Source organism: Schistocerca piceifrons, chromosome 4, assembly GCF_021461385.2.
Source record: "Schistocerca piceifrons isolate TAMUIC-IGC-003096 chromosome 4, iqSchPice1.1, whole genome shotgun sequence".
NCBI classification, from domain to species: Eukaryota; Metazoa; Arthropoda; class Insecta; order Orthoptera; family Acrididae; genus Schistocerca; species Schistocerca piceifrons.
Window position 1 is genome coordinate 337271509 of NC_060141.1, and position 72089 is coordinate 337343597.

Genomic DNA, 72089 nt, shown 5'->3' on the forward strand with positions numbered 1-72089 from the left:
GGACAACAACTATATACCGAGCGAGGTGGCGCAGTGGTTAGCACACTGGACTCGCATTCGGGAGGACGACAGTTCAATCCCGTGTCCGGCCATCCTGATTTAGGTTTTCCGTGATTTCCCTAAATCACTCCAGGCAAATGCCGGGATGGTTCCTCTGAAAGGGCACGGCCGACTTCCTTCCCCATCCTTTCCTAATCCGATGAGACCGATGACCACGCTGTCTGGTCTCCTTCCCCAAATAACCAACCAACCAACCAACAACTATAGAGCAGGTTGGTAAACATTAATTAGAACTTATGCATTCCACTCAAGTCGGTGGAAGCAAATAGGGACCTCGCGTGTGCTGCAGTCTTAGTACTAATGAGACCAGTGACACGTCATACGTGGTAACACAGAGGAAGTGTGAAGGAGAGAGATTTTCGAGGGAAGGTGTTTATAATTCGCACGTATATATCTCCCTCTCTTCCCCTTTTTTTCCACTTGCCGTTATAGAATCGTCGACATTCAAGAAATGTTCAACACTGAATGAAAAATGGCGTGTCACAATGATCACAAAGGTTCGCACTATCAAGGTCGAAGGCGAACTCCTAGGGAGTTACAAACCGTGCAGGACGTTCAGTTAAGTATTCACACTTAAAGAATGCGTATAGAATCGTTTTGGTGTTACGGAACAATGAGAAATGACGAAATGTGGTGGCAAGCAACAGAAGGCGAAGCAGTCTGTCGTAGGGCTTTTCATGAGGCATAGTTTTCTCTAAAGGAGTATCTTCTCTGTACGCAGACCAGGAATCAAGCAGAAAAAAAAAATTACTCTCACCAGCTATTGGCCAAAAGCAGCGCTCATACCATAATTCTCTTTTGCCCATTTTAACACTCTTGCTTGTTGTAACGTAAATATTCCCTATTGCCCCTGAAACATCACACAGAACAGAGAGAATCGTAGGGGACAGGGCACCTCCAACGTCTCGCAGCACAATAAACAACTTTCCAGCCCATTTACCACGTAGATTAACAGTCAGCATAATTGTATACAATGCGTTGAGGCATTGATGTTAGTTTATTTTCATACACCTCTCTCGGTACCTCTAATTTCCAGAGTTCCTTTCACATGAGTTTCCTCTTCAAATCCCGATTGGTTGGAGTTCAGAACAAATTCCTTACTGAAAGATGGGATAATTTTATCTCAACTACAAATTTTCGGACCGATTCCGTAGTGCGTTGTCCATCGTCAAGTTGACGCTTTGTTTGAAATTTCGTTGCCTTACGCTTCCAATTCTGCAGCACTGTTTGAAGTTATGCAGTCACCCACTGCTTCCCTTGAAATTACTATAATCTATGTCGTGCGCAGTTTGATGTGCCTAACGTAGTAGGTCACCGTCGCGCAGATCCTGTAAACTATATCGAGCAACACGCAAACACCAGTTCTTGTAACAAGTGCGCCTTGTCCTCTCTTGAATATCCGTAGTTTTCCTAATGCACTACACGTACATATCAGCACTCAGTCTTCAGGCCACAAGTGGCCCATCGGGACCATCCGACCGCCGTGTCATCCTCAGTTGAGGATGCAGATAAGAGGGACGTGTGGTCAGCACACCGCTCTCCCGGTCGTTATGATGGTTTGCTTTGACCGAAGCCGCTACTATTCGGTCGAGTAGCTCCTCACTTGACATTACGAGGCTGACTGCACCACGAAAAATGGCAACAGCGTATGGCGGCCTGGATGGTCACCCATCCAAGTGCCAACCACGCCCGACAGCGCTTAATTCGGTGATCTGTCGGGAACCGGTGCACCCACTGCGGCAAGGCCGTTGCCACACGTAGATATCGCTGCTAACTTATTCGAAATCTGTTCATAATTGCTTTGTCCTACGCTGCAGATGATCTTCCATGTACGTAATTATATTTAGTACCCGCTCCTTGGCTAACGATTGTCCTTTATTACGTTCCACTGGAGACGGATTTTTTGTTCCCTGTTCAACAAGGATGATAAACTTTATGGCTCGATACCTGTTTCAATATCACTTTCACTTATAAAGCACGTACCGTCATCGTTGTACTCCTTATGCAAATAGTTCACACAGTCGAGCGTATATGACACCACACGTTCCTCTGATTCATTCTGCAGAAACGCTAGTATTTCGTCTGTCATTCCTTTCTCACTCTGCGAAATTCCTTTGGTTCCTTTTTGACGAAATATCAAGCGCGGCAACTGTGTTGTACATATAATGCTACGTTTGCTTTGTTTATCGTTGCCATTGCTCTGCTTTGCATCAACAGCACATGCACTGTAGCACTGTTGTCAGTTACTCGTCGATGAAGCAATTCAAATGGTTCAAATGGCTCTGAGCACTATGGGACTTAACAGCTGTGGTCATCCCTAGAACTTAGAACTACTTAAGGGGCTCCGGAACGCCCTATACTTGCAATGTTAAAATAACGCTTATAAATTACATATTTCCTCACAAAGTATTTGAGGTAGGTAGTTGAACTTTTTACAGATTATTTATTGGAATATGGGCTACAACTTAACACAGGGATTTTACAAAATTTTAGTTCAGTTATTTAAAATGATTTTTTTTCTATTGTAATGAAAATGCACAACATTTTTTTGCAATTTTTTATTTATATATTCAAAAATATACAGTTTTTTTTGGAAAAAGGCTGTGTTAAATTATGCAGAAGGTACTGTGTAACATTTACTGAAAGTTTGAAACAAATATGTTTGGAAGATCCTTAGAAAACATGTAATTAGTATGAGAAAATAAAAGTTTTGGGAATCGAGCGACAAAGATTGGATTAACTTTTTAGTGCATTCCAGGTCCATAGGATGGATTATCTTCATCCTCTCGAAACTCCTCCTCCAGCTTCCTCTTGTTCCTCCTCCTGTTTACTCTTGCTTGTATTTCTAGACTCTTTACAGCGCTGTCTGCAGCCCGAAGGCGTTCCTTGTCTAAAGCAAGCATCGCTCGTTGTTGTGTTCGTAGATTTTGCTACCATTTTCTTCAGTTGCAGTTACTGCAACACTGTTCCAAAAGGTGGTCATGTATGAACACTTATCACATTTCAGTTGTATTTCACTAGCAAGTCCTACGTGCTTTATTATGGAGAGTTCCAGACCAACTTCATTACAATGAATACATCTTACACAGTTTGAAAAAATTCCTTTGAGAACCGACATATCAAATATTTCATTCACATCCGATTCGCCCATAAAACATTCATAGTTTTCACTCATTGAACCAAGCTTCTTCTGTGAAGTATTTTCTTTCCCACTTTGACTGCTATGGGCAGGTGTACTTGAGAGGTTAGGTTCACTCACTTGGTTATCGTCTTTATTGTTTACAGTAATAACACATACCTTTGGCTTTCCAACATTTCTCCTTTTCTTAAAAGCCTTCAGAGGATTTCTAATAACTTTACTTTTACTCATTATTATACTTTAACAAAACAGAGACTCAAGAAACAGAATTAATTACGAATATTTTCGAGATAACGACAGAGTAAATAAACATGAAACAATCGACAATCACACCAGCGATATATATTGAACCATCACAGGTTAGCCACAACACATACTTTATCTCACATCACTAAAATGTACCTGATGAACACGGACGTTAATAACAACACCATTTGACAGCAGTTTAACAGCGCCACAGTGGGTCACGCCCATGTAGAACACATTTCAAAAAAAATTTAAAAATAGTTGTAGTCATGGATATATCTATTAAAAGGTAATAGTCTGCAGATAGAGAAAACGCAAAAAAGTAAAAATTGAACTTTTCATGATTTTGAGCCTTTCCGGAGCCCCTTAAACCTAACTAACCTAGGGACAACACACACATCCATGGCCGAGGCAGGATTCGAACCTGCGACCGTAGCAGTCGCGCGGTTCCAGACTGCGCGCCTAGAACCGCGAGACCACCGCGGCCGGCGAAGCAGTTCAACTACGCTCCGTAGCCTCATGCTGTTCTCACCATTGAATACCTCCGGTCCCGCCCACTGTTGCCGCTAACAGCCAATACTGTGTTTGCATGGTACACAATATGTGAGGCGTCGAATGACGTAAACATCAATGGTCTTTTGCGAGCTCGCACTCAAGTGCTTCCTTGTGAGAGGGCATCGGTTCGACTCTTAGCAGCGGCAGCCTGCAGCAGGAAGAACGTTAGTGAGCTCGCGGCATCAGATAACGCACAGCAGATGCCGATTCCAAGCCTGGCTGTGTCGAACTACCAGCTCTGTCGGACGGCCAGCTTTATACACACCGGGGCAAGTCTTGTTGCGGCTGAGGTCACGTACGCGGCATGCCAAGCGCTGTCGAAATGTCTCCAAACGCCATTTGTTGCCCCGGCAGTGGGCGGAACAGCTGCTAAGGCGTAAGTGCTGGCTGCGAGTGTCGGCAAACTTTTGGATTCCTGCATCAGCCGTCATCTTGTGCCGGCGCTCCTACAGAATTAGGGGTGCCGCTTTCGCTCGAAATTTACTGTTCGTCGACCATACACTGGTTCATATCCTTCATCTCATGCACCATAACAGAGACCATGGAGTAACTTCTCCAACAGTTGCAGAATCTTATAACATACCCTGAACTTAAACGTAATCCTCCAAGCAGCACGACCTTCTGTAAGGAAAGCAGTATGGATTCTGAAAACATTATGCGAGAAGTAACTCGCGTTGTCTCACATGTCAGACTGAAAATCATGGATCAAGACAATCCGGTAGATGAAGTATTTCCTTCGTTTAAAAATGGATTTGTTCAACAACGTCCCATACCTTATTAACGACAGTACGATCATACCGGCGTGCCAAACGAAATTTATGCCATGAACGAGAATTTCTTGTCTGCGAGGACTAGCATGCTTCTTGGATCATGGATCATCAACAGATGTATTTTGAGGTGTCTTCCAGTGAAGTGCGGGCGTCCTTGTTGTTCATTTTGTATATTAAGTCTGGCAGACAGTACTAATAGAGACGTCAGGTGTTTTGTAGACGATGCGCTTTTGTATTATGGAGAACTGTCTGGAGAAAACACTGCGCAAGTATCTAGTTGGATCTGGATATGATGTCAAAGTGGTAAAAAATTTGGCACCTTACTGCTGTTACCTATAAATATAAAACCGTGCGTATCTAATATGATAGTATGTTAGGATATGAAAGAGAATGATTTCGTAGGCTTACTTGCGTGTACCATTCTAAAACACTGCTCAGTTGCCAGGGACACATTCACGCAATCATTCTTCCCGTGCTCTATACGTGAATGGAACGTGAAGAAACTCAAAACTGTGGTACAATGGGCAGTGCCCTCCGCCATGCACTTCACAGTGAATAGATAAGGAATGTGGATACGTTGTATTCAAGGGCAGTGAAACTTGCTATTTGACTCTGAACGCAACGCAGCTTAAATTTCGCTGCGTCTGCCATCTATACTAGTGCGTGACGCCTTCATAGATAAAGGCGCAAATAATTTATCGGATATATTAGGGAGACCCAACTGGATCCTTCGAACCTCCATCAAGGAAATCATCTGCTTCATCCTTTTCATTAAAAAAACACGAATTAAACCTTATAGCTGTACTGCATCCCTTGAGTACCGATTTTCTTCTAGCGGATAGGTTCTTCATTGCCACCATTCCACTGTAAACTACAGGCTGTTTCTATTTCAAAAGTTACGTTTCTCATATAGGCACGTGCAGACTATTTTACTGTTGTGTGCACAAAGAAATGGTGGACTTCTTGACATCGATGATTACATGTTCGATGCTATGCTCACTTCGCTAGGGTTATCAATTTCGTTTTACGATATTTAGAATGCTACAATTAAGTGTGTGATATTTAAGTTTCTGTGTACTTACAGTGTAGTGGACAGTTGCGCTCAGAACCTTAAAACAAAAGGAAATTAATTTATAATTTGTGATTTCCTTCACAATGCAACACGGCAATGAATTTGCTTGTTGGAATTCTTTAGCAAAGGCAGTGTAAATCTTGCAGTCTCTCGGATACACTTCGATTATATAGGTACTTGTAACGAGAATTTTGCAATTTACCGCGCATACTATAAAGACTCCTATGAAAAAAAGAAAAACTTTTTTTTTTGTATCTACTACTACTAGGCTAATTACTGTTTAGCTCTGCAGGGCCTTTATACTGAAATGCTTCCCCACACCACATGGTATTGTCTTTCTATGTGTGTGAGTAACTGTATGTTCACTGTTGAGGGTAAGTACATATAGCGTACACAGGGCGATGTGTGAAACTGACAGCGATTACGCGCTTCCGCTGTTGTAGAAATCTGCTCCAGATGCTGCAGATACCGTGTTGAGCTGAAAGTGGTAACCAAAGTACGGAGAAATATTCTTCGGGGCTCTGTTGCATAGCAATCAGATTGCTCTCAGTTCTGAGAAATGTCCAGGTACTATTGTGGATTTGAATGATCCATGAAGTGACTTCTTTTCCGAAGAAAACATCGGACTATTTCACTAGAACTGAACGCTCCCGTCGGAACTGTTCTCAAGCTGGTGTTTATTAGTAAATCACAATAGAAGTACATCGCTGGGTGTATAATAACACGTACTTTCTTGAAATGAACAATATTTTATTGTTCTATTAACTGATTTCCTTCCATATACACTTATACTTTACAATGTGAATCAAAAACTCGCAATGGCGTCGATTTTTACATCACAAGAATGGCTCGCGTCTCCTACATTTTTTTTACTCTTAAGAAGAACAAAAGTTCTATCTCCTAAGAATAATTATGTGAGCGCTGATCGCCACAGAGTAATAAACAATATCTTTGTCTCTCTCTCGCACTGTCACAGCAAGTTACGCTGCATGATACATCATATATGCCCTTCTTGTGGACGAACGTTTTTGGGCAAAAACAAACACGAGCGTTCACACAACACTATATCGGTGATTGTTTATGACGCTGTATTAATGTCCACTAGAGTATTAATGTCCACCGTATTTCTTATGATATTTTGGTATTAGTGAATGACTATCTAAATGGAAATTATAGATTTGGGTGCATATACTGCTGACAAAGCGTGTGCTGCTTGAAAATTCCTGATGCAGCTTCTATGCATAGCTTACATGCTTGCCTTTATTCATTTGTCGAGAATGGCATGAGATGTGATCAGAAACCTTTTTCATCAGTACTCAAACCTTCATTCACTCGCCTTGAGATGTCTCAAACGGATAATCTAGCCATTCGGCCAAGCCCCACAAAGGAAAACCTCGGGGTAGATTTACCATCCTCGTATTTCTCATTTGCAAAGAAAATTAATTGAATTACAATGGAAAATAAAAAAAATATTTACAATATGGATTTTTTTAATGAATTTAAACACTGTTCACAAAAGAAACACAACACTGTTAATCTTCTGTGTCTTGAGGTGAACCGTCGACGCGTTGGTTTACGTCCATCTACGATTCCCTTCTATCTGTCATCTCCGGGTAACTGATTGAATTCTATTCCCATTTCACCGTCTCCTCGTGGGTATTATGGTTTTCCGCATATGGTTAACATGAAAATAAGAGTCAGTGTAAGTTCCCTGGAAAAGATGTTTGATCTATGCTGACCTGAAATAGAATCTAATGTAAAGTTCTTTCTAATTCTCTGTCCTGAATTCGAAATATTCGGAAGTCGTAAGGTGTTCTTCATTTCTATCAACAACCCTAGAATGCACTATACACAAATCCAACTGATGCTGCCGTGTCAACTTATGCTCGTCATCTTTCATATGGACTTTAACACTTGTTGATGTGCTTATAACTGAAAGGCATTCGCTGAGTTGGTAACTTCGCGAGAAACAATTGACATAACATAATTTACATACACAGGTATGTTACAACAATAGTACAATTATGAAGACAATGTCCATCACAAAAGATTGAAACAAAGTAATAGTTGTCCTTTTAAAACTGAGAACGGGTTACCCCTTCCGAACAGCATGACTTCAGCTCAGAGAGTAAAAAAGCAAATACAAACATACACTGACATTGTTAAATTGACATAAGAAAAAATATCTTGCCATTGACCAGATTCATTTGAGTCACTAACCCATGGTCATTATGCATTGTGAAACCTGATTGAAGTTACTATCAACTAAATAAAAAATTTTTAAATGAAATCATTCATACTATAGCTAAATTCTCTGCATACTGAAAAGAAAATTTATCTTTACAGTGGAAAACAAATACATAATGTATGCATATCTCTCGTACATTATGCCTGAAAAGAAAAACTAACTACTAAATTTCAAAATGAAAGAAACTATCCTAAGTATGATTGATAGGTTTAATGAAAATTCTCTAATCAATATTATTTGATTAGAATAGTATTTTCAATCTTCAGTATCTTCAGTCATCATGAAATTGCTTTAACAAGTGATGAAGATATATTCCTTTCACCTTTCCATTCTTCACATTCTTCAAAACATAAGTTCCTGGATGGGGTATTTTGGTAATCACAAATGGTCCTTGGTACAATAATTGCCATTTTGTATTCTTCCTCTGTATATGTGAAGCCTTAGGATCAGTTTTTACTAAAACTTGGTCTTTCACTTTATATGCTTTTATTTTTCCAAGTCGATTGTCAAAATATATTTTCCTTTTTCTTGCCATGTCCATTACATTGAGTAAGGTTTGTCGTACTTCATTTTGTAGGTCTATTTTGTAAATAGCTACCTTAGGAATTGGTCGAATCCAGTCATTCTGTTCCTGTTTTCCAAACATCAGTTCGTATGGGGTGTATTCTGTCGTAGTATGTGGCATATTGTTTACAATTTCCTGAAAATCGTGAAGATAATCGATCCATTTGGGTTGCTGGTTGTGGCAATATGTTCTCATGAACCGGTTTAATTCACGAAAAATTCTTTCCACGGGATTCGCCGAAGGGTGGTACACTGATGTTAGAATTTGTTTTATACCACAACTGGCTAATGTTTGCCTCCAACGAAATCCAGTGAACATTGCCCCATTGTCAGAAAGAATAGCCTCTGGTTTGCCTACCTTGACTATATAATCCTTGACCAGCTTCTTGGCTATGGATGCAGCAGTAGCTGATTTTAATGGATAAAGTTTGACATACTTAGTGAATACATCAAGAAAAGCTACAATATATTTGCATCCTCCCCTTGATGATGGCAGAGGACCACAGACGTCGACCGAAATGATTGACAGCGGTTTAGTGGGTATAATAGGATGTAGGAAATCTTTCACACAAAAATTTCCTGGTTTGGCTAGCTGACAAATTTTACATTTCCTTAACTGTCTGTGTACTTTCCTGCGAATATTTGGGAAGTAGCAATATGCTTGAATCTTCCGAGCACACTTTAATACTCCAAAATGTGCCCAAGTGATGTGCGTGTGCAAAATTAAGTCATTCTCATTCTTCTCGGGAATACACACCTTCCAATTATCTGAATCAAGATGCCCTTTGAAAAATAAGACGTCGTCCTCAACTTTGTACAGTCTCTTCAGATGATCGTTTCCAGGCTTTGCTAAAGTTTCCTTTATTGAATGCCAACGAGGATCTTCATTCGGTATTTTTTCCATGTTCTTACACATGTCAAGAAAATGTTTCCTATATATTCTATCAGTCATTATAAGAACATTAAATTCGGACGCGTTGTCCGTGATGTTGATAGTTGACAAATCTCCATCTGGCATTCTAGACAGTGCATCAGCGATGAAATTATCCTGTCCGCTTATGTATTTAATTTCAAATTGAAACTCTTGGAGTGAGAGCGTCCATCTTGCTAATCTTGGATGTAATAATTTACATGTTTGCAAAAAACTTAACGCTTTGTGGTCACAGTATACTGTTGTCTTCGCTCCATATAAGTAATATTAAAATTTCTTAAATGACCAGACTACGGCCAATGCTTCCCTTTCGGTAGTCGTATATGTTCTTTCACAAGCAGTTAAGAGTCGGCTAGCAAAAGCTGTTGGACAGAAAGTTGATTTTCTATCTATCATCTTTACTTGGAAGAGGCATTAACCCATTCCAACTTCCGAAGCATCTGCCATTAAACCGAATTCTTGGTTCATATCTGGATGATATAATATTTGTGAATTGACCAAGGCATGTTTTATTGCTTCAAATGCATTATGACATTGTTGCGTCCACACCCACGGAGTATTTTTGCGCAACAAGCTGTACAACGGTTCTGCATTAATAGAGTGGTCGTGAATGAAACGCCTGAAAAAAAAGACAACTCCGAGGACGCCCTTTAACTGCTTTTTTGTTGTTGGAACTGCAAAGTTTTTGATTGCCTTTAGTTTCTCGGAGTCCGGTAAGATGCCTTTTCCATTTATAAGATGACCCAAAAATTTGATGTTATCTCGAGCAAAATGGGACTTTTGCAGATTTGCGGTTATGCCTGCTTCCTTGAAACGTTCTAACACTCTTCTCAATAAATCAACGTGCTCCTTCCATGTGGTCGTAGCTATGAGCATGTCAACCACAAACAAAGTTAAATTGCTTCGAAGTGCAGGTCCCAATGCGTAATCTAGAGCATTTATAAAAACTCCTGAGCTCACGTTTAGCCAGAAAGGTAAAACCTTAAACTGATAGCTTCTACCTGCATGTACAAACGCGGTGTGCTTTTTTGATGGTTCGTCTAGAGCCACCTGCCAAAATGAACTTCTCAGATCAATATTTGTTAAGTATTTTATCCCCTCGAACTTTTGAATTAGCTCTTCGATATTTTCCTGATGGTTCGCACGGGCCCGATAATCTTATTTATCTGCCGTGCGTCTAGCACGAGACGAACTTTTCCTCCCTTTTTCGAGACAACATGAAGCGGACTACAGTATGGACTCGTTGAAGGTTCGATCAGATCCCATTAAAGCATCTGGTGGATTTCCGCATCAACTGCCTTTCGTTGGTGCCACGGTACTGGATATAAAATACAGCAGAAAAGTTGGTGTGGTATCGCATCTAAATGGCATGTGTATCCCTTGATTACACCAGGTCTTTCTTGAAAGACTTCATGATATTCCTGTAGGAGATCATATAATTGCTTTCTTTGGTGTTGTTGCAAATATTCAGGTTCTTGCACCTTTTCATATACCATATCTTCAGGGTTTAAAACTGGCTGAAAGTAATTAATTTGGTAATACCGTACAGGTTTGCTACGTATCCACTTTATTTGCAGCTTTCGTCCATGACAATACTTTCCATTGGTACTATATTCCCTGAGAAGATTCACTTGATGTCTCTGATCCATTATTGTAAAACTGGTACGGCCTAGAGAAAAATCGATATGCCAATTTCTCTCTCTAAATTCATCTATACCCAGGATACAGTCCTCAACCAATTTTTCTATTACAAGGAACGTGCAATTTATAGCTACATTTCCTATATCTAACTCGAGTTGAGTCTGCACCTTAACCTGAGAAGACTTATTACCAGTAGGACCTACAATTCTACAACACTGAACAGGAAAAATCGGTGGATTTGCTTTCTGAAGTATTCTTTGAAATAACTTCTCAGAAACGAAATTTACTGCTGCTCCTGTATCTAAAGTAACTTCCACAGTAATGCCTTCAATTGCCGCCTGAATTTTCTTAGCAGGTTCAGTGATAAGTTCCTCTTGACAAGGCATCATGTCCTGCTGAAGTTCTTCTATTAATAATCTGCCATCATTGTACCGAAAAAAATTGACGCTTGAATTTTCACCCCTGAAAACTTCCTCGACTGCACCGTCGGGGCTTCTGACAGTCGAGTTTAGTTTGACGATTGTCCATTATTAGTAGATGACTGCTTCGTTACATCAGTTATTATTGTTGGTTGATTTCTCCATTCATTTGCATTAGCATTTGGTACCCAACCTGAAGTTTGTGGTTGATTGTGATATTCTTGGGTTGGTTGCTGATATCGGCGTTTTTGCTGATAATTCTCTTCTTGATAGTATCCTTTCCTCTTCTTATTATTCTTCCTCCATTTCCGGTTATATGTTTGTTCACATTGTTGGTCATGATTACACTGGTCGGGATTTTCGTTACCAAATTTCACGTTTTTCTGGAAATAATTCACCTGTGGGTTTGGTGAATTGTGTGCAAAAGGTTTGTTTCCATACTGTTTGTTGTTACTATTGTATTTGTTAGGTTGGTAACTTGGTTGGTTACAGTGCACACGTGATTCTTCGAACAGAATGTCTATTGAATCCAACGTGGCTAGAAAATCTTCCACATGTTGTTCAGGCACATGTACAAGTTTTTCCTTAACTTCAAGTGGAAGTTTGCCCTTTAATATTCGAATGATATCCTGCGTCGGGATTGGTTCATTCCGGTATTTGCTTTTATTTATATACTTCTCGAAATACTTTTTTAAAGATCCATTTTTGAAAGAAAAAGGTTGTGGGTCAAAAACTTCCTTACGTAGTCTTTCTTGTACTCCCTTATTCCAGTATTTGTGCAAGAAAGCGCGTTCAAATTTGTCATAATCTTGACACCAATCGGATGCTTCTGACGCCCACATCGATCCATCTCCATGTATGAATCCTGCAACGTACATAATGTTTTGTTGCTCAGTCCACATTCGCGGCAATATCCCTTTAAATTGCTTGATAAATACCACGGGATTGATCGACTTCCTTTCGAGAATAAATATCTGGAATTGACGATATTTAAGCATTTTTTTCTTCATTCATAGTCACAGGTGTATTCTGGTGGCTACTTCGCGGTGAATGATAATCTCGATAATTTGTTCCTGGATGATTACGTAAATATGCACAAATACATGGATATTGTTGCATGGATTCGGTTTCACTGGTTTCATCAGGAATAATGTCTGCTTTTGATAAACTGCAAGTAGTATGTGCCCCTCTAGTATTAACTAGACCCTGCTGGCATGCTTTTAATGTACTTTCTATCTTTGCTTTTCAAGCAGGAAATTCATCTCCTACATTCTCCTTAATCTCTTTAACTTCTGCTTTAAGTTGTTCTTGTGCAGCTTCGTTGTTAACTTGCACGTTATAAACCGTTTCTTTCAAGGTTTTGCAACATAATTTCTCACTGTCTCGGTTTGCTCTTTCGCCCAATCTTCAATGTCCTTAGAGAATGCGATCTTACGTTCATTGAAAAGTTTCTCTATGTGTTTCTCGCCTTCGAGTCTGAGTTTGTCTATCCTCCGAGTAAGCTCAGTGACAGCTTGCTCGTTATCGTGCTTAATTGTATTCACGTCTTGCCCAATAGTGTTCTGTACATGAATAACTTCTTGTACTTGATGATTTAGTGTATCTTGACGACATAAGATGTCTTTGTATTTGTTTGTTAATTCCTGATACTGTTGTTCTTGTGTAACTATGAGTTGTGCCTGACTGGCAACCAAGTGACTCAGCTTTGTTTCCAGACTCTGGAATTTTTCAGTAATCTTATCACATATTTCTTTTAGTTTATTAGATTGCTCCTGAGCCAAATTAAATTGCGCACTCTCCAATACTTGGAATCTACGATTCATGTCATTTGCAAACGTGGATTGCGTGGTTTCCAATGCTTTAATCCCTTGTGTTATGACAGTCAAACTTGACATCAGCTGGGATAACAAATCGGTATTCTCAGCAATTGGCGATTGCACTGGGCTTAATGAGGATTGTACCGACACAATTTTCGGTACAGTCATTTCGTTTTCGCACGCGTCTGTGTCAGAGATGAAAGTCATGTTGTTTGTTGGTTGCTGCATATTTCTCTGGACTTCTTTCGACATATGAATGTCGGAACTAGCAACCGTTTGTGTCGACGGCGTGAGCGCATTAATTACTGCTGGGTTGCTCAACCGTAATCGACATATCGCTAACTACGGCGGTATTAAATTCTGTGGCACTAGTTGACGATGCATTCACACTATTTAATTCATTTTGTGGCATTGTGAGGCGTGCTTCTTATTGGCTTTGAACATAGATCTAGTTATCACCATGTAAATGAGCAATTGACAGTGTCTCCTCTTACAAAAGTGACTATTAAATTTTACACATGCAAAAAACATTAATGTCCTAATGCTGTTAATGTACACTTTACAATGTGACACAAACACAGTACATAGATAACACATAAAATACTGTCTTACTATATCTACTGAAATACTGGAATCCTAGTAAAAGTAATGTAGCATCACTATTTATACTTAGAAAATTAAACATGAAAGGTCACTACAATGCATAAATGCTCAAGAAAGCTAGTAATTCAAATGTTCTGGCCTTTATGCTCGGCTGCTGGCCTTTTTGCTCGGCTGCTGGGACGGCGTACTCGTTCTCTTCACAAGATACTCCCGCACGTTCAGTTAGCATGAAACATACAAAGGACCATAATGTAGTTACTCTATAAAACTAGACATATATACATACAATGAAACATTAATTACTAAATTACTAACATAGTTATATTGCAGATTCACTATGAGTGTTGTATCAGGATCGTGCCCCGTCTAACGGTAGACATATATAAAGACTCCTTTGAAAGAAAAGAAAAACTTTTTTTTGTATCTACTACTACTAGGCTAATTACTGTTTAGCTCTACAGGGCCTTTATACTGAAATGTTTCCCCACACCACCTAGTATTGTCTTTCTATGTGTGTGAGTAACTGTATGTTCACTGTCGAGGGTAAGTACATACAGCGTACACAGGGCGATGTGTGAAACTGACAGCGATTACGCGCTTCCGCTGTTGTAGAAATCTGCTCCAGATGCTGCAGATACCGTGTTGAGCTGAAAGTGGTAACCAAAGTACGGAGAAATATTCTTCGGGGCTCTGTTGCATAGCAATCAGATTGCTTTCAGTTCTGAGAAATGTCCAGGTACTATTGTGGATTTGAATGATCCATGAAGCGACTTCTTTTCCGAAGAAAACATCGGACTATTTCACTAGAACTGAACGCTCCCGTCGGAACTGTTCTCAAGCTGGTGTTTATTAGTAAATCACAATAGAAGTACATCGCTGGGTGTATAATAACACGTACCTTCTTGAAATGAACAACATTTTATTGTTCTATTAACTGATTTCCTTCCATATACACTTATACTTTACAATGTGAATCAAAAACTCGCAATGGCGTCGATTTTTACATCACAAGAATGGCTCTCGTCTCCTACAATTTTTTTTACTCTTAAGAAGAACAAAAGTTCTATCTTCTAAGAATAATTATGTGAGCGCTGACCGCCACAGAGTAATAAACAATATCTTTGTCTCTCTCTCGCACTGTCACAGCAAGTTACGCTGCATGATACATCATAATACAAACTCTTAAGATAGGTACATTTCTGTCTTACAACTTTCCTAGATGTACGCTGAATGCTACCATATCACGTGCAACCCAAAATAGAATAATACAATAAAACTTAGATCGGTAAAAGAACCACGAGAACTCTGGAAAAGCTGTCTTCGAGGGAAACAGATTTTCATTTAAAGATCGAACAGCTTCATATTCTTTAGGTGCAGTTCATTTACTGAAAACTACGGTGGTATTGGAACTAAGAGTTGTAATATGGAGTGCATACAATATACATAACTGAAGTCAACTGTCAACCATACGACAACCGCATTATGAACGAGACACTAAGAATTCACCCGAAAACTGGGCCAAACGGGTTGCTTCGGGTAAAGATGACATTACTTACGCGCCGTTTCCCAGAAATGTTACTGCATTCTGTGGAATTGTAAGATATCCTCAACCTACAACGTCAACCTAGCGCTAGTTATTAAATCCCTCTACCAGTTGCTATCCTGGTATTTTCAAGTACGTTTTCGTAATGACTAACATGGTTCGCAATTCAAAATGTTTTTTCTTATCAGCACTCAACTCCAACTTAGCTTCGAAAACTGTGTGGTCATTGGAAACAATCACTGACAGTGGAGAAAGGAGATTATATTATGCGTTTTCTGAGCCCTGTGTGTGGGATATCTACTGCAATTTTTAAATTCATCTGACCCTCTTCAAAAGGTGGTAAGATTACAAAATATTGTGATGATTTCATGTGTTTTTAGTGCGTGGAACTTGAGCCTATCATAGAATGCAGCCACAAGTGTGAACGGTAGCACTATAATATCAGCACTGATAGTAAAAAAAAAAATACATATCTGGTAGTAAAAAAAGTCATTCCACGAAAAATTCCGCGTTAACATCTAGGCACGAATGGTTGCACTATTCTGCACTTTCATCCTGAGATTCATCGGCTACAACTCGATTCCGAGAATGCACAGCTTCTTCTGCATATTATGAGCATTTGAGTTCAACTTATGGATGTATCTCCGGTGGCTGAACCAATCCTAGCATAAAACATGTGTCCACATACATCGCACCGAATGGTTGGAGGAGGGCGGGGTTGTAACTGACGGAGTTTCCTCGCTTGTCTCTTGGCCTCTACGTGTCTGCGGCGTTCTCCTTCAAAAAAGTTGACAGCGGTGGATGTAGTATTCCTCCACAGTAAGCAGTCCAAGCACATTCTTCCCAGATTTGTATGTTTATGCCAGTTGTCTTCATGATGTGCTTTATGTGATCCTCGAAGAGCTTGAGAGGGGTTCCGTGAGGTCTATTGCCAGAGCAGAGCTCACCGTAAAGGATTTGGCTGGGGAGCCTTCGTATCTCTAAGTTTCCTTTAATTTACGTCTATGGTCACAATCTTTTTTGTTTAACAGATTACCGGTTTCGGTCTTTAATGACCATCATCAGACCTGCTTCATAAAAACAAAGTCTTAATGTACTGCAGCCATAGTGGGATCGTCAAATATTAAATGGCTTCAGCACATTACGACTTTGTTTTTACGAAACAGATCTGATGATGGTCATTAAAGACCGAAGCCGGTAATCTGTTAAACAAAAACAACTGTGACTATAGACGTAAATTAAAGAAAAACTTATTACATATACGGGTCACTGTGTATTTTCACGACGATGTCGCAGCTTGTGATACTTCGTATCTCTCTTGCGATGAACATGGCCTAGCTATCTCAGTTGATGAGCGATAATGGTCGCCAGGATGCTTCCTAGACACGCTTTCTCGAGAACCGCAATGCGGCTCACACGGTCCTGCCACTTAATGTTCAACATTTATTTGACTTTTTGTTGGTGGGGGTGTCCAATTTTATTGATATCACGGCGATAGCGTGTCCAAGTTTCACAGTCATACGGAGCTGTAGAAAGGCAACACCTATATACACCATGAGCTTTGTGTGCAGCTTTAGGTCTTTATTCATGAAGTCTCTGTGTGTTAATCGTTCAAATTTTGCATGAGCAGCCCGAATGCTTTTATCAACATCTTGTTCGCAAGTACACCATTTACAAAAGTTGCTTCCGAAATATGAAAAGTTCTCAATCTGTTCCAGTTCTATGTCTAGGATAGAGATATAGAACTCAAGGAGAGTTAATCCTGGGGCAGGTTGTGCGGATACCTTCGTTTCTCCGACATTGATAGTGAGACCAAAGCGATCACAGGCAGCTGTAAAGCAGTTGACTGACGGTTAGTTGTAACTCTGCCGGTGTTAGAGCAGGAGATGCATTGTTATCGGCATACTGTACTTACGTCACCCAGGTAACCTCAGTAGGTATTTGTCAACGAAGTTTTGCCAAATTGAACAGACCTCGACCTAACAAAATTTAATCTTCATGCCTTGGTTGTTTGCAGATGATTCATTTAGCATGGCAGCCATGTAAAAGGCAAAGATGGTTGGAGCAAACACAGGGCCTTCTTTTAAACCTTGAGTGACTGGCAACAAACCCGATGCAGCATTACCATGGACAACCTGCCAAGACAGCAATCATGTAGAGCTTGAACTAGATCAACATAGTGCTCAGGACATCGAAACTGACTTAGTACCTTCCATATGTCAGATGTAACCACTGAATCTTTTTTCCAGGACACCGAAAACTAAATATAGAGGCTTCTGTTAATCTCTGCATTTTTTCTAGAATTGACTGGCAAAAAAATGTATCTGTTGTGTCTCTGGGGATTCGGAAAGTACACTGAGATTCAAGCAAATTCTTCTCCGAAATAATCTGGAGCCTATTTAACAGAATTCTTGAGAGAATTGTACCTGGAGCTGACAACAGCGATATATAGTTTCCACATATATTACGGTCGCCTTTCTTGAAGATAGTGATGGTAGCAGCATTCTTAAAGGTATGAAGTACTTCTCAAGTTTCCCAAATTAAGAGAATCAGTGCAAAAAGTTGGTCTTCAAGGGTGTACTTCCACTTTGTATCAGTTCCAGAGGAATGTTATCAGGACCAGTAGCCTTTCTTGGTCTTAACTGATTGCGTGCTTTGATAAAGACTGTGAATGTGGCTGGAAGTGCCATCCATGGTTGTTGGGATTGCTGAGGTACATTGCATAGAAAGTCCTCAGTAACATTCGAGGCACAATTTAGATCAGGGAGAAATGTTCCTTCCAACGCTCTAAGATTTTTTTCATTCTCAGTTAAAGTGATGGAATTGTCAGCAGTCACGAGTGTTCCTGATGAGGATCGAACTGGATCGTATAACTCCTTTATGCCTGCATAGAAGTTTTGCAGATCACCGGCATCAGATAATCTTTGCAGTTCTTCAGCTTTTTGTTGCCACCCGTTTTTCTTAATTTTCCTAATTTGTGTCTGACATTACATTTGTGTCAATCCATAAAATGTGATTTCTTCACACAGGGGAGCAGATCTCGAAGAAAGGACAGATGGGCTTCTCATTTGGCATTGATCAGGCGATAATTTCCCATCATTTTCATCAAACCAGTCCTGTCTTTCTTCTTCACAAAACCAATTGTTTCTTTAGCTGACTAAGTAATGACATTTCAAGTTTAGGAGTGTCCAATGTTCGTCTGAACAGGTTGTAGACAGATGTTTTTGGTTTGCGTCAGATTGAGATCCTCAATCTGTCCAGCAGTCATCGACGTTTCTTTTCGGTCCTGGTGACAAGAACATCCCTTTTATCACATTGCCTGGTGATGGTACAGCCAAGGAAATGCCAGATCTTCGAGCGAGGTTGCATCCAAGTGGTGTTGTGGCGATTGGGCATGCGGAACTGGGTGTTGAGAGCTCATGTTCAGCACATAAACCAAGGAGCAATAGACCATTAGCGTTGCAGTTGCCAAGTCCTTGCGTTCCCATCACAATGCTCCACAGTTGATTATCTTTGTCAGCTCTGGCGTTGAAATCGGCAAGTAATAAGAGCTTGTTTCGAGGTGGTACTTTCGTGATGGTTATGCGCAGCAGGTTACAATGTCTACACCAGCATGCAGAGATGAGAGTCATAAATGTACCTCCAGACAGTGGGATTCGAAGAGACATAATTCTTTCGCTAACAGCAGTTGGAGTTAGCTGATAATCATTCACCAACGTGGTTTCCACAGCGAATCCAGCACCATGAATGTGGCGTTCTCCCTCATCTTTTCCCTTCCAGAAGATCGTGTAACGTGAAATGCCCTATCTAATTTTACCTTCACTGGACAATCTGGTTTCATTTAAGGCAACAGTATCAATGTTCAATTGACCAGGTTCCTGGGTGACGAGCGCTGTTCTTTTCTCAGGTCTGTTAGTCTTTCAAATCAAGCACGGTTCGAATATTCCAGGTTCCTATTATTAGAGTTTAGGTAATCTTCATTTTTCGACTGCATGAGGGGTGACCCGCTGGATACGGCCTCCCACCTAGGCGAGTGTGTGACTATCGATGTTTAGCTCTCATTTTCTAGGGCCTTCCCGATTCAGGCTGGACAGCGGTGATCGCAGGACCGAATTCCGAGTAGTCACGGGGTCTTAGAAAGACGACCATCACACATCTGATGCCCACGTGCGGGTCTATACTAGAGGCTTCCTGTTTCGCCTGAAAACCTGCCTCCCCCATCCTCTGAACCCATCGCCGTTTACCTTGAAGATATGACAGAAGTAAAAAGGGCTAAAGGCGGAATTTTGCTTAAGGTGGATCTCAGCTCTCAAGGAAGGGACTCACAGACTATGATCTCGGGACTACACTCTGCGTTTCAGATGAAATGGGACACGCAGGTTCTAGTACCGGGGCTGTTACGGACTGCCGCAGACTCGAAATGCCGTTGAGTTGCGCCATCACAGCCAGTCCGTTTGACATTATCTGATCTGCCTCAACGACCGTCTGGAACCGCAAAAAGAAGGTGCTTCCATCGTCCGTTTCGCCGTTAGCCCAAAAATACAGGGTTGCTTCATCCGTCAGTTCCGCCATTCCGATGGTCTCCATCTCTGCCTTCACTGTCGTTGAAGTCTTCACCGTACCCTGGTAAGGGGCCCTCACGAGGTACTGAGTCAGATGAACCAAGGTTTCTTAACAAGGTGGTATTCCTCCCCCTCCTCATTTCTCAACCGGGCTTGAGACCGGCTTTGGTGGAGTTGTGCTGACATTACAACGTCAGTGAAGAATAACGCGGAACGTTTACCGTTCACTATCATTATTTCTAAGATCTTTCCATTGTGCTTCGGCTCACGACAAAGCTCATGTCTGTTAAATAACGTGTGAATAAAATGTTAATTCTTCAACTGATGTTTGCCAAGTACGTCGCAGTTTCTGTGGTCATCGTAAAATCAAGTTTTCTCAGGAAATTTCATTCTTAAGAACAGAGCCGTGAGTGATTCCTATGAAATCACACTTCGATGTGAAAATGAGTTGTAAACTCTTATCACACATGGCGTTGTCGTCCAATTCAGTTTGAAACGTATAGCTTGCAATTTCGGTCTGTAGTGACCACTTTAAGAATACTGCATGAATTCTAATTGACTTTTACGTAATCAGTGGGGTTGTTTTATTGCACTTTATAACACTCATTTCGAGCTTTTAGTGCACTGGATAGTAGGATACAATTCTTTTCAGATGCATTATATAAGGTGCTGTAAAACATTGTGTATTATTAAAGGACACTTAAGAACCTCGTAAGAGGTCGAAACCTCGTAAGAAGTCGAAGTTGTAGCCATTAGAAAAGCACGAGATGGAGCGACTAAACTTTTACGGGCTGGCATTGGACATCATGACATTTTACTTACCTCTAATTCTCAGGAAGTCTTCTAGAAATGGACGAACCGTAAAATTCTTTCTGAAGTACGTCGATTTTTCAAGCCGTAATATGGGATATAAGATAAAGCGTGCAGATGAGCGTCAGAATTGGATATAATTTTGTAGTCTACTGCCCGTAACGGAGACTTTCTTTTAATCTGAGGTTTGTCTCTGCGATCAAATAAATGACTTTCAAATGTATAGCACACGGTGTTCGTTTCATGTAATTTGTATATTGCGTGGGTTGGCCATCAATACCGATCATTCGTAACTATACAAGAGTATTTACGATCGTGTGACCTGTTTCTGTACCTGCGCTACTGGGAATTAAATCGCAACAGCAGTCGGAATTTTACTGTGAACGTACAGTATACTAGGAAACACACATGATGAAACCTTTAGGTGATATGAGTTATTTATGGTGGGAAATTTCGTACACAGAGCTGCCAATTCTGGCAGCATCAGTGACTCTAATCTCGCTGAGGATCAAATCGAACTCAACGTGAATGACCGCCACGTGAATGCCTTTACGCTGCTTGTACTCTGTGCTACAGTTCATCAAGAGAGGTGGATGTCGCATGGTGGCGTGCTAATCTCTCGACAACTCAGGACCAGATGCTTTCGATGGATGAGAAATCTGATAAACTTGCTAGCAAGGACCACAGTCAAACACCTGCTGCAACGAGGCAGATCAGGACAACGAGAGCAATATGCAGACTGAACGACAACAAGTCCTTTCGACTCTCCTTTCACCCACTCTATTTATTCAGACAGTCAATGATGGGACACTGTGATCAGTGAGATTACTAGAGAGGGTTGACAGTGGTTGTGATGCTGAATTTAATGGTAGCTGGATGCGTGAAGGCTCTGGAGGAGCCAAGCCCTTGTCTTGTTGGTGGCCACAGCTTGGCAGGTGAGGCATAATGGGGCCAGTTCTGAGAATATGGCAAGTTATTTAGGTATAATGAGAACGAAGGGATAGCCGGGCCGACCCATTCGCTCAGCTGAAACCACTGAAGATCATCTGGCCTATGGCATAGGAGGGGTAGGGTGGGGGGCCACTGACCATAGGCAGTGGAGAGCCTAGAGCGGGACCCCAGTGTATTGTCCCTAAGACCAGAGGCAAAACATCTATAGCTGGCTGTGGGAGCAGTAATTGCTCCTGGCCACGGCGAAGGAAGTTCTACTGTTTCGGCAGGGGCCGTTTCCTCGGGAGCTTCTTGTAAGATTGGTACCAGCTGGCCTGCGAAAACATTTTGACAGAACGAGTGGAATGGGGAGTGACTTCAGGAGGCACTGGGTGGCTGAGGGAGCTGTGGTGCTTGTTTGAGATCAGGTAGACGGACGAGCCACGCTGTTTCCCAAGAGTGCAAAATAACGGTGTTTTGATTGGGATGCAGACTGCGATGTCAGAAAGTGTAACAGCAGATGCCTGTTCGATGTCTCGAGGTGTGTTAGGATTAGAGGAACAGTTTTTTTTCCCACGTGATGGTTGGAGGTTGTATGGTGCACAAAGTGATAAGCGATTGACGCAGGAGTTCTTTACCAGCTCCCAACTCATGATTTTAGCTTATTGGTGCCAACTTCACATTGAGCTTACGGTGAACTTGAATTTAATATGTGCAAGCTGGAATTCAATCATGAATCACGGAGGCGAGTGGTCGTTTCGGTCTTGGAGAGGACATCTGGTTAGAGGCTTGGAGCCTGGGTATGAAGGTGGATCAGAACGAGAAGAGAAGGCGGAAGTACTCTGGGCACTTCATCTCGAGAATTCTGTACTCTCATGGTGAGTGTTTCACAGCACTGGGACTAGGAAACTTCATCAGACACTCATAGCAGCAGCAGTCGCTATCCAATTTAAGCGCATTGCGGTAGTTTGTTACAGGGTACAGTTAACAATCACTTTGATTTGTATTAATCACAGTCAGATCGCAATATCCATTTTTCAAAGTCAGAATTAGAGTCAAGTCAGTTTTGTCAGTTATCAATCGGAACACTTCACATTGTGAAGGTGAGGAAGAATGCATTCGATGTGTTATATTCATTTATGTTCCATTTGCTTCATGTCGTTTAGCAATAAATCTGTTATGATACAGAATTCTATCTTCTATCCAAGTAGACAGTATCTCCTCTAATAGTTTCATTTATCTACATGGGAAATAATAGGAATACTCTTGAAATTAAAAGACAGTTTGCCGTCTTCACTTTCACTTCACATGGCACATTTATTGTAATTAGCATTTAAATTCATTGTTCACTGAAGGGGTGGTTCTGTGTCTTAGAGATATTGAGAGGCAGAATGTTATTAGAGGAAAACACATACTGCCCATTAGAGAGACATTTTGTAGGACTTGCATTATCTTCATAAAAATAACGCCATGTTTGCATCGAAAATAGGACATCGGCAACGATTTTAATGTATCAGAAATGAAATGGTTGCTACTGGCTATATAAAGCACAGGTGTGTGTAGTGTACACAATGAAATTGTATATGATATTGTATAACATCAAGCCAGGTGCTGGGCCTGCATGACGCAGACGAATGCAATCTCTCCACGTTCATTCCCTCGGGGCCTCTACATTCAAATATACCATCATGATGGTGTATGCAAAATGGGATTCACCTGAAAATGTGGTTTGGCGGCACCGTTGTCCTGTGTTGTCAAGGGGTGCACAACCGACGGTATGTCTCCGTTTTCTACCACGGTAAGGCAAGCTACAACAATGGTCATTGTGCTGATACTCTGTGGTCATCAACACACAATCATACTCTCTTGTTGAAGAGCACAGTTGCATTCAGGGGGGTGAGTGGTGGTGGTGATGGGCTACAGGGCCCAGTCGAAACACTGTTGACAGCAAAAAATTACTTTATTTACCTCCAGTACTTGATATGTGGCAGCTAGCCTCTCTGTTGTCTCTGGCTGACGATGAAGTGCCGGCACTGCTTCTGCCCTGGAGCTGACCGCCCTGCGATCCTGGTGGTAGGCACGTGGTAAGCTGGCTGCCTTTGGAAGCCGCGATAATTGAAGTCAGTGGCGTCCTACTTCCCTTGGCGATGTGGAACCCTGTCAGCCTCTCAGCTCCATGTTGGCACATGGAGACGGCTGTGCCCGGGGTTCCACTCGCTGCCCTCTGGCAGCAGTCAGATGGCAGCTAGCACTGAGACACCAAGTCCCATTAGAAACTCAGTAGTGGTGCAGGCACCGATGGCAGTCGATGGTACTGTGGCACCGAGTCCTGTGGGGATAAAAAATTAAATGATCGTGGGGAATCGTTGACCAGGAGGCCCCATCCGGGGAAGTTCGGCCGCGCGGTGCAAGTCTCATTTCAGGTGACACCACATTGGGCGACTGGCGCATCGGTGATGATGAGATGATGATGGGGACAACACAATACCCAGCACATGGGCGGAGAGAATCTCCAATCCCGCCGGGAATCGAACCCGCGCGAGCTGAATGGTAGGCAAACACGTTACCACTCAGCTAAACAAGCAGACTCCTGTGAGGAACTCAGTGTCAATGGCAGTTGGCGCGACCCAGTCTCGAACCTATGTCTGCTGCTGGCAATGCCCAGTTGTTCCACTGCCTGATGGGGTTCTAGCGTCGCGATGGTGCTGCTGAACTCTGGTGAAGAGAATTTGCCCCTGTCTCAAAACTAAGAGTTTTTTTATGTGCCTCTGACACTCATTTGTTACACTAAAACCCGGCACCTAGTTACGTCGCCCGTAACGAGAGATTTACCCTGGTGTAGTGACATGGGCCCATTGCTACAGTCATTACCATTGTGTGGTGCAGTTTTCCACTGAACATTGTTAGCCTCATCTCACTATCCCCTTATGTGTATATTGTTCTGACCTACGTATCGCTACATTGTGGCTGTCTGTCTGCAGCTGCCAGTGCACTGCTTAAGGGCAGCCGCCTCACCCTTATTACATCTCCTAAAGCAACAGCCCGCTACTCGATCTACACCAGTCAACCTGTATGACACCCCAAGACAATTGTGTCGTAAATGGTACAAGTGGAAGACTGTCTAGAGTCGGCCGTTGTGGACGAGCGGTTCTAGGTGCTTCAGTCCATTACACTGTCTAGAGCAAAATATTGGCATTGGACTTTGCAACAGAAATGTTCCGTAGATTGCCACAAATCTATGTCTTAGTATTTCACCTTAATGCTTCAGTTGACTTGAAGACTCCATGACACGATGGGATGCCATGACATTGGGAGTTACACGATATGGCAACTATTAGTCAAGGAAAACTTTTGGAAACGGTAGTGCCTCTGGTGACTCGAAGGACATTGTATCTAATGGATCCTTTTAACCAATAGCTGGTAGAGGCGCGACAGCGTTAAATATAAGGTGTGTGGGAGATAGAATGGGTGGGGTGATGCCTATTTCGAATGGCCCAAAATCTTTCTGGGGCAGTGGAATATCTTGAGTCTGTTAAGCCAAAGTCAGCTAGTCTCGCCAGATCCTGGCCACCTATCCGGACATTCAGCGGCCCAAAGCCGTAATGTGGTATTGCAGTTAGTGGATCCTATTAGCTGTGGAGTACGGGTGGAACCATTATGCGGGCAGTGGAGGTGTAGACTCGTAGGTCACATAACTGTAGCACGTGCTCTCAGCCTAAATTCCTTCAGTAGCTTTTTTGCTGCGATAGACAAACTCGAAAATGCTAACTAATACTAGGCTTGTTTTTTACGCTCAAAAGTCAACTCTCTGTTGCTTCTTTAGTAAACATGTTGAAGTACCTACTTTGTCATCTGACTTCACGTATCTCAGTCAGCACTAGTTACTGTTGCTTTAAGTCATTAGTAAACATTTTTCAAAATTACAGATGATGGCAGAAAGTATATTCTGAGAAGTAAAGTAACAACTTGGGGTGCATCACCTCATCGTGAGGTAAACTTTGAGAGGCACCCACATGCCTTGCTCATACTGTGGCATCAAGCAGTCAGGCCTGCAAGATGAGTGGTCTGCCAAGGGAGTGGATTCATTCTTAATTTATCAAGTAACATCAACTCTCGTACTCACAATTTAGTTACAAATTATCCTCCTGTATGAATAATACGCAACGGAAACACGCATCTGACTATCAGTAATTTACAGAACTCTGACTGTACACTACGCACTGGCAGTACCACATTTTCTTTTTGTCTTTTATTTAACGGCTTTTGTCAACACGTGGCCACCGCACACATTATAAATTCGGGACATTATGACAACATACAATTCGAGGTAAAAGTTCACCAATCTTTTTCTTTTCACTATCTTATTTATTCCGATAAGTTCTCTAACCTAAACACACAAATTCTACAACCCACAACAATAACATATGAGAAATTCCGCCCAGTGGGCATGGCTTTACAATGGTGAATCTCTATATTATGGTCTCGTAATTATTTTAACGCTACAGTGCACTTTCTGGATAGGATGGTGGATCTTTTATTGTACCTCACACTTCGACTCTCACAATCATCATCACTAAACTTTCCTCCAGACCGAGCAGTACAGAAGGAACAAGCATAACCCACTAATCTTTTGAAACTACCTTGCTACTCTCCCATGCAAACCACACATACCCAAATTACATGACATACATCACACTGCAATAAGAAAATATAAAACACTAAATAGTCACAACACTATCACTTTCAGCTTTCCCACTTCAATTAATATTTATCCCAGTTTCACACGACACTGCCTCACTTCGTAATTCTACTTTCCTACTATGAACTCTGGAGATATATGCCCGTCTTCCTGTGCAATGCAAGCCAAGTGGCGTTGCTGGATAGACGGCCGACTCACCTTGCTTCTCTCTCAGAGTTTGAATCAAGCGTCACATGCAATCATATCACGCAAAGTAATATTAAGAACATCACACACGCCAGTCCTCAACTGGTACAATGGACGAGTACTTCTCTTTATCCTTTGCCTCATACACAGATTGAGACTCACACAGTACTCACCACATGGAAGTACTCGTCTCTAATTTCAAGTCCTGCACACGCCATTTCTTAAATATTTCAACTTATGGTACACACGCTATTTCTTAAATATTTCAACTTATTGTACACACGCTAGTAATTCAGCTTAACTTAAGCACACGGAAGTATTTCAACTTAATGCTACACGTGGTTTCATTGTGACTGTTGGTCACTTCTGAAGATTCCTACAATCCCATTAATATTACCTGCCTGACATTTAATTCTCCCCACAAAAGTTCCTGAAATAGAGAAATTAATATTTCAAACTACTCTTAAATATTCCACATGCATACCATGTCTCCACTCTTTCGTCATTATGGAGCACAACTAAAACAGGTCTTAACAGCACAGGGTCCAGCGGCAGAGTGCTGAAACATGGCCGTTCTCTAGGTCCTCTCCCATCTCTGTCGAGGTGGGGGAAGCGCCTTTCTACCGCATTGGTCAGCCACATTTCAGGCGCTCAAAGCTCTGGTAAATTTCATCTCTTTGGTCCCACCAAAGGTGGCCAAAGGATCGACTCAAAGATGATCATATATTCACATTCACTATCTGCGGTTAGCAGACGACCATACATTCATTCATTTCACAGATCTCACCAAACTGGATGTAGGGATTTACTTTGTAGGAGTGCACATGTGATCAATTAGATAAATAAATTGTCATTCTTTCCCACACTGGTATCCGGCTTCGCTGTATTAATTGAAACTGAGTTATTTTACAAAAAAATGTGTTGTTCTGACAAAAATAATGAAATATGTTGTACCTATTTTCAATGTCGGGCGGTACTGTACCCTTTCAACTTTTCTTCTTCTGATTAACAGTTGTTTATTTCTGTGATTACTCCATAAATACTATTTTTTAGCAGAAGTGCAAGGAGAAAAAAGTCAGCTTTCCCAGAAGTCAACAAGGGTTTAAAAGCTGCGCCACCAATTGCCCATTTCATGAACCGTCTGGCAATGAATCAGCTTTCCTGCTGTCATTATGTACAGAGTGGATATTGCACTGTAACCGGATAAAACAGCTCTGCACACGTGCAGAATGAGTGTCTAACTTATGCAGCACAGACTTTTGGCCTCCAGCGATAGTTTGGAGGCGGACGTGTCAATTCGAAGATGATAGTGAGGAAATGTCAAATGGGAAAGCATGGCAAGTATCATGGTCAAGTATCATGGTCAAGTATCATGGTCAAGTATCAGGCGCCTAATTTGGCACCAATATGTCGAAGAAAAGGAACCTAAAACAACGGGTAGCTGCATCAACTCTATTTGCAGCTATTATCCGACATCAACAAACTTACAGGACATTGGAGCTGTCACGTAGTAGACGCTGTTACAACCCGTTCTCGCGTATGCGTTGATGACCTGGGAAAATGAGTCCGACAATCAGATCGACCGTGTACAGCAGGTGCTAAATCCAGCTCTCATACTTGTTCTGCATCTCTCTCGAGGTTTTCTGTCGGTGTAACGTCATCAGGTAACCAGAGTACTTCGCCACTGGGAAAAATTCACTGGCCCAGGACAGTCTACAATTGCACAAAGCTGACAAATCTGGAACCCGGGCGCCGCAACGCCACTACGTGGTCACATCTGGCTTAGCTATTCCTCAAACAGGGACCGGTTTAATGCCTAAGCGACACAAGACGCCGCTTGGGATACCAAACTAAGACGCCTGCCGTAGGCGCCACAACTGTAAAATATCTATACTACAAGTGTCACAATTGGTAGCGGCTTCTCGGCGCGCCAAGCTGAGAGGAGCACCCAAATGCAAGATTTATATCCAATGTGAATCACAATTAGTAGCGAAAACTAATACGGGAGAAATACTGCGAGGGAACATGGAGGAGGGAGGGGGAGAGGCGCTTGTGTGGAAAATTGTTCTCGAACTGGTCTCACTTACAACACAATAACGTAAGTTTTTCTTTACGTGTGTTTCAGATGGACGTCAGAGAAGCCAACCAACAGAAATGATACTAGAATGGACTTTCCCCAACGACTGAAAGAACAACCCATAGCGCTAAGCCTTCACGAGTGAACAAGAGGTAACAAATTCCTCTGAGAAAATCTCGACGCGCTACTAGTCAGTGCACCTGTTTGGGATGACTTGCTGTTACAGTTATATAGCGATATTTTCACGGACGTTGTAGATGCGTGCAAATAAAATCTTCTTGTTCTACATGAATGCCTAACGTTCTGACTTTTTTGGCATCTTCAGGTGTTATTTGCTGTTCTACTTCTACGGTAGTACGGTATATCCTTCGATAAGGCGTCAGAAATATTCTCTATGGAATCGACCTATTTCATGTCCAAATACCTGCCAAAAGAAAGAAATTGAAGTACAAATAGCTTTCCGAAAGTAGCTATGATTGTACTTTCTGCACTACCGACAGACTTCACACAAAGAGCAAACGCGGGCATTAAGTAACACAAACGAAGTTCATCGATTAAAACTGGAATAGCTAGAATGTTGTTAAGTACACTTGGCTCTGAAAACTGGGAACAAATCCTTTTGCCTCAGAAGAAGTGGTACAACTTCATTCATGAATTTGGCAATGGTACAGGGAAGTGGCAGGGCTCGATTAAGCTGCGAGTGAACATTATTCTTGAACATATTTTGTTTCAAAACAGTTTGATGCATTAAAAAAAGGAACACCAGTGATAGTAAAACTGAAGGCTGTAACAGTGTCTTGTTGTCGGCGATTTCGTGTTTGAGTGTTAAAGATTCATACGACAACATTACTTCTCCAAACATCATTTAAATATTAACTGAATTAAGGTGCCCGCCCTGAACATATCCATAACAATTTAACTAAATTACCTTTACCTGAAATGGACATCAGCTGACCGGTAACTAATAAAATGGATTATACTCTGTTCGTCATAAGAATAAACCTGAGGTAAACATCATATCATGTACTCTTCCACGTTTGCGTGAATCTCATTGGATTTCGTTCCGCGTGGAGCGGAAGCCAAGCAGTGTTCAGTACAGTGAAGTACGACCATGTGGATACGTTTTATGCTGTGTTACACGCACATAGACTGAGCGATAATGCGGGACAACAGCTTTATCTGTGATTTAAACTCGGACAGCACTGGACAGTCAGCTGGTCCAGCTACCTTGCAATGATGTTAGAAGTTGCAGTTCAAATGGTTCAAATGGCTCTGAGCGCTATGGGACTTAACATCTATGGTCACCAGTCCCCTAGAACTTAGAACTACTTAAACCTAACTAACCTAAGGACATCACACAACACCCAGTCATCACGAGGCAGAGAAAATCCCTGACCCCGCCGGGAATCGAACCCGGGAACCCGGGCGTGGGAAGCGTGAACGCTACCGCACGACCACGAGCTGCGGACGAAGTTGCAGTTCAGACATAAAAAAGCGACGAGCAAAGAAACAATATAGCTTCAAATGTCATTTAATTTTTAAAGAGGATGAAATAATATTCCAGCACTACCTCACGCTTCTTAGGTGACCAGACGGAAAGCCTAAAATACTCTCGTTCTCACCTAACATAATATTCTAATTACAAACAAGAATTATGAAAATTCCTAATTTAAACACAGGGTAATTTTTCTGAGCGAACTATGTGTGATGCAAAAGCATACTGCAGGGATTACACCATACTGTTGAATACTGAAGCCACAGAAGATATTAATTACATTCAGTCGTCGTATAATCTCTTATCTCCTACACTTTCCGAATCCGAGAAATACATTTCAGTTTTGCAACTGTCATCTGCTACGTTGATATCGAGTCAATCAACGAGAGAGTCCAAGAAGCCACGCTTCTTTTATGACGAGCTGTTTTCTATCCCGCCAGCGTTCGGCAGTGAAAAAGCTGCGTGTGTTAGTTTCAGTACGTCTGGGAACATAACAGTCTTGTTATTTCTCCGCCCAAATCCCTTAAGTTGGCTGCAGATCAGTTCTGCTGGGTTCATATTGTAATGGTACAGAGGCAAATATATAAATGCATCATATGTATGGTGTGCTCGATGCTGTGAAAATGATTGTTTTTCGTGTTTCTAAGACACTTATCACTCTGGTTCGTGTGAAACTACGTCTGTGGTGTAAAACAATGGACATAGTCTAAATAAAGAGTATTTGGCTTTTCATTTTGCCCTAAAAATTAGTTATATTTTCTTAATTTAAGCAACCTTTATGAACTATCTTTCATAAAATATCGCTAATTAAGAATTTATATTTGAAATTAAAACAGGGATTTCATGTGCAATATGTAATCAGAAACGAGAAGACGTGTATTATTCATAAAAAGTGATGATGGATTTTACGATTACGAGATGTAGTTATTTCAAATTGAAGGCAAAAAGATGACTAAGGCGAGACGTGAACCAGCGATCCATGAACTGCACTATGTTATCAACTTCCTACGCTACCGATTCCGCTACACATCCAACGTACGAAGGTGTTTGAACTCCATCAAATACAGTGCCTCGGAAAACTTTAAAACCGATTTTTTCTGTAAATTTATGAAAACCAGTAAGAATAATTTATTTCTCGGCTCTTTTTAACCGTGTTCCATTGGCGTGTTTCATTACTGAACAGGAAGCAGACATAGCCATTTTCATACTGCGTATTCACGGCGTGACAATCAGAGCACAACAGTACAGAGACTGTGACTGTACATTATTTTTGAAATAAGGACTACGCAGCTTAGTAATACGGTGACTAATACATAAGTAGGACCCACTTCCAAGAGCGTAACAACACCAGTGTACGTGTGCTATGGCTTCTGACCAATCATCGCGTTTGCGTTTGTTTACATTAGGTTTATTCTTATGATGAACAGAGTATAGCTCTGTATCAGTTTCGAAATTGGAAATTTGGGGTAAGTTCCTACGGGACCAGACTGCTGAGGTCATTAGTCTCTAGGCTTACACACACTACTTAATCCAACATACACTTACTCTAAGGACAACAGACACGCCCATGCTCGAGGAAGGACTCGAACCTACGACGAGGGCAGCAGCGCGAACTGTGGCAAGGCGCCTCGACAGCGCGGCTACCCCGCGCGGTTCTGTATCAGTTCGGCATGGCACAGAGACCAGAACTTGGACGTAACAAAGGTTAACATTAATTTTAACTGTAATACATGTACATCAAGGAAACTGTTACTTAGCTACTCAAATAAGTCTCCACCGGCTACAGTTTGGACATACCAGTTAAAGTATCGTTGAATACACAAGTTAGAACTTAGCGAGCAGGTTGGAGGGTTGTGAAGCATATTAATCAGTCCCACCTCTCTATCTCTGTAACTGGCAGTATGCTAATTTTAATTTCAAAACCTAAACGTAAATTTGTTAGAATCGTATCGCTTGTATGCCAGTAATTAGATACTTGAGTGAAAATTCCTGGCAGATTAAAACTGTGTGCCGGACCGAGACTCGAACTCGGGACCTTTGCTTTTCGCGGGCAAGTGCTCTACCAACTGAGCTACCCAAGCACGAATCACGCCCCGTCCTCACAGCTTTACTTCTGCCAGTACTTCGTCTCCTACCTTCCAAACTTAACAGAAGCTCTCCTGCGAACCTTGCAGAGCTAGCACTCCTGAAAGAAAGGATATTGCGGAGTCATGGCTTAGCCACAGCCTGTGGGATGTTTCCAGAATGAGATTTCCACTCTGCAGGAACAGAGTACCAGGGCCACCATACTGACCGACTAATTTTAAACTTTGGCGGGAAAAAAAGAAAAAAGTCAGCAATGAAGACTGACGAAACGGTTGCAAGGCTTTAAAGAAACTCCAAACTGAAGGGAACTTAGGGCCATTTCTGAATTCTGTGGCCTACGCACAGAAGTTGCAATGACGAAGAAAACGTCAGAACGTTTGAAAAATTTGTAAATATGTAATCAGCGGCAATCATGTAAAAATTGTTAGTAAATTTACTGGGGGACGAAAACAGACTACCTACTCGTCTTTTTCCCTGGAAACGACGCGAAGTCGGCTAAATGTCTCTTGAAATTAAAAAAATATTCCATAATGACGACTGAGAAGATTATCTCAAAGGACAAGCATTTCCTAGGGAATAAAGGTAGCATTCGCTTTGAGAGGTTCTTAGAATCAAAATCTGTACGGACGGACACGGAATACAGAGTCTTTGCAGCGGGAACGTAGGCAAATGACATGCAATTAAATCCATACATTTCCGTCCGTTAGAAGATGAACAAATGAACACGTAACTGATGAAGACAAAATAAATAAAATCTACGGAAAAGGGACTGGTCGCAATTTTGCTACCTTTCATCATATGTTAAAACCAATTTCTAGTAACACATGGCGTAGACTACAGCAGGCCTGTTGATAGAAGAGCCGTCTTACTCGTTCGCCTCCTGGGGTTCTGAGCGATCGCGGTAAAATGGGACAGTCAGACATCTTTACGTAGGGCAGCATAGTCGATTTATAGCGCAAAAATGCAGAAAATGTGCTGTTTTCAAGGGAACGACTATAATTAGGTTCGGCGTAACCGTAGAAACGAACACTTGGTATATTCGGCGCAGTGCTGAAGGAGAGACTCCACCCTAAAATTTATCTTTTCTTCTACTTTGCCGATAGCAATCAAATTTTAAAATCGTGTCTATTATCTAAAAATGTAGCAAAATCAAAGTTTTGAAGCTCATAACTTCATTGCTTTTCGAGTTTTGAATTTTTAATGTGATTTTTAAAGGATCCTTGGAAAACTGACTTTTGGTACTCACACCATAATTTTCGCGTGACAGAATTTGTAGGTACATTCAAAAGACATGGGAGAGTAGTTGTTTTTAAAGGGATGAAAAGTAGCATGATGGTTGGTTTATGAAGTTCAAAGCGATCAGACACAACAATATCAACGTATCAGTGCAGAATGTCTAGTACCCACCAGGGTAGCTTGAGAGCGCTAACGTGCTGCTTCCTGGACTCGGTTAGGCGCGCTGGCCCCGGATCTAATCCGCCCGGCGGATTAACGACGAGGGCCGGTGTGGCGGCCTGCCTGGATGTGATTTTTAGGCGATTTTCCACATCCCACTAGGTGAATGCCGGGCTGGCCCCCACGTTCCGCCTCAGTTACATGGCTCGCAGAAATTTGAACATATTCGCACTACTCCATGGATTACACTACACACAGACAATTGGGGTACACTAATTCCTTCCCAGGGGGTACGGGGTGGCGACAGGAAGGGCATCTGGCCACCCCTTAAAATTAACATGCCACATCCGATTAACCAGCACACCCCGCGAGTCGGAATTAATACTTGCAGAGAGAGAGGGAGTGCAGGATGTCTAGTCTATAGGTTTATTGTATGCAATGGTGTCTTGATATACGTAGTGTTTTCTCAATATACTTCAAAATTTTGAACACAATGAAGAAATTCAGTTTACGACTACATTACAATAAATTCCACGCAAAAGATTATGGACAGTTGGAAGGTGAACAACGAGAATGACTGAAAAAGTCAGCATATGGGAGCAGGGAATAAATGTGCCAATAATTTTCTAAACATTTTCACTATGAAAATACATTTTTGTTTTAGGAGGAACACTTAACGAATGAATCTGCAGTTAGATCAAGTTACCGTAACGCTTTTCAGCTTGCGAAAGGTTGTGCAGTTGGATTGATTTTCGGGTTATGTTGACAGTGTGGAAACTCAGCTACAGCTGGATCTTACATGCCTTCAGGATAACGTTTGGATGTTTAGCGTCACAGAAAAATTAGTTTCGTAGACTTCTGTTCCTTCAATGTAAATTTTCATGACTTTATAAGTTGCTGCTACTGTTATGGCGATGTTTAGACTTGCACGTAAATGCTGCTTTCTTATGCAATGAATAAAAAGAAATCTACTCACAGAAGCTCTCTGACGCACCTCATCTTCGAGTTAGCGTTACGCGAATAGTGGCGTTAGACATTGATTCTTTAGTGAAATGCAAAATAAGTAATATTCATTGTTATTCTGTGCACTTGTTTTTAACGTTTAATTAAAATAGTAACAAAATATGTAAATTTGATAGTTTAAATTTCGTCCTACGGCGACAGTCATCATATGGTTGGAACATTCGTAATAAATACCATGTTTCTTGTGATCTGAGGCTTTCCCGGCGAATGTGCTGTATCCAAGGTTTTCGGGTGTCCAGCCGGATCCGATTGTCGAAGTTCCACGATATTTCGGCGAATAACCGTTCCGCCATCATCAGGTAGTGCTGATGGAATTTCCATCAGCACCACCTGATGATGGCGGAACGGTTATTCGCCGAAATATCGTGGAACTTCGACGATCGGATCCGGCTGGTCATCCGAAAACCTTGGATACACCATGTTTCTTGCTTAGCTGCTCCCCATTTCTTGTATCATCAGAATATTAAAGGGGATGTTGAATTTCGTTTTCAGTACTCATAACGTTGAATTTCATTGTCGGTTCTTATTAGTAAAACAGTACTAAAATAAATTTGCCACGAAACACGTTAATGAGCCACCCTGAAGCAGTAGTTGATTGCTCAGTGCTCTCGAGCGAGCGCAAGCCAGCTCACACGAGCAACTGTGTTGAACTGCTAGGCTTTTTAGTGTGCCTGTACCTGTCAAAAGCCGGTTAGACCAAGAGCCCAAGGCTCCGTGCAAGTGACACTCCGTACAAGTGTTCTAACCCCGAAATCTGCGCCAGTAGGTGGGAACCCTGACTATAGGAGACGTTCAATGTGTGGAACAAGACTTTTCTCATTTTCTGTTCCGAGACATACTGCTAATAATGGTAAAGAATAATCTAGATTGGAATTAATTCAAACCTCACAAACATTTATTAAAGAATAAACATAATCAACTTGAAGGTAAGGCGATCCTCTCACAAAATTAGATGTGTCAAGACGCGGCCATAATGTTGTGTGTGGTGTTTCAAATGCTTTGGCTGCATCCCATAGTCATTGCATCACTGTTTACTACATCACAAGATTTCAGCTGATCGTTTCCTGACCAAGCTGTACATTAAATTTCCCACGCATTTGTTCTCCTCATGATCTGTTTTAAGGCATGATGTGTAACTAATCAAACTAGGTGTTATTATGTTATGTTCAGTTTACGGCATTATTTACTCTAAACTGGCGAGTTCTATAGATTACTAATGTTCCTATGTTATAAAATATCATACTTTTTGTTAATTTGGATTGTTTTATGTTAATTGCACGACATATATAATTATAATGTTGTAATGAATGAGACAACATTCATGAAATTGCATCTTTTCAGTATTTGGCATCTTATGCCAAGCATGGGGGCAAGATGCCACAACGGTGTCTTTGTGCATTGCGCTTTCCGTATAATTGCTCCCCCAAATTTGCACAACACACGGATCACAGCATTACCACGTTTAATCTAATGAGTCCGCCACCAAACCTTAAGAACAGACAGCACAATATTGTAGTATGTGTACTCAACACGGTGAAACAGTTTATCTTTCATGTTCACGACAATTATGCCCGATGAACACGGTGACATTCCCAAGCACAGCATTTACAGATAGTTGGAGGTGCTGCCATCTACTTGTTCATTCACTGAATCTAACGATGCTTGCGTCTACGCCTAAACTGCGTCTTCCTCCCGACTTACTTTACTCTTAATACATTACGGTACTTGGACCAGAATAAGAATTAGTTACTATGTGTAATAGAAGAGCCAAGGATGCGGAAATTTTTGATGGGACGGGTCTGCAGTGAATAAGAAGACAGTTCGAACACCTCTACCAGTACATTATGTGGATAAATAACGTCCGAAATGTAGGTAAGTCTTATAGTCGCAGTGCAGTATGAAAGTTAACACCAAGAAACCTACAACTGCCCTCCGGTTGCAATGACAACAATACGGGAACGTTTGCAAAACATTAGCGGCATGTTTCCAACGGGGCTGTTAACTTTTATTCAAAACGTAAGTATAATAATTCACAGGAACTAGTATCGATCGTCCTCCAGTGGTACCAAGTAGCTTCCAAATATCCCAGGTCTCATAATTTTGGGAAGTACAACATAACAAACAGCTCCCTCAAGTGTCGATACAAACTCCCACAAGAGTGCATTAAAATAGTGTGTGTTAATGCGTCTTAAGCAACATGCTGTGGTCACATTGCTGAGATTACATCTGGTGTATTTGACAGCTTCTTGGTACCACTTTAAATGTCTCATCTAATGCCAAAAGGCGCATGCCGTGGTGTACCGATTAATTTTAATTTTTGCGTGGCCATGACCAAAACATGGGTTTTGGTCTTTAAAGAGTTCATTTCAGTTGAGGGGCTAAAGCAAAGAAATTTATTGAGTAAATTGAATCCCATGAATCTTCAAGTATTCAAAGGTAGTTTTTCAATACAGTAGAAATCGAATATGGGTAGAGGTAGACGCTTTCACCAGAAACGCGTGTGAGTTCGCCGCAACTTCCCTACCTTCACCATCGCCGTGCTTAATGGCATCCTGACACGCATTTCTGGGCTCCGTGTTGCAGAAGCTACGATCTCGCTAGTCATTCCGGGATCATACTTCTTTTGTGTATAGCTGCCGTCATGACACAGATTGCCGGCTAGCGAGACATTAATTATCTTTTGAAGGTACATCCCCCTGCTATCTCACTAGCTCCTTCGTTAATTGCTAAGATATGGGACCCATTAAGCGGACACGGAGCGAACACCCACCAGCAATATGCCAGACGCTTCCGGCGGACCCCACCCATAGCAGAGGGCACGAGAAACGAGATGCCAGGAAGGGTAGTGGAATAGGGAACAGAGTGCACAGTCTATCAAAGGCATGGAGGACGCGTCTCATTACAAGTGGTAATGTTGTTGCATTAATTTGTTCTGAAAGCGGTGCTGATAGACAATAAAAGCGGGTTAAAAGCTGTGACCTGTCTGGGGAAGTTAACCTTGCATTACTGAGCAACTGTTTCACCAGGTATCCAGTCTAGCTTACCAAGTTCCCAAACAGACTAACATTAGTTATAATCTTTTAATAGTCCTACGACAACCGATGATATATATGTATAAAAAGAGAATTTAAATAAAAAGAAATAAATCAGTTTATATTTGGAAATTTATTTTAACATTGATCATTGAAATTTCAGCATATTAAACTTGATTCATAACTAAACTGGTGCCATATTTAGGACTGTGAAAATGTGAGTTTGCAATCTTACGGAACACATCAAATTTGGAGCCAAGATTGGGAGACTGCATACAACACTGCATTCATAAAGTAACACACGAAGAACGTTGAAACATATGCAAGAGGTAATTAACCACAACCAACCTATTCAATGTTCACCCAAAGAAGTTACGTTCGTAGCGCAATCCTGTCCGTCATGTAATTACCACACACTGATATACTAAATTCATACTAACTCTCTGTGAAATCTTCCCGAAAAGAATAGCTGAGGGCTACTTTGATGATTACACCACATGCTTCACGTGGTCAACTTGGTTTACACAAAGAGTGTAACTCCACAATAATTTTGATAATTAAAATAAGTTAGATCGAAAAGCAATTTACAAAAGAAAAACCTCGAACTGGTTACTATCGTTTTACTATTAACCTGATGGGTCAAACAATTGTATAAGCACGTGGTACTGGTCTCACAAAGGACACCCCACGTGGGTTGAACATAAAGATAAGTTGCTATATTGAAAAATATTGTCAAGACGAGACGTTATAATCTCACGCACATTCGCATTTAAGATTGATGATCTTAGTTACAGTTACTGATCAACACGTGGTTCCACTTTACTCACAAAGTAGTGACAAAGTAACTACCGGAAGATATTCTGAACTTCACACTCCAAATACACTGCGTTGCAATTTAAGATAACATTAGATAATTTAGATCCAAACCTGAAATAAAGGTGATTAAATTTTCAGTTAGGCTGAACTTAAGAAATCCGTTGTCCTACGGACTTACCAGACACGCGCTTAGCCGGAGATCTTACCACTTCAGACGCCTGCCGCGGACAGACTGACCTGGGCTCCTACCGAGCATGCTAACAGATACAAACGGAAGTGACCTGAGAGGCAGCTTCCTTCACCAACAAGAAAAGAGACGGACAGGACCATACTAAGAATAGAAACCTCTCTGCTTTTAGAAAGCGTAGCTACCTGTTCCGACGTTGGTGCTACTGTTCTCTAGCAGACAGGCTTGTCTGCTACTCTCAAGCAAGCAACTAGAAATACATTTGCTCATTCATTCTCTCACACAGAAGGGAAGGGGGATGGCAGTATCTTATCATATACAGTATATAAAAGAAAGCGGATGTAGGTTCCGTATGAGACTGTGTGACATGAATTACATATAAACTGTGTTTTAAAGTGTAGTAGTGAGACAGATCGTTCTTGTTTTTGTGTAAAAGTAACACGTTCCACTACTCAGTCTCCTCCCAGATAGAAACACCACAGTAAATTTAGAAGAGGAATTTATGCCCTAAATGACAACAGATTTAAGAAATTAACATGAAAGGAATCAAACAGAGACCTTTCAAAGTGACTTCGATCATTTGTACATAACTTTGATGTTTTTGTTAAGTTGTCGAGTAGACTATTATTCGCTTGCTGTAGCTCTCCGTTTAAACATCACAGCAATATCGGGAATAGAATATTGCTGTCTGGTCTACCAGCGAAGAAGGTTTGAAAACTGGTCCATTACACATTACACATTCTTGCCACGTGGTGTCTGTCTATATTATTCTGAAGTCCTTCTACTTGAATTGATTACAATGCATCCCACATGTAGTCTCCTAAGTAAATGACCAACAGTTTCATAATGACAACTTCTCATAAGCCATAGCGAAATATGCCTGCTAGGAGTAGTCGGAAGAATAGCAATGTCTTGGACACACTATGTGAGACTAAATCTCTCTTAGAAAAAGACTGAGACAACTGCGTAATTGCTCTGTGAGAAATCCCAAGTATCTCGTCGACTTTTTTCTGGTTCTTGACATTAGATATTACTCTGTCCAAGGGCTTGTTTTACGACTGGTTTTCACCGTGGCCACTGGCCTTGTCTAGGTGTGTATAAGACTGCGCTAACTTCTGCTCCTATAGAATATCGCTTCAGTAGGGCAGACGGATCGATGAGCCCCTTTCTAGCCGACCAGTTGAGGTCTGTAAGCATGACCACATAAGCGTGGTGCAACCATCAACCACATAAGCATGATGCAACCATCAACTATTTGACAAAAAAGGCAGCCACTCACAGTTGTGAGAATTACCGAACCGTCAGTTTGTTAAGTTAGAATACTAACACGATATATCTGCAGAAGAATTGCACGATTTGCGGAAACTGACTTGGAGAGAGATATTTTTGTGTTACGGAGAAATGTAGAAACGACTGATGCAGTACTGGCGCTACAATTTGCCGTAAGTGTAATTGTTACAGCTTTTTTACATCTCCGAAGAGCCTTAGAAATTGTTGACTGGATACTTTCCTTGAAATTTTCAGGTTATTATTATGTAATACATAGGAATCAACTTGTACAGATACCAGACTACTGTCGCAAGAGTTGATGGACATGGAAGTCAAGCAGCACATGAGATGGGAGTGGGACGAGTTTTCAGTCTGTCCCCCCTGTTATTCCATCTTCTATGTGAACGTTGGTTTTTTTTTTTCAAAATCGTTAATCTCCGAACGTTCTTCACCGTTTACCTTGAAATTTTGACACAGCGTTGCGTTCGAATGAGCGCCTGCTTTGATATACCTACTCGAGCGTCATATGGTTATAAAACGTCTGTGTTAATAAAGGGGATATGCTGTTAGAAAAATTTCATGTCCGCTAGTACAAAATTCTGAATTTCTGAAAGTCGTTTACCCATTCCTTTCAGATTTTAGCATAACAGGGCATTCGAATATGCTCGTTGTTTTTAGATACGCACAGGAGGGCCATCTGCTGTACAAAAACATATTTTATACATTTAATAATATGTGTGTACGTGTGTGTCTTTCGTTTGTTTTTGATGAAGGCCTTGCTGGCCGAAAGATTATTTGTGACAGATTTTTTGTTGTGCCTATCTGCGATTCAGCATCTCCGCTTCACGGTGAGTAGCAATTTTCCTTTTCATAGTATTGTTACACTTAATGGTTTAAATGGCTCTAAGCACTATGGGACTTAACAGCTGAGGTCATCAGTCCCCTAAACTTAGAACTACTTAAACCTAACTAAGCTAAGGACATCACACACATCCATGCCCGAGGCACGATTCGAACCTGCGACCGTAGCAGCCGCGTGGTTCCGGACTGAAGCGCCTAGAACTACTCGGCCACCACGGCCGGCTTACACTTAATAAATATATATTTATATACCATATGGCGCTCCAGTATGGATATAAAACACTGATGTATTCCATTTAGAAGAAACTTGTGAAGAACTTTCGGAGATTTAACGTTCTGAGCAAACGAACATAAGATTTTTGCTAACGATGTATGCACTTTATGTATAGAGAGAGCGAACATTTGCATCTACAGCAATAAAAATATAAACAACTGAAAGTTATTAACCGATTGCTTTGAAATTTTGACACAATATTGAGCCGTGGCGACTGGCGCTGATATGCTCCACTTGCGTCGCTGATATAGTCACTCGTCTGGTCTTGTATCTCTGACTGTTCCACCTTTCGTTTTCCGGCCTGGCGTGTGGCCGAGCTCTCTTTCCGGTCGGCATTCAACGAGGCAACATGTTCTGAAGGCAGGCCCTCGTCTCTATCCGCTGTGCCTGGGCCTCGCCGTCCTCGCCGTTTTGGCGCGCGCCGGGTGTACGGTGCTGGTTAGTCGACGCGATTGCGTGCGAAACGGTGGCGGGTCCGTCATCTCAGGCTGGACATCTTCTCATCGCGGAACTGGAAGCAGTAAGTTACGTAAGATTCATAAATGTCTCAGTTTGGTTTTCAGTTATGTTACAGATGGTCACGTAGATAGTAAGCCTAGCATGGTCTTGAAAAAGGTGAATCAGCAATTGAATTTGTCTGTCGCGTAAATTATTTGCTGTTGTAGAAATGGCTTGGTACGTGGTGCAAATGTAGTTTGTCGCCTTGGTGGGCAGGCTGAGATCGTGGGTGTTTTCGGCATGTTTTCTGCCCTGGCTTGCAGCCTGATCATCTTCTAAATTGCTTGGCGGTTGCTTTTTACTCATCTGTTCCGAGTACCACCGTGCATAAACCGCGCTTCCATCCTGTAGTTAAATATCCGGCCTGTCCGCCCGGACGGACGAGATCTTTTTATAAGTAGCTCAAGGTGAATCATTAGCCACCACTGGTGGCCGAGCGGTTCTAGGCGCTTCAGTCTGGAACCGCGCGACCGCTACGTCGCGGGTTCGAATCCGTCCTCGGGCATGGATGTGTGTGATGTCCTTAGGTTAGTTAGGTTTAAATAGTTCTAAGCTCTAGCCGACTGATGACCTGAGATGTTAAGTCCCATAGTGCTCAGATCCAAATTTTGGTTACGTAACCAATGAACTTAACAGTGTGTTTATCGTGGTGACTGTCTGGGATCCTTTTGTAATCAGATCTAATTATTATCTTTAAAATACTGTTTGTTATATTAATTCATTATCCAATCACATAGTTTTCTAAGTTTGGTGAAGGACAAGCGTCCGAAATTTAAAAGTCATGATCGTTGGGAATTCCATTGGTACTTTTTTAACGTCAGTTGTATATTTTCTAAAGAGGACAAAGGTCCGAATTAATTTTTATTTTGTTATTCTGTTTCTGTAATTCTGTAATAAAGAAATTTGTTCCTTAGTTGAAATTAAAAGTATGTACCAACCACAAGTTTGTCTATCAGCAAAGATCTCTAGCTCCCTAGCTCCTTTGGGTAGCTGTGGTTAAATTGCAATTTTGGTTTGTCTAGAACATAACTTGAGATGTCACACACCTCAAAAATCACATTCGAATACGTGCGTGTTTTCGTATAGCTGCGGGAATGCGACATACAATATGTACTTGTATATGTAACAATTATTGAGAAAACATATACACAAATGTAAATATTCATTCATTGAAAATCATAAATTTCCGAATGTTCTTCGCCGAGTGCTTCGAAATTTTGACACAACGTTCTGTTAGAATACGTACTTTTTTGTATACCTGTGTTTAAATATATTTACTGTATGAATAAATAAGTAGCATGTCAAAAGAAAACCTTGTTACTAAAAATCTAATAAAGTTCTTGACTGATTTCCTTCGAATTTTGACACAGTACTCCAGTGAACATTTGGACAGATATAGGCTATATATTTTAATTCGAATAACATATAAACATATACAAATAAAAAAAAACGTATGCATCACCCCGGTACCCAGAACTCCTCAAGATCGACGTTGACTGTGGATATTGTATCACAGACACAGTCCCTTTGACTGTTCACGGGTGTCACTAAAACCGCTCAAAAATGTAAACAACCATGCATAAGCAGCGCCTATTAGATGGAGGGGGTCCGACAGCCGATCAGTTCCAGTCATTCCACCAGGAAGGAGGTACACGGCTCGTGTTGCCTGTAGTTCAACCATTCTTAGACGATGAGTACCGCGGTTCCATCGCGTCTGCATTGTTACTTTGTGCCAGGAAGGGCTCTCAACAAGGGAAGCGGGTTCAAATGGCTCTCAGCACTATGGGACTTAACATCTGAGGTCCTCAGCCCCCTAGAACTTAGAACTGCTTAAACCTAGCTAACCTAAGGACAACACACACACCATGCCCGAGGCAGGATTCGAACCTGTGACCGTAGTGGTCGCTCGGTTCCAGACTGAAGCGCCTAAACTCGCTCAGCCACAGCGACCGGCAACAAGAGAAGTGTCCAGGTGTCTCGGTGTAAGCCAAAGCAATGTTGTTCGAAAATGGAGGAGATACAGGGAGACAGGAACTGTCGATGAGATGCGTCGCTCAGACCTCCCAAGAGCTACTACTGCAGTGGACAACCGCTACCTGCCGATTATGGCTCGGAGGAACCCTTTCTGCAACGCCACCATGTTGAACAGTGCTTTTCGTGCAGCCACAGGACGTCGTGTTATGACTCAAACTGTGCACAATATGCTGCAAGATGCACAACTTCACTCCCGACGTCCATGATGATGTCCATCTTCGGAACCACAACACCATGCAGCGCGGTACAGATGGGCCGTACAACATGCCGAATGGTCCGCTCAGGATTGGCATCACGTTCTCTTCACCGATGAGTGTCGCATAAGCCTTCAACCAGACAATCGTCGGAGACGTGTTTGGAGGCTAAACGCCCTAGACACACTGTCCAGCGAGTGCAGCAAGGTGGAGGTTCCCTGCTGTTTTGGGGTAGCATTATCTGTGGCCGACGTACGTCGCTGGTGGTCATGTAAGGCGCCGTAACGGTTGTACGATACGTGAATTCCATCCTCCGACCGATAATGCAACCATATCGGCAGCATATTGGCGAGGCATTAGTCTTCATGGACGACAATTCGCGCCCCCATCGTCCACATCTTGTGAAAGACTTCCTTCGGGATAACGACGTCGGTCGACTAGAGTAGTCAGCATGTTCTCTACACATGAACCCTATCGAACATGCGTGGGATAGACTGAAAAAGGCTGTTTATGGACGACGTTACCCACCAACCACTACGCCGAATAGCCGTTGAGGAGTGGGACAATCTGGACTAACAGTGCCTTGATGAACTTGTGGATAGTATGTCACGGCCAATACAGGCATGCATCAATGCAAGAGGACGTGCTATTGGGTGTTAGAGGTACCAATGTGTACAGCAATGTGGACCACCACTTCTGAAGGTCTCGCTGTATGGTGGTACAACATGCTACGTGTGGTTTTCATGTACAATAAAAAGGACGGAAATGATGTTTATGTTGATCTATATTCCTATTTTATCTACAGGTCCCGGAAGTCTCGGAACCGAGGTGATGCAAAACTTTTTTTGAAGTGTGGATATGCAATATTTAACGGTGAGACACTGTTACCAAAAATCTCAGAAACTAATCAGCCGGTTTACTACTTACATGTTAGTGTAATAAATGTTTGGCCACCTCAGCCTGTATATTTTTATTATATATGAAAATATATAAATGTGAAAAATTGTTAGAAAATAGGGAAGTTGTATTTAGGGCTTATCGGGTTATGATTAGATTACTACTACTACTACTACTACTACTACTACCAAAGTATCTGAAACTGCAATAACGATAGTGTCAAGATCAGAAAGATGGTGTACGAGGAGATAGACAGAGCGATGAGAGGAAATGGACGTAGAAAGCGGAAAGGAGGAGATGAACATGAAGAGGGAGCATGAGGAGATGGAGAGAAAAGAGGAGGAGTAGGAGGAGAGGATGGACAAAGAGAAGGGGGAAAAGATTAGGAGTTGGAGAGGGTAAGAAGGTGATGGGCAAAGAGAGGGGAAGGAGTAGGTGATGGAAAGAGACAGGGGAAGAGGGAAGTTAGTGCGTATATTCGATTCCCATACATGTTAGAAACGCATGCTTTCTCTTTTCTTTCTTTTCAAATTTACCGAGACCGAGCCACATCAAGGCGTGGGTTGGAACAGCTAGTCTGTACGTATACGAAAATTGGAAAAACAATCCAATTTTAGAAAAGGCAAATAAAAACGTGAAGTATTGGCGATGTTACTGTAATTCTGTCAGGTACGCCAGTGGTCTTGTACGACCATTTGGCCTAGTGCCTTAGAAAGAGTTTTCTTATATTAAAATCACGAACAGTAAAATAACCCTGATTAAGTATTGTGGAAATATGTTAGGTGATGCAGACCGAATTACATTAGGAAATGACACACTAAAATAAGTAGGCGAGTTTTGCTATTTCGACAGAAAAGTAGGTGACGACGGTGCCAAAAAGAGGTCTTAAAATACAAATAGGCTATTGGAAGCGAACCTCCTCGGCAAAAGATAAACATGTTAGCCCCGAACAGAAGTTGCAATGTTCGGAAGCCATTCCTGGTAGTATTTGTCTTGAGTAAAGCCTTATGTAATTGAAGCACTTTTGGTGTTACAGAAAAGTGCTGAAGATTAGATGGGTAGATTGGGTAAGTAATGAGGAGGAATCGCTCAGGGAAAAAAGGAATTAATGGCACAACTTCAGAAAAAGGGGCAAACTGATACGACAGTGTCCTGAGGCATAGAAGTTAATTTGGTAAGAGAAGAAAGTACGGTAAGCAAAAGGGACACCAAAGTTTCACTATAATAGGGGCGTTCTAGAGGATGTAGCTTCCAGTAGGTAGGGCAAGATGAACTGTACACGATGAGGGCCATGGAGAACAGCATGAAACCAATCAGCAGACTAAAGACCACAGCCTGACAAACATATCATACTCTAACTGAAGCCGATTCACAACACTTTTCCTGATGTTCTAAGCAGTGAAAACAACAAAACTAATGCTGACTTACTAGAAGAAAAACACATATTTATGTATGACTTATGCGTATATTTATCACAAAATTTTCAAAAAAATTATGGTTCATAATCTACATTTCGGTCAAAATTACAACAAAGTTGTCAGTTTTGCCTCTTGGTAAATGATAATGGGAAATAAATACCACAAAAATTTACTGTATTCTGCAACATAGACTGTAACGGCACAACCAACGAAGAGAGAGACAGTGTTAATAAATTTTCGATTGGTTACTGTATTTCATAACAGCTGAGAACTTCTTTTTAATTTTATTTTACAAGTATAGTTCCGTAGGACCAAATTGAGGAAAAGTCTCCATAGTCACGAAACTTGGCAGTACACGCAATTACCTTAGATAAAATAAAACCTAGACATCCTCTGCAGGTGACAAGCTGCGAGTATTTATTCCCGTAATCAACAATATAGCATAATCAACAATGTAGCACAGGAATTAGCTAAATTTTTTTCTAGGAACTTCTCGCGTAACAATTAAAACTATAAAATAATTAATTAATTGTGTGGCGTGGTAGGCTCTTTAAAATGGTTGAGGTCTGGATTTAAATTACTTTTTTAACATTTGTTGACTAATAAAAATTAATCCTGAGCAAACTTGTTGTTCACGAACTAATCTTGAAACACGTTACATTTAAATTACGAGCTAAAATAATGTTTTTGTATTTTTGCCTTTGCTAAATATTTCTTCTCGAGCATGAGATCTTTGATTATTATTTTGCTTTTTGTATGGTTTTTGGCCTCAAGACAGTTAAAAACAAATCTTTCTCATCGTGGTGGACGGGATAACCGGATTAACGGGACCACAACTGTTTACTGTAGAACTTGTGCAGTCATACACACTGAACAGTACAGATGGTGTAATGTGCAACTCAAACCAAACTGTTGTACTGTCAGTCATCTGTCATTTGCAATCGACCTCTTTTACGTAAAGACGTCAATAGCGCCTTCTATTGGTAAAATTTTCGTTAAAAATTGGTTTTTTGTTCCATAACATTTCCCCCGCTTCAGTGATGTACTGTCCATATTTGATATTCTTAGAAGTGGTTCCGTTTCTACAGCATTTTGAAACTGGACAATTAATAATTAGGGACACCCTGTATATTTTGAACCGTGTGCGGCTTGCATTGATGTCGTTCATAGCTTGGCATCCTGTAATAGCGATAGTGACGTCTCGTTTTTTTAGAATGTTCACTGGCACCACTATGTTTCTCACCTTGTCTGTCCGTGAGTGGCAGCAGCAGCGGTCATCGATAGCGCGTGCCGAGGTACCATCTTTGGAGCGGCCTCTAGTATTTTCGGGTCGTCGTGTGTCGAGCGGATTGAGTTGGGACGGAGCAGCAGTGAGGGCCAGATAGCCAGTACTCGCTCTAGCGCTGGTGACACACATGCACTGCCCGACGGAAGATTGTGGTCGCGAAAGTGCACTACACGTCAAGTACCGGATTCAGCGAGTTTTGGTTGAATGGATCGCGATACTCGAGTAGTGCAACTTTCACTTGTGTGTGTGTGTGTGTGTGTGTGTGTGTGTGTGTGTGTGTGTGTCCACCCGTCGAAGTAACCTCATGGCAATAAGTTGTCAGTCGACGATTTTTACTGGGACCTTTCCCGTGCCTGACTTGAGTGAGAATGACCGTTGGTTGGTCGTTCCGTCGGTCGTCGCAGAGGACGACATGTGTTTGGTCTTCCGACCGCTCCTGGCTTCTCTGTGTTTGTACCGACTTATATATTGGTCGGTGTTGTTTCACAGTGACTGGTTTTAGTATTGTGTGTTCTTTTGGTGGAACTGTTTTCCAGAATCCGTGTGTATCTTGTGGTTTTGAATGAGCAGTTATTTTAATGCTGTCTGTGCACTAGATTTGGTGAGGAAGTATTGAACGGACATCAGTTCGCTTGGGGCGCAGCAACGATCAGGTCCGTGCAGCACAAGGGCAAGCTGGGGCCACTAGCAGCATGCTAGTCGTCATCGACATCGTCAATAACTGATTGCTGGTGATACGAAATAATGAAGACCGAAAATGAACGATAGGTGGACATGTCTCAAAAATTTTCTTGCGAGAGGTACTACTGTGTCTTAGAAAGTTAGGCATAATGATCTTACAAACCACCAGATGTTAAAAAATACAACAATATCACCATCACACGCAGTCTTGGTTCAACAAGTGCATACAAGCATCCATGTTAAAACCTGTACTAGCTTAATAAATCCCTTTACGGCATTACCTCTGAATGATGTGCTTTTTTCCAGACAAATACCGAGACAATGTGAGAGGTGGCAGAAGCCCCCTCTCATATTTCTATCTTACTCTGATAATTCGATTTGTCCTCTCTAATTGCATGCAGTGAAAAGTTGCTATTCCTTCACACGCGGACTTCCCACGCAGCGTCTCTCGTCACCCGGGTGGTCCGGTGACAGGCGATTTCCGCTGAGCTTGAAAAGGTTAAGCCGACGGGTGTGAGGGAGTCGAGTGGATGCTTTCCAGAAGCCGACATTGTCATAAGAGCGGGAGCAACACGCCCAGATGCGCCGGAAGGGGCGGCTGGGCTAGAGATTCCGTTACTTCGCAGAAACTTAGTGAAAACCGTTTCTGGCGGGCTACCAGCGAGGCGTGGGAATAACTTATGTTCCCAGGCAGTCTTGGCGGGCAAATTCCCGCGTTTTCTGCAAAATCGTAACTGTGATTGGCTTGCTCAGGGCATAGCTCCGTGACGTAGCAAAATCGGCACAGAAATTGGCGCCAAGAATCTCCATTGGTGCAATGGTAGTGCTTCGGCAATAGAGCGGAATTTTCCGCCGGTTTTCGAGTTGCTGATTGGAACGTTTAACCACGGCCACTGTCGTGGGGGCGGAGAATGTTCTGTGTTCGGCTTGTACAGGTGCTCTTGAGAGAGTCGGCTATCGCCTTTCGGTTGGAGTAGGTTACAAGACTGAGCTCTCACTGCTCTGGACAGCCTGCCTTCCGTTGGCTGTCTAATATACTTTTATTTAATTGTAACTGTTTGACGAAGTTGCTGAAGTTTCGACTTCAACGTAACTTTCCGATTATAGTTGGCAATTGAGCGTTCTGCGTACAAGCGGCCTATGTTGTCCGTCTTGAGCAGTTTTGTCTAAAGTTGACTGTACCGGAATTACTGTGTGACTTCTCTTGTTAAAATCCATCACTGTACCGTCAGTGATTGTGTAGCAAGCCTTCTTCGTCTCCCTCAGAGGCGCATTTGTATTGCTAGGAAGTCTTTAGTCTGGAACAACCAGACCAGGATAATTTGTTTCGGGCTATACTCGCGACATTATCATCACCACGACAGGATGTCGAAGCAACCAGCCATCGCCTCCGGTACGCCAGATCGTGTTCTTGCAGTTAAGAAGACAGCTTGGTAATGTATGTCCGCAGCACCGGTAGATTAGGTATTTTCCTAGGTAATAATCAGAGCTCAGCAGAACGGGCCTGTTCGTCTTTTTTCTAACTTTGTTCTGTCTTTGGTGTTCATTGTCTGAATTCTCACTACTGTAGCAGCAATTAATGTTGCGTTGGCTGTGTGTTTCTCTTAAGATCTGAGTTGCAAGGAATTGGCTCCACATACCACTTCGTCATAAATGTCACAATCTAGTTTAGTGACAACGTCACCTTCACAGCATTTATTTGAGTATCCAATTTGAGCCAATTTGATGTATTGTAAATGTTTCATGTGCTTTGTTTATTATTTTGAGTTTAGTCATAATAAATCATATTGTTATTTTGGACAGAACTTTCATTCTGTTAATAGGTAGAGCAACCCTTTCATTTCTCACTACCTTAATGAAACTTTCCTTTATTTAACTTATTTATCAAATTAAATTACTGCAGGTGCCAAACTCTTTTCTACTCCACTTGCAGGGTCGATTACAGTCAGTTCACGTTTCTTTTTAATCCATGTGCAACAGCAAAAGTCGGAGTTAGAATAGGGGGGAGGGGGCTTAGGGCATCATTTATATATGAAGATTCTAGAAGAATTTAGTGTTAAATACACTACTAGCCCCGGCGCCTCGCAAATGAATATACACTCCTGGAAATGGAAAAAAGAACACATTGACACCGGTGTGTCAGACCCACCATACTTGCTCCGGACACTGCGAGAGGGCTGTACAAGCAATGATCACACGCACGGCACAGCGGACACACCAGGAACCGCGGTGTTGGCCGTCGAATGGCGCTAGCTGCGCAGCATTTGTGCACCGCCGCCGTCAGTGTCAGCCAGTTTGCCGTGGCATACGGAGCTCCGTCGCAGTCTTTAACACTGGTAGCATGCCGCGACAGCGTGGACGTGAACCGTATGTGCAGTTGACGGACTTTGAGCGAGGGCGTATAGTGGGCATGCGGGAGGCCGGGTGGACGTACCGCCGAATTGCTCAACACGTGGGGCGTGAGGTCTCCACAGTACATCGATGTTGTCGCCAGTGGTCGGCGGAAGGTGCACGTGCCCGTCGACCTGGGACGGACCGCAGCGACGCACGGATGCACGCCAAGATCGTAGGATCCTACGCAGTGCCGTAGGGGACCGCACCGCCACTTCCCAGCAAATTAGGGACACTGTTGCTCCTGGGGTATCGGCGAGGACCATTCGCAACCGTCTCCATGAAGCTGGGCTACGGTCCCGCACACCGTTAGGCCGTCTTCCGCTCACGCCCCAACATCGTGCAGCCCGCCTCCAGTGGTGTCGCGACAGGCGTGAATGGAGGGACGAATGGAGACGTGTCGTCTTCAGCGATGAGAGTCGCTTCTGCCTTGGTGCCAATGATGGTCGTATGCGTGTTTGGCGCCGTGCAGGTGAGCGCCACAATCAGGACTGCATACGACCGAGGCACACAGGGCCAACACCCGGCATCATGGTGTGGGGAGCGATCTCCTACACTGGCCGTACACCACTGGTGATCGTCGAGGGGACACTGAATAGTGCACGGTACATCCAAACCGTCATCGAACCCATCGTTCTACCATTCCTAGACCGGCAACGGAACTTGCTGTTCCAACTGGACAATGCACGTCCGCATGTATCCCGTGCCACCCAACGTGCTCTAGAAGGTGTAAGTCAACTACCCTGGCCAGCAAGATCTCCGGATCTGTCCCCCATTGAGCATGTTTGGGACTGGATGAAGCGTCGTCTCACGCGGTCTGCACGTCCAGCACGAACGCTGGTCCAACTGAGGCGCCAGGTGAAAATGGCATGGCAAGCCGTTCCACGGGACTACATCCAGCATCTCTATGATCGTCTCCATGGGAGAATAGCAGCCTGCATTGCTGCGAAAGGTGGATATACACTGTACTAGTGCCGACATTGTGCATGCTCTGTTGCCTGTGTCTATGTGCCTGTGGTTCTGTCAGTGTGATCATGTGATGTATCTGATCCCGGGAATGTGTCAATAAAGTTTCCCCTTCCTGGGACAATGAATTCACGGTGTTCTTATTTCAATTTCCAGGAGTGTAGATGGTGATCGCCGGAGTATGTAGTATCAGATCAACAGTGCAGGTGCGTGTCGCTGACGGTGCATCCTCGCAATAAAATTACCGATTTCGACAACGATTCAGCTAAGGATCGTGATATGAAACTGGTATTTTCAACTCCCTCATACCGCCTCCACAAGATATTTCTCCAGTATTTGTAACGCATTCTGTCTCTATACCATGTCAGAGGTTCAGTGATATATCGACTGGTTTATAGGTGATGGTTGATTGAGAAGGATCACAAGCAGTAGTGGATGATGTGTTGATAGAGGTTGTAAGAAATCGACACTAGTTCTTCAGATTTCTATTGGTGCACTTTCGGTAGAAATGCTATCTGGGATTTTGAATCAGGGCTTTCAATTCAACCACCGACCTGCGTTGGATCCTATGCAGATGTCCTTAAATGATTACAGCCACTAGTGAATCATATTTCTGGCACTCTCATATCTCGTAACGAGTCGTTTTTCTTGAGCCTTTCTGCTACAGTAAAATTCCAGCGTGGTTTTAGGTAATCCATATGCATCTCGCAACTGCGCCAATCATCCCCGTAGCTTTGCGCATGTGTTCGTTCCAATGTGAATCGAAACTCAGTAGAAGTCGGAGAAAGCTGTATCTGCCACTTTCTGCAACCCATGTAGAAAACGGCTATTCTGAGTTACTGCAACAGGACTATGTTTGAAGCATTCGATGGAAACGGGAGAAGGACGAGGACTTTGCTACTGCACTGTGGTGTGCCCTCAAACTAGATTCAAGTACTACAGATTCGCATTCCTCAGGGCCTATTCACGTCTATGATCCCAATATGCTATCTTCGTTATTCTGTACCATCCAACAGATAAAAATTACGAACTATAAAAGCTCTACTAACATAATCTGACAGAGAACTTTTACTTCATCTCTCTCCTCCCATATATCAAATATAAATACTGTCTGCTTTCCAGCATAAAGCACATGTGACGATACTATTAAATACACAGCTATTGACCCATTCCACGGAGCAGTGTAAAGCTGCATCGCCTGTGCTCTAGGAGGACGACCGTATCCCACAAACGATACTATAAATCGAGGAGACTCACTGTTACCCCTTGTTGTTCGAAACACTGTTTTTTTTCTGCTGTAACACGCCTTGCACACTGCCGCACATTTATTTATTTATTTATTTATTTATTTATTTTTCCTCCACCACGACTTCGAGGCCTGTCACAAGCTGTAAACTGACATAAACACGTTCTGATCCATTGCTTCTCACAGAAAACTAAACATCGCGCATTTTAAATCATGTTCCTACTGCTGCTACCATAGCACACCACACACACTGCATGATTTTAAATAAAAGACGGTTACAACATAAGGAAACTGGAAGAGTCTGGCGGCATTGTGGAGAGTTTCCAAACTTCTGTCTGAAGGTGACTGACGACCTCTACATTTAAACTCATCTTATACACTGATGGAATAGCTGATGGCTCTGCGTTCTGATTCGAGTGATTCCTCATATTGCAGTCATGTACGTGACCACTGTTTTGGAGCTAGCCATCCCCAGAAGGTCTTGCCTCTCCACCAAAACTCTTCTCTGACTCAAACAACCCATGCCAGTCAGTCATTATGTGGTAACCAACAGCATACCAGTGGACAGCTTGGATAGAAAAGACACCGTTGATGTACTGTAAGAATAAGCATCTCAGTTGAAAGTGCAAACAATATTAGTAATTTTACGGTAATTTCAACACTGACCAGTGATGCGACACGATGTTTCCCAATTTCAGTATCATAGCTAAACCGCCGCTTCTTTACTTTGCGCGTGTCATTGCGAATGTAGATAGATGTCTGTGCAAGACATCCATTCATTGTTGATTCTCGAACATATACATCATCAAAGTATACCAGACAGCGCTCTACATATTTCTAACACCTCAAGCATAGTGCTTAATTTACGACCTATCTCTATGTGTGTGGGTGTCACAGAGCACTCTCGCAGTCTTAGGATAAAATCAGAGACTGACAGACCCCTCGAACTGTCTTTGACCAACCTGCTCTACAGCACCATTACCAATTTAACCTGCACCTGACCAGAAGTAGACCGCCACATTCCGCATCTCGTGAATGACTGGAGCTTGCCGAGTCCTCGCCCATCCAAGTGCACAAGATTTCTCCAGATGCACCCACGTCGAGGAGGTAAGCACCCCTTATCGGGGTATAGTTGTAAATTTGAAAATGTTGTGATGTGATAGCTGACAGTTAAGAAGAACAAGAAGGGGTGATTTTTATGCATGATGGAGCTCCAGATGGATGGAGTTCGATGTATTTTATGTACATCAACTACGCTATCCATTTTAAAGTATTGTTCTACTGCCTGGGATCAGTACCAGAAGGGTATTGGTAAGAGGGAACATAAACACACACACACCTAAGGCTACACGGTTCTGGACTTAAAACAGGCTGTAATGTTAGATCGCTTAGAGTTTCCGAACTATCAGCCAGGTGGAATGCACCTGTTGCACAGAGACCACTTGTGTTGGTAACATGGTTGTGTTTTTTAGCATCTCGCGGTTTGTAAGACGATTACGCCTTTCTTTCAAGAATCCAGTGGTACCACTCACAAGAAAACTTTTGAGAGTCGCTCATCAGTTTCGTCTTCACTGGACTGCAGGTAGAGAGAGGGATCGCGCCAACAACAGTGACCATGGTGCGTGTTCCAGAGGGCGACTTGGCGTTTATGAAAATAGACATTTGACGTCAGTATAACACTTGAAGAACTCTAACTGTGGATGTGACTTTCACCTGCTGTCAGCAGTGGGTCCGACTGGCCCTGCAAAGCACGTATGCGCGTTGGAACAGCTCACTATGCGTCGTGGTTGATGATAGTTCAAAAGGGTTTTTTACGTGCAGTGAGTGTTTGTGCACTGCATTATTTTGCGAGCAGGTCTGTATGCTGTGCAGTACTCGATTTCGACAGTTGACGATTAGCAAGCATGTCTGCAAAGCGTTTTACATGCATTATTTTGACAATTTATGAGATGTTTGCGTCTTTGCACATCAGTGTACTGCATTATTTCGGTCATTTACGAGTAGTTTGCAGGTCTGTAGATTATATACTGCGACCTCAAGCATGCGAGGGTGAGTGTTTTGTACCAGTGTAATACATAAACTATGTGAAATCCGTCCGTAAATAAACTGTATGAATTATTTCGACAGCTTATTATTAGTGAGCGTGTCTGCGCATCAGAGTACTGCATTCCTTCAGTAATTTACGAGTTGTTTGCCTGTCTGTACGCTGTGTATCGTGACCCCAAGCACATCAGGGTGAGTGTTTTATATCAGTGTAATAAATATACTATGTGAAATCTGTCCCTAAAAAAATAGTTCGAAAATAAATAAAGTACAGTCACTTCTCTCTCCAGTAGCCCACCACAGGCTGAGTCATTTTCCCGCCCTTTTCCTCCTCCAGATCATCACAAGGAAAGTGCACTCTGGTGACAGTACTGTGTACTGGGTCAGTTGGGCTCCGGACCTTGATGTGAACGCACTTGATGGCGGTAATGTCTCTAATTGTTTAAATAAAGACTGAAAATAAAGACTTAAGTACATCCTATCCAGCACAGGCTGAGTCCTTTTTCTGTCAATTCCTAGGGAGAGGTGGCGGCTGGATTACTTAGGTTAGTGGAGGTAGCCCAAGTGCCCTTTTTCCCAACATCTTCTTAGGATCGTGGAGGTAGCCGTGGTGTGTTGCATTGTCCTGATGGAATCCGAACTTCCCACTATGTCGTCACTGCAACCTTGTCGTATCTATCGCCGTCGTCTTGAATAAATTTTGCAACAATGGAGAGTGGGATGATGCTCTCTTTGTTCTACTACTTATAATGTGCTGCATTCATCCACTTGACATCTTGTGGATGAGGTTCAGTAGAAAATGAATATGGTTTATAATAAAAGGTTTTTAAAGGTATGCAAAAGTACAGATCCACTTGTGGTTTTTATAATTACAAACTAAAACTTTTATGTCAAATGTTATATCTTAACTTATGAGACATGTTCCCTGTAAATATACTTCATTACATCTCTGAAAATGACAGCAACGACTGTTGAGACCGGTCATCTTAAATAATGAAATTTTTATGCTATCTTGGCTTTTCAATGGTTTTTAACAACTAAAACAGATCGCCCTTCAATACTCCGAAAATGAGAAAAATCAACGTTTTTATTGATCAGTGCCACACAACTATTTATATCTATCTTAATCTAGGAACTAAATAGTATTGGGTAACTACTGCCCTGGTGCTCGTCATACTACCTGATTATACATTCTTCGTCAACTAACAGTTACCATATTTCCTGGTTCACACTTCAACTGTTTATAACACTCCACTTTATACAGACACTAGAACAGTATATTAAATTCCTACTACTCTGTTTACAACAACACATACTTCCATTTGCCTATTATTTACTATGTTTATTATTTCTAATGATCTCACTGTAGCCAGTGTTTTCTCTGCACTGACTGGCATTGTGCTCTTTCTGTCGATATATCGAGCAAATTACATTGTGTAATTTGCCGCATGGGGCTGTGTTCCCAGGTAAATTACATATTGTACACACAAGCAGTGTCATCAATTCATTTCTTGGGTCTCTCTGAAATACCATGGAGGAGTTTATCCTTCACGTTATGGGAACACGACTCCGGCAAGGCGACAAATTGAAGTATACACACTGCCTACAAGTGTTACAAGACAGGCACTTTCTGTTATAAGCATTTGCTGCTGTTGCACATCTTGAATCACGACTGTGGTTTCCATTCTCACTCTGTCTCCATCTTCCCCACCCCACTGACGGTGAATCACTGCCACTGCTGCCCTCTGTTTGTCGACCAATTCAACATCTAACAGATCATGATTGGAGTCGATGAGCAGCTCTCTGGACAACAGACAGTGTGCCTGCGCTAAGATGATGGCATGTGATGGGCTTTGCACCCTCGATCAAGATGCGCCGCTGTGAATGCGCCGATGTAAGCACTTGCCAAGAGGCAGTGACCTTGCCTCTCAACACATTCCGGCTGCCAGCTGTGGCAGTGTCAGGATTGTGTGACAGTATCATGACTCAGGTGGCCAAATCGATGCAGGCCACTGGCCAACATAATCGAAGACCTTGGTGACGTCTAGGTAACAAACTCTGCACCAATAGCTGGGGCACTGTGGTGCATAGCTGGGAGGACCTCGGTTTGTACCTCAGACCATGAGGTGATTTCAGCTTCTCCAAACCGCAGTCTTGTGGGGACAGTGGCAAGAGTGAAGGCAACTTGATGGCTAGGCCAGCAGGGAGCGATCTTTGGTATATAGCCCAGCTATGACAATGAGAGGTGTGTCAAAAGAGTTTTGTCAACCTCACTGCCGAGACCGACACACGGTGGGTGTGGCTGCACAACCCTGCTGTGCCAATGACCTGTTCAGGTGGTCTGGGGGTATGTACAGATTCATTCACCTGCCCCTATCGATGGGCTTTAAGCAGCCTGCATCACCTTCTAAAATCACGAGCGAGATTTTCGTATTCTCTTTCTCGCTACACGCAAACTGTTAGTCCTACTGAACCAAGGAACAGGAAAATGTTGTTGAAAATTTAATATAGTTGAATTCTGTAATGGGAAACATTCTCGGTGGGAACCATCATTCAAGAAAAACGCGCTCGAAGGACAGTTTTGTACATTTTTCTTGAATAATTCAAAAACTACAACCTCTAGCAAAAACGTATCTGATTAGAAAATTTAACAATATTAAATTTCCTACAAAAAGATCCTGTTCATTTTTGCTGCAAGGCAAGCATGCACACAATGAGAATGAGGATATGAAAATCCTACGCATGTTATTTGGAGGCGTGGTAATTTGCGTTGACACCATACGAAACGGCAGCTGAATCGCCCTTTGTACTGCCACAGGGGGCTTGTTAATTGAGAAGACAAGTACAGCTGCATTCTTCAGCACTCTCAAGGCTTCCTGAAGGCTAATAATTGCCCAGAGAACTGGACTGCTGTTGAGAAGGCTGCTGGTATGGCGAAATGTTACATCGGCTGGCTACGGCTCATACCCTAAACATTTCATTAGGCTCCATTCAGACTTCACACCGTTACAGATTATTGATGTCACTGTCTCACTCGCCACATGTTTGGCGGACGATTCGCACCCACTCATGTAATGTGTACCCAAAGCAAATGTTGGTTTAGATCAGGATGTCGTTCATGTAAAACGGGCTCTGTATCCGTCTCTAGCAGGCAATGGAACCAGTTGGGCTTAGGATAGAAGATGATTAAACAGGATTAAAAGCATTAATTTAAGTAAAGCGAGAAATACAGTGCTCAGATTGCTTAAAACACGCAGGAATTTATATCAGTACTCTTTCTCTCTGCTTATTAAGTTTTTTTTTCGGACTGTGTATCATGTTATGTCCTTTTCCTTACTTACAACATTTTTTACCTAATAGTATACCGTTTTGGAGGACGAGAACCTGCAGAAGACAACTAGAAAAATGGTCGAAAGATGATGTGATGCCCATAGGTCAAATAAATTTCTACATTACGCAGACTCTTTTCACTCTTACACGGTTAACAGCTTTCATTTAAAGGCGAGTTTTGTAAAGTAAATTAAAAACCTAGAAACGTTTATGTACCGCACGTTGGAGAAAAAATGGCTGTGGAGTGGTTATTTTAATCAAACGCAATGCCGCCATTATTCTCAAATCTTGATTCTACTAAATCTGCATTTTTCATTCCAAGTGCCAAGGTAATTCAGGTATTTTGCACGAATTTTACGTTCTAAGCTTTTTTTTCCTACTGCTTGTAAAGAGGTTAACTACAGCCCCATAAATTTTGCATTGAAGTAAGGTATTTTAGTACTGATTCTACTGTCCAGGAGCAAAATTGTTCCTAACAAGGAACACCAGTGAAAACGGTAGAAGAACCCTGGAAATAAAATTAATAAATTCTCAAAGCACCTGAAGATGAAGCCTCGGCGCTAGAAATGTGCCGTGTGTGTGTGTGTGTGTGTGTGTGTGGTTTCTTTTTTTTTTTCATTTTTATTCCCGATCTGTACGGAGAAGATCATTTTCCCATACGTTACAAAAGTAAAACTGCCGTAATTCTGTTGTTGACTTCCGCAAATTGTATTAAATTATTATGTAATGTTTCACCAAAAAGTCAGAGCTACGTCAACAGATACAATTAAATACAATACGTATTACAGCGATTGAAATCCAATGATGTTTTCTAAATTTATGTGCTCTTAAGTAGTTAGGAAATGTTAGAGATATTAAAAGCATATTTATAGTAACCAGTGATGTGCTGTTGCATATACCTAAATGATGCACTAAGGAACTTTAAATCCTACTCTGTTCATCAGCAGCTGTAGCCGAGCGAATATCGCTGTTGAAGATTTCCCTCCTTCGGCAAAAGGGGGAAGAAATATCAATAGCAGATGATGCGCCCTTCCCCCCCGGGCTGAACTCCGCTGTGAGAACGTATTCCGGCACAAAATATGAGCACGCTCTTCCGTTCCTCTTTCTTTACGTGCTTCCTGATACCCATTGTGTATTCCTGCAGATATTGCAGTTATAAAATTATTATACAGCTATCCCGCCGCTATCCGGGCGTATACACTTCCCAAATTCATAACCCGGAGAAAATAAAAAGCGCCATATTTTCCAATTTTATGCCATACAATAAATTCCAGATGCCGTATATTCCTTATAAGTAGCTTTTTATGATTGGTTCTATGCGACATCGCAGAACAAAGTGATGTTAGAGGAACACCGAGCTGGGGGAGAAGAGTATAAAATGTAGACTCTCATTGAGTCTGACACAGAAGACAAAGAGAACCAAATTTTTTGCCGTTTAGTTTCAGAATTCGATATCTATTGTCCTCACATCAATTATAATTAATAAAAGTTTTCTTTCCGGTCCGTATTATTTCATATGGCGATAAAACTGTCTATAAATGTTTAGAGAATAACGCAGAGTTAAGCAACAATAATTTAGGGTCACCTGTGCGAAGAATGCAGCAGTTAAATAATGACTGTGAAATGATGCTACCGTGAGCAGTATTGCGAAATATACTTGTTTAAAAATAAGTATCAAAGACTGTAACTTTTAGAAATTTCTACAATTACCGAAAGAACTTAGAAGATTAGTAGATGAGTTATAATGATTTCGTACAAACACTTTCGCTTGGTTTCTGAAGGTTCGTGGTCCAAGTGAGATGATGCAGAGGTTGAGTAAGTGAAGAACTAGAACTCAACTCTCTGTTCTGACATTATGATTCAGAAATTCTCTGAATGACTCAAGGAAAAAGGCGGGTTGATTCCACTGAAAACTTCACATTTTAATTGCTAAAGTATAATCATTCTGTACCTGAAGAGTGGAACACAGCCGAAGTAATTTCTGTATTTACAGAAGGCAATAGTAAAGACAAGGGAAATTATAGAGGAATAAGTTTACTAAATTCACGATGCAAAATTAATGGAAAAATTCTTAATCAAAGACTACAAAATTACCGCTGATGCAATAATCTCAGAAGAACAATCGTGATTCAGAAAAGGGACGTTCGCGTAATATTAATATATTTATAATAAGCTAATTTATTGAAAAACTTTGGAACTTGGCTTACAAACGCAGTTAGCATTTATTCATTTTGATAAAGCCTTGGGTAAGGTAAAAATATTCTTTTTGTGTAAAATATTGGGAATAAAAGGTTTCCCTAGATATCAATACCATAGAGAGTCTAAATGTTAATACAAAACTGGTACAATTCAGGTTCAGTAACGTCAGATGAAGTTTTAATAAATCAAGGTGACCCACAAGAGTGCTGTCTATTACCAACTTTATTTAATTTATATATTGGTGATCTAGTTATGTAGTGGAAAGATGAAATATACTTAGGAATTGAAGTGGAATCTGGCGTTCGATTAAACAGTCTGTTATATGCTGATGATTAGATAATTATACAATAAACAGAAGATAATTTACAAAAATCAGTATATAGACTGAACCAAAACGCAATACATTGCAACTTATCTATATTTGACAGTCAGACAAAGATAATACCTTTCAAAGCAGAGAATTCAGTCAAAGAAAATAATAATAAATGAGAAAATTTTAGAACAAGTACCCCACTTTAATTATCTAGGATGTGATGTTAGTTTTAACTATGATAAAGACGTTGAGAATGAGGTTAATAAATATCAAACTATCTGTGGAACTAGTGGGAGACTGGCTACGAAGGCTTTCCCGGTGTAATAATAGATAATATTCTTCTCGGGTATGCAGCCGGATCATAACGTCTTCATGACACAATATTTCCGCGGTCCAACTGGCCGCCATCTTCAGGTGAGAGTGCTGGTGCACGATCTCGCCGGAACCGACTTCCTAGCGCAAGCGGCGGCCCCTATATAGGCCGCTGTGGGAAGGCTTATATTGGTCAGACAATCCGGACCATTAAGGACCGATGTGTTGAGCATCAGCGGCACACACGGCTGCTTCAACCTGAGAAATCTGCAGTGGCGGAGCACTGTCTCACCGAGGGACACAGAATGCTATATGACGAGACACAAATGGTTGCCCCTGCATCTCGCTATTGGGACTGTGTTTTAAAAGAATCCATAGAGATTCGTTTATCTGACAATTTTATTAATAGAGACAAGGGTTATCTTTTAAGTAAGACTTGGGACCCTGTGTTATCTGACATTAAAAAACAACGGTCTGTGTTTCGATCGTCGGAATAAAATTTTTTTAATTTTTGACAGCGATATCTCGATTTCGCCTATTTCCACCACTGGCGGCGCGGTATGTTTACTGCGCTAGAGGGCAGTTACGGCACCTTCTCGCGCACGCGTTGTGGGTCTTCCGCGGCGTATATAGGGGCCGCCGCTTGCGCTAGGAAGTCAGTTTCGGCGAGATCGTGCACCAGCACTCTCACCTGAAGATGGCGGCCAGTTGGACCGCGGAAATATTGTGTCATGAAGACGTTATGATCCGGCTGCATACCCGAGAAGAATATTATCTATTGGGAGACTGTTTGGAAGATATTTGAGTAAAGAAACACAAACGAAATTTTATGAAGTTATGGCTGTACGCGCTCTCGTATATGGCTCCAAATCATGCACAGTAGCAAAAAAGGAAGTATCACATATACAAGCAGCAGAGATGAAGTTCATGAGATATGTAAGAGGCTTTCATAAAACAGATAAAATAAGAAATGAAAATGAGATCAGATTTAAAAATCTTTTCCGTTTATGACAAGACAGAAGAGAACAGAATGAAATAGAAGAGTCAGGTTGATAGAATGAAAAAAAAAAAACAGATTTCCGAAAAAGGTAATGAATTATCGCCCGACTGGAAAGAGAGAAATTGGTAGACCTCGTAAGAGGTGGATAGATGGATGATAGAGACGTGAACAGGTGATCACAACACCTAATTCTTGGAAGGAAATGATGATGATGATTGTACTCCAGCGTATGAGTTTTATAATTACATGACGCACAGTGTCATCGCAATTGAATTGTTGAATGAAAATATTCCGTCAATCTGCAATATAATTAGACATTTATACTGTCACACCACAGGAAACTCTAGAGGAGCATTCACTTGAGTATACCGCTGGACTTGCAGGGTGCAAAGGATTCAAAGCAATCACAAAATTAATCATTTATGTGAAGAAATTAACGGCAGGAAAATACATACCACAAAAAGGAACAGTTTTGCTTCACTAGATAAACTCATTTCCCTTATAAAAAGCAAAACAAAGCCAATTACACAAAATTAAACAATAAATGTCGTTAGCAGAAGCCAGTGCTTCAAATATACAAAGTGGCACCGATATGAACCTACAAGACATGAGGCATAGTGATGATTTATAGCTGTTGGGAATTCTAGGAGCTATGCCTTCCCAATTCGGTCATGTAATCATACTAGAGAGGTACCATGTAATGTAGCGTACATCTCTATAATAGTGTTGAGCGTAGATACATGTAACTGGAACTAGTCACTCATAAAATATTTGTTTCATTTCGTATTCTTGTTGTGAGAATCAGCGACTCAGCTTGTCAGCTTTTGGTGCTAATGCTCACCATTGATAATTTTCGCTTAGTACTTTGACGGAGTTTGGAACTGTTTGTGTTTGAGAGACTGCGAGAGGTATACCGTTCACCGATCTGTTCTGTATGTAATTTTGGCTGAATGCCCTTAAACATTTTGATTACTTATTTTGGTAGTTATTGGTACAGTATTTTAAAAACTATATGTGATCAGGCACTTTTATTCTTGCCCAACCTTTTTAAATATTTTAAATTGTTTCGAAAAAGAAATATGTTTTAATAGCTGTGCTCTTTGTTAAGATTAATAATGTGTTTTCTTAGAGCTCAGATTTTTGCTGGCCCTGGACTCATTTCACTCCAAGTTCTTCTGAAGTCATAATTTGAGAAAGTTATTGTTACTTTTTCTACATCTAGTATTTTGGCCATGTATTGGTAAAACCTTTTTTATCTGAGCCATAGTCAATAATTAAATTAGAATCCAATGAGGGCTGTCTAATGTAAGATCTGTTCTAACGCCGTTACTTGGTTTAAAAATTACATTCCTCAAAATGGTAGTGGTACGTTCTCATGGGACCAAACTGGTGAGGTCATCGGTCCCTAGGCTTGCACATTACCTAATCTAACTTAAACTAACTTACGCTAAGGACAACACACACACCAATGCCCGAGGGAGGACCCGAACCTCCAATGGGGTGAAGCCGCGCGAACCGTGGCAATGCGCCCAACCCACGCGGGCACCCCGCGCGGTTCCCCAAAATGTTTCACTTTTGTGTAAGGTGCTGTTCCATTTAAGAGTGTAAAAGTTTTTATTTACTTATTCTATTTTAAGACCATTATTGCAGTTGCTTTCATGTGTGTTTTAGATCAATGAAGAGTACGATCTCCTCTGTATAACAACTGATACCCGTTTGAGAACCGAACATGCTTGAAATGCTGGACGTTTTAGTTACTTTATAAAAGCTGTTGAAGAATGTTACACCTAGAAAGTAATTGCTATGTAATTTAGTGTTTCAGCTGTAGGTGTTTTAAAGAAATACTGTTGCTCATTTTTGATGGCCATAACTGTTGTTTACCAAATTTCTATGCTGGCATTTTTCCTTGGAGTTACTTGGTAAAATGAAATTATGAAAAACTGGGCTTGTTTATTTTTAGTATAAGCGCTTGGTACTTTCCACTACCGATTTGAGTGCATAATCTTGAGGTAATTTTATGATAGCTCACTGTACTTAGTGTTCAAAGTCAAAAACAACAAAATAACTGTAAGCCTCGCGAACAAAGTGTATCATTAGCGAAAACATCATATTGTTTATTACTAGATTGTCCTTAACTTTACCTGTCTGTGACCTTGTAGTTAGACAACTCCGTGGTCACGGTATGGAGACAGAGCTACCTTTTGTATGTACCAGTTAATGAAGATGAGATTTCAGGTTTCTGAACGCCATATAAAACAACGTTTGTGATATGCCGGACTTCTGTTTCGTTGTCAAACTTTTCATGGACTCCGTTTTGAACGGGCGTACCCGTTTGTATCACTGACAAATCCAACATACCGTATAACGTCGCTGATGACGATGTTTGGTTTGTGGGGCGCTCAACTGCGCAGTCATCAGCGCCCGTTCGAAGTTCCAGTTTTTTCACAGTCCAATCTAGCCACTGCCACGTATGATGATGATTATGAAACGATGAGGACAAAACGAACATCCAGTCCCCGAGCAGAGAAAATTTGGAACGCGGTCGGGAATCGAACCCGGAAGCTCCTGGTCTAGAGGCAGCAAAGCTAGCCACTAGACCACGAGCTGCGGACGTAAAACGTCGCTGTCCACCAGTTACGTGCAAGCTGCTACAACAGTTACCTGTGAGGACTTTAAGGATTTCAAACAATCATGTACCATAATTTATGATTCCATAGACTCCGAATGAAGACGTAAACAGAGGATTTATAAGGTGAAAGAAAGTAGTGACAACAGGTGTTAAGGTTCTCACTCTGTTGGTTTCCCATTCGAAAGTCGTTTCAGTCAAGATGCGACTGACGCATTACTGGGTTTCGCTGAATAGCCAGCTGATGTAGCAGGAAAAGGAAATTTCGCGACATATGTGAGTGACGTGTACATTGATCCTTCAGATTGTCGGGTAAGGCGAACGGCATTTTTCTTCTTTTAATTGAGCAGCGTACATGCAGAAGACTGTGAATAGCTGGGAAAGTAGTATCTGACAAATGTAAGCCCTCCCACATGCTTCCTCTACTCATAACATCTTGTACCCGAGTCCTGAATCCGTCAGAAACCGACAAAGTTTGTTGGTTTGGCGCAGCAGTTTTTAGGAAAAAAATCACTTTACGGTTTTGGTATTAGTCCCCATTAAAATTCCTCGATATGCTTGACAAAAATAAACTTCTTCTGAGCAATTGTTTTTCTGCTTTATGCCTGTTTACACCTCATGTAAGAGTACTATTTCACGTTAATGATCCAGTTACTGTTGGTTCTATAGTCCACTACAAGCAGTTTATTAATTTTGTTGTTGTTAGCTAACACAGAATAAAAAGAAACTGAGTATTAGGCATTTATCAGGAGACTTGTGTGGAAATGAAACATGGACGATTGAATGTTCAGACCGGACAGGAACAGAAGCTTTTGGCATGTAGTGCTAAGGAGTAATGCTGAAGATTAGATCCTAGATCAAATAACTAATGAGGAGGTACCGAATCCTAGACCAAAGGCGGGGTTCAGCTGGCAAGAGACATCCTGAAGCATCATCAAATAGTCAATTTGGTAACGGACGGAAGTGCGGGAGGTATAAATTGGCGACAGGAGCCAAGGCTTTATCACAGGAAGCAGATTAGAACGTATGCAGGTCGTGGTACTCACACAGATATGAAGAGGCTTGCACAGCATAGACTAGGGTGGAAAGCAGCATGAAAGCAGTCTTTGGACTGACGATCACCACAACAGTGTATTACTCAAGTAACTCTTCACTGTAAGGGGAAAAATAGCGATTTCGTAGAATAGAAAAAAACATGATGAAGTCCATTCACTCGCAGATGTTGGCTGAATGAACGGCTGTACTTCATTAGGATTCTGGTAATTATTATACCTAAGATCAAGTTATTAGTCCATTACTACGTACTTATTGCCGAACCTATTTCGCCTTGTTAGGTCCAATCTTGTAGCAACATCCATGAAGACACTAGTGTGCAAGAAATCAGAGATTTAAAATTGCAGATCTTTACAAAGACGGATGGTCTATAGTCATGACATTAGTTGGCAAATTTCATATCAAGGGGTCATGACTTGTACTACGTGTCAAATGTGTTATCATAGTTGATGCCTTTTTGCTTACTATAGCGTGGTAGAATTGTAATAAGAAAAAAGAAAATAAGAGTGGACAAATCACATTGTAAATAATGGCCATTATACGAGGGGTATACTTCAATACAGATATGACATGACCTTCAATCTTTAATGCGAAGTAGGCAGCTGGCAAAAGTGTCCAGTGGAAGAACAGACAATGAAAGTATACTGCTCTTCAAAAGTTTGGAATACTATCGTAAAACGTAGTCTACGATACTAGAGATCTCACTGACCTAGGCACTTCATGCATCATCCAGTTAGAGCCCATATACTAGATGGTCTTTACTGTTGGCATGCTTTGTGGACGTTTCATATTCATGCAGCAGAGCAGGAGAGCATCTGTAAAGTTTGGAAGGTAGGAGATGAGGTACTGCAGAAGCACAGCTGTGGGGAAGGGGAGTGAGTCGTGCTTGGGTAGCTCAGATGTTAGAGCACTTGCTCGCGAAAGGCAAAGGTCCCGAGTTCGAGTCTCTGTCCGGCACACAGTTTTAATCTGCCAGGAAGTTTCATTGTCTTAAATGATTAATTGTGTCATTTTATGCCCCTAACTCGCCTTTTTCCTCTTGAATTTCAGAATTGTTTTATAAAAACGGAAAAAATTCTAATAATTTTAAAGCCCTCTAAAACGCTCCATTCGAGACATGTGATGCCTGTGACGTCACTGGCTAGTTCGCTGCCCCTACTATCATAATGCTAATTCACAGTTTTGTCTTGTTTTGGAATTTACGTTTCGGAAAATGAGTAACAAATGATATTTAGTGCCATACTGTACAAATTCATCTACAAAAACTCCTCAAAAGGTGTTTTTGAGTGTTCCAGAGAATGAGAAAGTTCGTAATATGTGCTTGCACTGTACTAGCAAATTGCCAGTTCACTAAGTTAATTAAAAATGTGTTCCGCTGTGAAGTTAACATTAACTTACCTCCAAGATATGCTCTCCAACTGTTAAAATGAAGGACAGCGTCATTCAACGAAATTAAACACCTCGTGATAATTGTCTTTTCACCCAACTACATCTCATTTATTTGGTAGTTAAGTTGTTAGAGTGGTAGACAGCCGAATTTTACAAGATGTCTATAGATCGCTAGTTCGAATCCAACCACAAGGAACATTTTAACTTATTTGCAAAACGACTCGACAGTCCACTCATATGACAACGAAACCACAATTACAAAACTTCACCACACGGACCAGAAACATAATATTTTCTGTTTTTCTTGCTGTTTATGTGAGCTTACATTTGCAGTTGCTGTCCACACACGCCACGTTTATTAGAACCAATGTTTTCATCTTCGTACTGCCCAGCTAGGATCCTTATTGTTTAAACTTTTGCAGTTTCATCATCTTACATAAAGTTTAAGTGTGCTTCAGACGCTAAAGTTAGTTTACACTCACAAACGTCACAGCCCTTACGTTTGTGTCCTCTGCATGTTGTACACGCTTTATACCTCTCCTATAAGCTCATCGTCCTACACCGCGTTGTACTATTGGCGTATCGTGATATCTTGACTACTAGCTATGCTTTCTGAAAATATTAATTGTTTGTTCGCAAAAGTAAATACAGTTATTCTCTGCTGTCCATTTCTCAGACTAACACTAATGTGAAGCTACACATAATATATCTCGCAATCTAAATTACTGCTACAATCAGTTCTTGCTAACAATATTTTCGTAATTCATGTAAAATTTTTAAAAATATATGACCTTTGCTGGATTGGAACATCTGAGCTCTTAATTTTCGGTTGGATGCAGCATCCGTTGTGCCACAAAATGTCTGTTAGCTACAGAGTCTTCTATATAGGAAATCAGCACTAAGTTTTGCCGAGAATAATTGATAAATATATTGTTTGTGCTTCGGGTCGTGGCTCATGATTGACAGTCAACAATCTAGTTATAACATGAGGACCCATTTGCAAAAGTTCTACAATTCCTTAGTTTTGAGCGATTTTAATGATGTTGCAGGGAGCATGGAAGAGAATGTCCATCGTTGCACATATCGCTGCTCTAAGTGGGTGGAACCTAAACTCATCAACTTTCGCAATGCTTCCACTATCAGCGTTCACAAAATTCTTTTCTATTGTTATTTATAAATTGTAACTGCGTTTTCCATCACTAAACAGATAGTGTGTAGAAAAAGTACATAAAAACCTCGTACCTTCGTCTAATGCTCCTTTACAAACGCATAGCTTCGTCTTATTACTAGCCTATGACGTAACCACAGCATCAGCGAATGACAGAGCGTTTTCGATCACGTGACCAAGTCTTGATGTTCAATGATTTTTTAAGTTTCGATTACATGAAATTAATAGGTATTTTATTATATATTTGAAGACAGTAACTTGTTTTCGAAGGAACAGTTACTGCTGATGACCGTGCAGCTGTTCCCTGGAATAAACTATGACTGACAACCTCAGCTGCCGACAGGTGTTGTTGTTATACCTCGATGTGGACAGCTGAAAATGTGTGCCCCAACCGGGACTCGAACCCGGGATCTCCTACTTACATCAAGGTATAACAACAACACAATAAAAATCCGTGGATTGTCTGTACTTCAAAATTTAAACTTCCATTTTCGATACGTATTCCGGGACGAAAACTCCAGTATCAGAATTTTCACGAGAGATGAAACAATCGCACATGGTAAGTTATGATGTTGTATAAATGCAAATCCGCATAAGCGGTAGCATGAACAAACTACAAAATACCTGCAAATTGTGCAAAAATCCTTCATTGGTCGCCCTTGAAAAATTCCTCTAAACTGTTCGCTTTTTATTATACACAAACCGTCACAAAATTGAGAAGGAAACTGAAAATAAACACTCTTTGCCATCAAAGATAGTCATTTACACAAATTCTACTCATATTTTTGTATTGTGTGTTTTCGTTATGTCCTGTGTTTGAGTCTCCCAATCTTGTTAATTGTAATACGACATGTTTAATACATGACACAAGTGACGGGCTCCTTGTCATGTTCAAAGACTCTGTGTGTGTTGATAGTACTTTTGTTTCTAATGACTGGTTTCCCACACACTAATACCTCTTGGGGGCGCTAGTCAGTTGTTACTTGATGATGGGTGAATTAGTCTAAAACCTTTTCTAAATAAAAAAAGAAGATATACTCTATAGAAGCGAAGCATCAGACAGAAAAAAAATGCTGCCACACTTATTTCTACGATAAATCATGTAAATTATAATGAAAGAGGTACAGAATGGTTTTATAATTTTTTTTCATTTTTCGCGAGCTGATTTTTGAAGAAACAGCTGATGATAACATGAAAGAGGAGCTGTAATGGACTGAATGCTTTAAGGCAAAGTTTCTTAAAAGTATTTAGAATTCCAGTATATTCGCTGTCTGTATTTTTGTTAATATTAAGATCTGGTTGCGTCATTTCGTATGCGAAAAAGTTCTTGATATTGTAGGCTGCCAATTTTTCGGCTTCCTTTTGTATATGTAGGATCTCTACGTCATTGTCAATATTGTCACCAGTGTGCCCAGTTTTAAGTAAGTGGACAGCTACCGTTGATATTTTGTTGATTGATTCTCCTAGATTAAAGCCTGCAAGATTTTAATTAAAAATTTTCCCGCTTGGGCCGACGCAGAAATTCCGTAGTATTGGCATTTGATTTTACGCACTCAGGTACTTGCCAGTTTGTCTGTAGCATTTCATTTATTTTGTACCTCTATTGACAGTTTAATTTTATTACAGAAACTAGTGTTCATGTTCATCTGTTTGAACATAGTTGCAATTTGATATGACAGACTGCTAACAGGTTAGGTCTACGTCATAGCTTGCTGTCTGTGGTGTGTGATGTTGGAGCCGCTGAATAAGTCTCTCTTTAAATGTTTTGGTAAATAGAACCTATTGTGTGTGGTGTGTATCGATTACGCACAAAGTAGGTTCCCTTTACGAAAAAATGTAAAACAGAGTTGGGTTAATTTGGGGGCGGAGACGAAATAGTGAGGTCACCGGTTTCGTCTGATTAGGGAAGGATGGGGAAGGAAGTCGGCCGTGCCCTTTCAAAGGGACCATCCCAGCATTTACCTGAACCGATTTAGGGAAATCACGGAAACCCTGAATCAGGATGGCCAGAGGGGGTTTCAATCGTCGTCCTTCGAATGCAAGTCCAGTGTGCTCCAAACCACACCACCTCGCTCGTACTGTAAAAAAGTATGATGGTGATTACATCACACATCTAGAAAGCTAATTTCCGTCTATGGACATTTATTCATGAAAATACCATACACATAACCTCTAAACCGAAATCCAATCATCTGAAACCTGGGAGTTTTTACTTACTCGTCGACAGCTATTAGATCAACATTCAACTTTCTGCAACCTACTCTCTAACTAGCCCAATATAACCCTCCCAAATGTCTTAATGTAAACATCTCGGGAACAAAAGCCACTTGCACGCACACACACACACAGACACACACACACACACACACACACACACACACACACATATATATATATATATATATATATATATACATACATACGAGTAAATACACGGAGAGAGAGAGAGAGAGAGAGAGAGAGAGAGTGAGAAAGAGCACAGAAACGAAAAGTCAAAATGGTTCAAATGGCTCTGAGCACTATGGGACTTAACTTCTGAGGTCATCAGTCCCCTAGAACTTAGAACTACTTAAACCTAACTAACCTAAGAACATCACACACATCCATGCCCGAGGCAGGATTCGAACCTGCGACCGTAGCGGTCGCGCGGTTCCAGACTGAAGCGACTAGAACCGCTCGGCCACTCCGGCCGGCAACGAAAAGTCGTTCGTTACGATACTGCAGTGCCTGTATTGTTAAGAAGAACGATGATATGTTTCTTCTGACATGCGTGTACGTCCGAAGGAACAGGCACTGCGCGAATTATGGTCGTTATGAAATACATGAAATGTATTCGTAGAAGCGAGTTGGACAGCTGTCAGCTATATAAGAGAATGAGGAAAATGAAAATTCATGCATGTCGCAAAAACATTGCACCGTTCTTCATAACAACACAGGCACTACAATATCGTATTTATCCGACGATACCAGGTTACGACTTTTAATTAAAATATCCTCTCTTATACAGGGATTACATAACGAGCATACGAGTACAGGCTGTGACGCAGGGACGACGACACATGGAAGTTTGAGTCTGGTCGTGAATCGTGGACGGATAAGCAAAGCAGTGACGGCACGGTAGCTCAGCGTGTTCGGTCAGAGGGTTAGCTATCCCCTGGAAAAAAATACCTGAGTGGATAGATTAACAAAGAACTTCAACAGGTGTCATGAGACGTCCGCCCTGAACAAATACAACGAATTAAATAAGGAAAAAAAAAGCGGTTGGGGCGATCGCTCATGTAAATCGGGAAGCCCGGGTTCGAGTCCTGGGCCGGCCAAACTTTTATTGTCTTCATTCCCTTAGACAGCTGATGGCTGTCCGTATTCGCAGCTGCGAAAACATTTCATGAAAAATCGTTCGTTTGGTGACAGCTACTTCGTACCACTGAAGATGCGTTTACGTAAATGAAGTTATGCTTCTGGAACGTAAATGAACATCAAATGCAGCAAGAAAAAGGTGTTTGAATTCATGAAACGAATTAGATCTTTCACTGTCTACGGGCCACGTGAAGCCGTTGACAGTTCGTTAAAGTGTGTTACAACTATTCCAGAATATATATTGCACCACGCTTACAAATAATCCAAGTTTGGATATTCGGACCACGAGTAGGCTGAGGTGGTGCAGAATTTGTTCCTGTCGCTAGCAGAACGTCGCGCCATCAGCCGCTTGTGCAGACGAAGACCGTGGCGGTTCG